The sequence below is a fragment of the Cryptomeria japonica genome, chromosome 8 (assembly GCF_030272615.1).
Source record: "Cryptomeria japonica chromosome 8, Sugi_1.0, whole genome shotgun sequence".
In the NCBI taxonomy this organism is placed as follows: Eukaryota; Viridiplantae; Streptophyta; class Pinopsida; order Cupressales; family Cupressaceae; genus Cryptomeria; species Cryptomeria japonica.
This window is the reverse complement of record NC_081412.1, coordinates 706710622-706782710: the sequence shown is the minus strand read 5'-3', so window position 1 is coordinate 706782710 and position 72089 is coordinate 706710622.

Genomic DNA, 72089 nt, shown 5'->3' with positions numbered 1-72089 from the left:
TATCTTGTCATAACCCTCCTTTGCCATTTTTTGATTTGATATTATTATTGTTATTACTATTCAATCATTTTGTGATTATGTTAGAAATGAATTATTTGAATGTGGTTGAAAAAATTACTATAATAAAAGGGTTAAATAATGGACACACACATACACACTTGAAAATGTAATTTAATGGAAATTATTTAATTTTTCTATTTCAAATAAGCACATGTCGTAGGAGAAATTGGAAGGTTCTAGAGGGAATCTTCATCCTCCATTTTCTTGCATGTAACTCCTCCATTAAGTGATCAATCAATTTTGCATGAGGATAATTTAGGAAAAAGAATTATTTCTTTCAATTAATTCTCTTGATAGTGGAATTGAGGGATCTTTTCTATATAATGTATGCAAGTTTTTGAAAAGGGGGAGTTGCTTATTTTATTTTTGGGAGAAAATTTTCTCAAGTTTAATGTGAATAGTAGTAGGATTTCTTTTGTAATCATGTTTTATTGGTAGATTTGTTAAGTTTGGTTGAAGAAATTTCACCTAGTTGGAAAGAAGGATCTAAGAAGGTTAGCTTAAATATTGGAGGGAATTCAACATCAAGCTTCGACAAACCAAGTTCTTTTCTTTTGTGTTCACTTATTTACATATGAGAAATTTGTAATACCAAAAAAATATAGCTTTTAGCCTTCTCTTAAATCTTCATTTTTTTTATAAAAAATATATAGATATATTTTGATTGTTTCAAAACAAAAGTAAATCTTTTCCCCTTATTTAGGGATAAATATTAAAAACACTTTTTCAAATAATGCATATCTTTTTTTATCTAATTTTCTTTAGGGAAAAAGAAGAAAATCAGATCTTGTTTTTCTTTCTAAAAATTTTGAGGAGTGCCAAAAATCATATCTTTCTTATTTAATTTTCTGAATCTTTTTCTCTGTGAATAAATGATAATCACATGTATTTGAATCTTTCTTATTATTTTCTAAATTTTTTGATGAGTGCAAAAATCATATCTTTCTTATTTAATTTTCTAAATCTTTTCACTGTGAATAAATGATAATCACCTGTATTTGAATCTTGCTTATTATTTTATACTCCCTACTCCCCCCCCCCTCCTCTCCTTATTTATCACATAGAACATTTAGGGGGGGGGTGGCGGTTACCCATTTTGATTCGATAATAAATTATCTGCGTTTCAATTGCATTTGCAGTATAAATAAAAAAATTGATTGATAGAATTTATTTATTATATTAATATAAATAGATTTTTAATACTATTTAATAATTATAAGTTTTATTAATATAAATATATATAAGTAGATTGCTAATTTAAATTGTAATTCAAGTTTTATTATTATAAATATTTAAATAAATTGATAATTTTATTAACATTAATAGTAAATCTAAATAGATTATAAACATTAAGGAGTAATTTTATTTTTGGGAATTACATAACTAATTTAGATTAATTAGATGGGAAAATAATTTTGCCAAGTGATTGGGAAAACTTTAGTAAGAATAATTCATTTGCAATAAATTTAATGTTAGAGTCCTCTAAGTAGTTTTATTTAGTTAGATGATTCATTTTATTTCAATTTTCCTTTTGGATACATTTAACAAATTAAGATTTGATCAAGTTGTTAAAGGAACCATGTTAAAAAAAAAATTAAAAAAAATTTAAAAAATCCCCATTAATATTATCTTTCCCCTTTCATAAAATCCACATTCAGCTAAAATTTTGGTGAGAAAAAAAAGAACTTCTTTCTTATAAATCTAAATCACTAAAGTTCATCTTTAAATTTACTTATCTCCTTAAAATATGGGAGTACACAAAAAAATACATGCTCTTATCACAGTAAATAGATTAAATACTAAACCTTAGGTGAATAGAGGAGGCCCCACCCTCTCCCCCACCAAAAGAGAATCTACTTTTACTTAGTTTTCTTCTCCTCATGTATGTGTAAATTAAGAAGGGGAAATGTTAAATAAGAATTCACTAATTTGAATACAAAATAAGAATTTTTTTTAAGTTAACTCAATTTATAGAGGATATATTGTATTGAATACTAGATAAGGGATATGTGTAGTATTGATGATAAGATAGTAAATTCAAACAAGAAAAGAAAAAAATATATATTCTTCTTAAATAAAAAAAAATTAAAAAAAATTAAAAAATAAAAGAATGAATGTGATGGCAAGCTTATTTTTGATAGTTAAAAAAGTATTTAAGATGTACTCTAATTCTTGTTATAGAAGTTTATAATGTCCTTCCAATAAAGGGTGGAAGCCTTTTAGATCATGTAATTTGTGATATATACAACATTGTAAATAAAGGGTGGAAGTAGTATACCTCTTGATTAAATCTCTATTGGTTGTGTTGGACATATAGAAGGATGTATATTGGACTTGAAAAGCCCATTATAATAAGGGTAAGATGTGAAAGACGCTCTATGTACATTTATAAGAAATATACATTGTAACAAGTAAGAACTAGTATTAATTAGGGTGCTAAGAAAGTTTATTTGAAACCAAATTAGTTTTAGCAAATGAAAAAGAAACAAAAACTGAGATCCTTTTTCATAAGAATATTAAACTTGACTTATTTGGATAAATCTCAAATTTTACACTCATCTTTTGTTTGTAATGAACTTAGTTTTGAAGCTGAAATAAAGATAAAATCTTGTTGTTCTAGATTATTGGAATTCTCATCCTTATCAAGCAAAGGAGTTTTGAATAAACCTATTCCATGATCACTTAGAGAATTAAATTTGAGTAAATTTTAGGAGCAAACATTAACTCGCTTTTAAGAATTTTTAAATTGAAAGAGTTATTATTTAAAAAATCTAAGGATAGAGTCAACGTTGCTTCAAGTGAAAGAAGTAGTTAGTTATAATTTTTGCAAATGAATTGGTATTACTCTGAGAGTAATTATAAGTAAGTTGATTAGAATTGTTTAGGAGCCTTACTTACATTGATTAATTAGAAAGTAATTAGACTCTCTCCTAATATTATTTTCAACATTTGTAATCAAGCTTATTGTTAATTAGTTTTCCCTTCAATAGGTAAGTATTAAATTCATTTGCTACTTAATAATTTCTTTCTTTCAAGCAAATTAGTACCTTTCTAGTATTAGGCTTCATAATTAAAAGAGTAATAGTTTTTGGTTCCAAAACAAATGGCATCTTACAAGTAATACAAATCATTCTCATGAGTTGTATGTTATCTCTTACAAGTACCATAGTTTCCAAGCAATTAGTACTTTCATGTATGTAGTTCAAGTTCTAAGGTTTAAATATTATCTTGGTTTTCCCTTCAAGAAGTTGATTTGTTATTTCCATTCTTATAAAATGTTCCTTTCAACTATGCAAATATATTTCTTAGTTCAATTTCCAGTAACAGTTCCTTACATGTAATAGTTACACTGCTCATAACTTTATTCTAGCGTAATGAGATTTCTTGATTTCAAAGTTAATTCCTAGTTAGACAGCTAAACAAGAGGAGATGAAACCAATATATATATATATAGCAATGTTCGGTATCTATGGTGCCTTTGGGTCACGCTTATGGGTAATGTCGTCGTGTTGAACTACTGCACTTAACGCCTAATAAAACTACAACAACGGCGTCTGTGGCATCATCCCTATAAACTGTCGGGGAGAAACAAGGGTCATTTGGAAGTTAAAATCCAAGGGGTGGGTAATCCCCCTTGGATCGATAATCTAAAAGATTAATTTTAAAATGAATTTTCATTCACTCAGTTAAATCCTAGAAAACCCCATTAGGGTTTGGTTGCATGTGTTGTTTGGAATTTATTTATCTTGATGATTTTCAGTGAATGATAATGGGTCAAGGGTGATGCATTTGATAGGAAATAGGACTTAGATGTTTTAGGTGACAAGAAGAGGGCCACCTTGAGATTTTTTTCTATAAAGCTACCATCGTGGGTAGCAACCACAGAGAAATTGTATGGGACAATGACCCTTGAAAGGGTTGTGTACCCACCAAACAGTTTACATTAAACCATAGTTAGAAACTAGAACTACATACTTTACACCTTGATCTCGTGTCGAAATGGGTATGTAGGTAGTCTAGGGACAAAGTTGTCCCTTGTACTCAGGCATTTGGGGATGGGTATTAGGATTTTGTTATGGGTGAGTAGTTGGTTCTTGAGGCTCCTTGGTCTTTTAATCAAATGGTGCAAATACTAATTGAAAGGTTAAAATTAATTCAATGCATACTCAGAAGGAATGTCGTATGGATTCGCTTGACTTCCCGGGGCTTTAGGCCGAATTTTGAGGTGGAACTCAAGCTTGTTTATGTAATTATTTTAATACTCCTAAGGATGGAGACCTCGGTGCACTCCTAGTAGGGGAGTGTAGTCTTTAGAGAGTGCCTCATGACCCAGATGGTCCCGATGAGTCTAAAGTCTCTGGCCAGAGCATATCCTATTCTTATGAATAGATGCCTACCCTGTTTGGGTAGATGCCTATCCCGGATTGGATAGATGAAACCTCCTGTCTCGTATGGGAAAATGCCTAACCTATATGGTTATATGCCTAGTCCTGTATGGATAGATGCCTAACCCGTATGGTTAGATGCCCATCCTGGTTGGATAGATGCTTATCTCGTTTGGATAGATGTACCTGAGTATGTGATTGAATAAAAAAAATAAGAATAAGTAAGAATAAGAAATCAATATTTTTATATTAAAAAAAACTTAGTTGAGTTTTTGGATTAAGTTAAGTGGGTTATTACATATCTTCATTTTAGATGGTTCGTGATTTGGTGCTCTGCAAGTTATCTTTCTTCCTGACAGTTGTTTCTATTTGAGTATTCTTGAGGTTCATATGTTGATCGATGAAGATTTGATAAGTGGTGTTGGTGCAGTTGTTACTGATGATTCTTCTTGTTGGTGCTTCCTACTTGTGTCCTATTTGTTTTGATGATCCGCACTGATTGTTGTGTGAGTTCTTGGTGATTTTATTGAACCGGTGATGTTATGTGGTATTCATGGTGGTGTAGCATGTTGTGGCTGATCTTGGTGTGATTACCGGTGGCGATGAGCATTTGGGAATTTGTTTAGGTCCATATTATGTCATTTACATAATTATATGTTAGGATTCTCAAAGATACTAAGAGGGGGGTGAATCAGTATCTTGTCGGTTTACAGATTTTCTAATATTATTAAACAAATTGCATTCCAAAATAGTGTACCGGTAAACAAGAATTAATGGAGTAAATAAGAACAATAATCACAACATAGAAAGCACACCATAACACAATATTTTTAATGAGGAAACGCGGTGTGGGAAAAACCTCAGTGGGATTTGTGACCCACAATATTCACTCACTCACCAATAAATGAATATTACTTACAATAGGGGCCTGCACATGTAGGAAGGCCAACTACCTAAAGCTCATTGCTTAATTATAAAAAGGGAAGTCTCACTGACTTACAAAAGTGGATTATAGAAATCCAAAGTGATGTGCTGCTACAAAAAGCATCTGCTATGCCAGGTTTAGTACCGGTTTAAGCTCACAAAATAACCATAAACCTTACTCCAAAATCTACCTTAATATTCGCATGTTTTCATCTTCCTATTACTACTTACACAAGTGGTATATAAGATCTCATACTTATATATGAGTCATATTACAATTCTCCTTGTCGGCTTATAAAAATATATTACAATTTAAATACATTATGCAATAAATAAAATCCTGTCGGCTGGGGTGTCGGTAATCATCTTTGTCGCTGTCGGTAAACTATCTGCCAGTATAGAGTCTGTCGGTGCCGATGCCATAGGATTTCAAGGTTGCCATCAATGACGATACCTTCAATCATCTACAATTTCTCATTGGAGTGTGCATTTGCCAACAATCTCCCCCTTTGGCATTGATGGCAACACTCATGAGAAAAAGTCAAAATTGTATCCAAAATGTGTTGTCCAAAAATCTTACCAAAACTGTCTTACCAAAATTGTGTGTTCCAAAATTGTGTGCTCCAAAATTGTGTGCTCCCCTTGAACATATGATCTCTTCTGTCATTTATTTTTCTCATCTCCACTACTCCCCCTTTGACATCAATGACAAAGGTTGTCAAAAATATCAAATGAGCGTAGTTCTCAGCTGGATCCTTGTAACCGGTGGGTTACAATCTGATACAGATCTACTAGTGCAAAATTTAGTTGTTAGTGAACCTTTCACTATCCTTTAATGTTGCTTCTATCCTTTGGATGGTACCGGTGAGTATGTGCATTTTCTCTTCCAATGTCTTAAGTCCTAGAACAAGTGCCTCTGAAATCTCTTTTCTCAAAGAGATGAGGATGTCAAGTTTCAGACCTAGTCTACATTTTACTTCCTTAGCCTTGAATTTTAATCTCTCCTTATATTTTTCAAATTTTCCAATTTTCTCTTCAAAGCCTACCATTTCCATGCTCTATTACTGATATGGGTTCTGATGAACCTATGAGATTATCAGCAATAGTATTTATTTCTTTTTGTGCTCTGTTGATCTCTTTATCTATGTCCTCTATCAAAATGTTAGTCTTGCATGAACCCCTGTACAACTTCTTAAAGTCCATTATTGTTTTTCCTAGTGCCGATAATAATGTATCAATGTGTTCCTTGCATCTCTTTATTGACTCTTCAAAGAATTTTTCTTTTTCTTTATTCATTTTCTCACTGAAAGTCTCCTCATTAATTTGGTCAACTATTAGTAGGTTGTCGGTTATATACTTAGACAATGTGTCTAATTGAATCAAAGAATCTTTATTTTCCACATTTCACTTGGGTGCAATCAATTTCAAAATTGGGATGGTGTCATCAATTGCCTTATATGAAAGTGCATTGCAATCTATTATTTTCTTGATGGAATCCAGTAATACCTTTGTTACATTTGTCGGTCTGAATTCTATTAAGGAGGATCCAGATGACTGTCCAACTGCCTTAACAATATACAATCTACTGGTGTGAGTAATCTCTTTGTTTCTATTGACCTCTGATAGTTCAGTTTGAGTCTGCATCTCAACTAGCAAAGGGTTGGGTTTCTCAGCTGTTGTCGGTGGCACTGTCTCTGTTTGAACATTTTTCTCTTCATGTTTCTCAAAATGTACCTCTGTCGGTTTCCCTTAGCTTTCCACTACCGGTTTCTCTGATTATGTCTATGTGTTATCTACCAGTTTCTCTGTGTGTACCTCTAAACTGTCCATTTCTACCTCAGTAGGTTTTTTAGTGTGTGCACTAGTGGTATCTATCTTTCTAGTATCTAGGGGATCAGTTGATTGTTCGGTGTGTGTTTCAATCCCAATCTCAACATTTCCAACTGTATCCTCATCATGTGTCTCTACAGCAATGTCCTCAACCGGTGGCTCAGTTGCCACATCTTTCTTCTCAGTGGTTTCCTTATCAACCACAATGTTTACTTCTTGTGTATCAATATTCATTGTATATAACACCTCTGAATTAGGATTGGTGTCTTTATGTGTCGTCTCCATGCTCTCAATAGTCTCAACAGGTGAGGGCAAGTTATCTATTACTTTTATGCTTGGAGGACCACCTACCTTGCCTTTACCTTTATCCTTATCATTTTGATAGACTCTGAAAGTCTTTGGCCATTTAAGTTCTTCTTGATTTTAATTTTCCACAAAGAAGATATACCATTTGTCTATTGTTTCTTCAGATATCTCATTCACTCTGTCGACCATTAAAGCTACATGCTGGTGACCGGTGGAAAATACAATCTAGTTTGCCTCACTTATCAGTTCATCAATTTCTTCTGCTGATTTTACTGGGTGAACTGCAAGTAATTTTTCTACCTTAATCTTCTTATCTAATTCCACAATTGCTAATTTTCTTGCATCTAATCTTATGTACAAGTCACTTGGTAGATCATCAACAACTTCTATTAAGAATTTCTTGTAAATTTCTAAGTGTAAGATAACATTGTTTTCTATATTTTCTTTTTCTTCATTAGTGAAAGTATTATACAACTTGCTAACATTTGACAAGTTTCCATCTTCATTTATTTCATTCAAAAGATTGTCTAAGGGAGGAATAACTTGTTTTTCTTTCTTCTTCCTAGGTGTTATTTTCTTTGTCGAAGGCCTTACTACCTGTTGTTTCCATCTTGTTCTCTTTGGTGTAGGAGCGGGTACCAGTGAAGGTTTCCTTTTTCTTTCTACTCTCTGAAACTCTATCGGTATTCCACTTTCTGAGGAGGTACCAACTGGTGAAAGATGTGCTTCCAGTTGTAACCCTTCCAAGTCACTTTCCTTGATACCAGTCTTTTTCAACAAGTCTTCCTTAATTTCTTTTGCCTGTTTAGTTACTTTCCTAATTGTTTGTTCTCTTCTCTTCCTTTGTTGAATGGTTTGTACTTTGCTTTCAATGGTTTCAACATTTCCAAATACTTCTTCTTCTAGTTCTCTAGGGGCTTCGAGGAGGGCTTTAGCATATGTTTCTATTAAGTTCTCATATGCCTCATAACCCATCTTAGTTACCCAAATTGTTCTTGGAACCACTGCCTCCATCTAGATTTCATCCTTCTTTATAACAAAACATATCTTCTTTTGGTATTTGTCAACTATGCTTTGAGATAGTCTTTCCCTAGTCTTCATTCTAGCCTTAAATGTCTAAAAGCATTCAATTATGTTCTTTTCCCTATCATCTCCCATGTTGTTAAAGATATCCAAAAGTTGTTTCCCTACCGATATGTCAAGACCAAATTCTTTTCTACCTATATTGGGAACTTCCTCGGTGATGTATAGCAATAGACATACAAGTAAGTTACCAAATCTGAATGTGCCTTTCTTGTCACCCTTAATTTTCTTCAGATTGTCAATTAGTTCATCCTTTAGCCATTCACATATGTCAATCTTTGTGTTTTTGTTCACCATGTCATAAGCACTTTTGATACATAAACTAGAAACAAAGTTTAATCTGTTGCCATGTGTAGTCTTGTATCCTAGAATCATGCTAATGAATCTTACATTAATATCCTTCACATCATTGACTCTCAAGGATTTGTTGTCATGTGTTGCACTGGTTAGGGTCATCATAGTGTCATTAGAGACCTTCTTTCCTTTTTCTGGTCTGCTACCGGTGGAAGGTAAGCCACTCACTGCCCTAGTTGCTTCCTTTGTAATCTTGTGGATGGAATCTAGCCAAAATAATTCTCCATGAACTCTGCTTAATACAATCCTTATAACTTCCTTGGGAAAATTAGGAATGCTAAGTATCTCCACAAAGCCCAGGGTTTCAATTATCTTGTGTTTCGGTTTCACATTACCATTCTCATCATAGATTATAGTCCTATACATGTTCATAATCTCATTAGCACCAAGTTCCCCAATATGACAATGTATGTAAATCCTAGGGTCTTCAGCATAAGCAACTCCTTTGGGTATTTTAGAAAATGCTCCTAGGGTATCATCCTGCTTCGCTACTTCAAGAATGATTTTAAATATGGGCCTAGGGCATTTAACCACTTCAATTATAGTAGGGTTTGCAATGAATTCAGGTGCAGAGGAGGAAGCCATTGTATAAATACCTTAATCTACCTTTAGGTTTGAATGCTTGAATGATTTGCTTCACTTCTCATTGTAGATGCCTTCGCTCGGGTTTTTCGTGCTCTTAGGAAATTTGAATGCTCGATGAGTGAAAAAGAGTGAAAAGAACTTGCTTTATAATGTCATTTCCTTCAACTATCATAATAAATGCCTGTCGGTCAAGTGAAAACTTAACTCACCTATCGGTAAAGAAGTATTTCATCTTCTTACCATCAACCGAGGGTAAACTAGCATGTTTTCAATTTTTTGCCATACCCCCAAGGGATTTCTTTTCAATTAGATGAATAATCTCCTACTAATGGAGTGATATTATGTTCTACCGGTGAAGGAATAGATTCGTTAACATTCTCACCTGACTTTCTAATCCATTGTTTTGAAAATTTTTGCTTTACCTCATCACCCTTCTTTTTACCTTTCAAACTGGGTCCTTTGTTATTTGTCGATGATGCCTTACTTCTACAAAATTTTGCAATATGTCCAATCTTGTTACAAGCATAACAAGTCACATTATTTTTCTGAATAGCTTTTCCATATCCTATGATAGTATGTGTACTGCATTGATTAGATAAGTGTCCAAATCTTCCATAAACATAGCATCTTACATTCATTCTGCAATTTTCTGAATTATGACCAATTTTGTTGCATTTAGAACATTGACCAATGGGTACATTAGTGTTCTGATAGTTTCTAGATCTACACTAATTTTCTTTGTGACCATACTTGTTATAGTTAAAGCATTTCCCATTAAATTTGTAGGCATTAGGTTGTCTTGCCGGTTTACTGTGATCATGATTGTTTGCAGTACCGGAGCTTTCACCAACTTCAAAGCCAAGACCATTAGTATCACCATTAGGTTTTTGATTTTTTAGCATGTCATCAAGTTCTTCTAAACTTTTCTTGAATTTCTCCTTATGTTGATTTGCAGTAGCCAACTCATTTTCTAAGAAATCTTTTTGTCTCATGAGTTCAGTTTTATCATATTTCAAATGAATCAGATCTGTTTTTAACATATCATTTGCATGACTGAGTCTTATATTTTCATTTCCAGCATCATTGATTCTCCTAGCCAAGTCATCTTCATTCTTCTTTTGGTCTTCAATGTCTTTACAAAACCTCATAGTCATATCTTGCATCTCATTCCTCAAGGTCATGTTTTCTTGCTTCATCTTGCTTACAACATCATTAAGAATTTCTTTTTCATCATCATCACTATGTATCTTCTCATGAAGTTCTCTTCTTTTTTTCCTAGCAATAGTGAGATTTTCTTGAAGTCCTTGAATGATTTCCTGTGCAGTTTTCAGATCATCTTCAAGTTTCATATTCTTCAACTTTTCTGCATCATAATCTGAAAGAGTTGTTTCCAATTGCTTTCTCAAGTTTTCCATCTCTACCGGTGTCAGAATCTTCCTCAAGTTGTTAGGCTTTTGAAAATAGAGGACCAAGCTCTGATACCAATTATTAGGATTCCCAAAGATACTAAGAGGGGGGGTGAATCAGTATCTTGCCGGTTTGCAGATTTTCTAATCTTGTTAAACAAATTGCATTCCAAAATAGTGTACCGGTAAACAAGAATTAATGTAGTAAATAGGAACAATAACCACAACATAGAAAGCACACCATAACATAATATTTTTAATGAGGAAACCCGATGTGGGAAAAACCTCGGTGGGATTTGTGACCCACAATATTCACTCACTAGCCAATAAATGAATATTACTTACAATAGGGCCCTGCACATGCAGGAAGGCCAACTGCCTAAAGCTCACTGCTTAATTACAAAAAGGGAAGTCTCACTAACTTACAAAAGTGGATTATAGAAATCCAAAGTGATATACTGCTACAAAAAGAATCTTCTATGTCAAGTTCAGTACCGGTTTAAGCTCACAAAATAACCATAAACCTTACTCCAAAATCTGCCTTAATATTCCATGTTCACATCTTCCTATTACTACTTACAGAAATGATATATAAGATCTCATACTTATATATGAGTCCTATTACAATTCGCCTTGTCGGCTTATAAAAAGATATTACAATTTAAATACATTATGCAATAAATAAAATCCTATCGGCTAGGGTGTCAGTAATCATCTTTGCCACTGCCGGTAAACTATATGTCGGTGTAGAGTCTCTCAGTGCCAGTGCCATAGGATTGCAAGGTTGCCATCAATGACAATACCTTCAACCATCTACAATTTTTCATTGGAGTGTGCATTTGCCAACATTATATTGGTCTAGTGGATGACCTTTGTAACATGTGTTGTAATTTTGTTTAGGATTTAGCCGACCTTGTTGTCAAGGTTGATGATTTGTATAAATAGGTAATATTGACATGTAATTTAGGTGTCAAGAATGTGTTTACATTATCAAAAGTGATGTATGTGCGAACAAGTAATTCATCCTTTGACATTGTTATTGAGAAGAGATTGGTGTTGCAGAGCAGACATATGTGCTTAACCAGAACTGTCATCAGCTATTTGTAGATGCTATTATTGCAGTTCATTTGATTTGGTATTGTTGTCTGAACATTTTGTAAGTCAGTGAGACTTCCTTTCAAGGTAGTGAACCTTCCCTGAGGGTTGTAGCCTTCTCAGTTATTATATCTTGAGTTGTAAGCTCTAGGCAGTGTGCCTGAATGCCGGTGTATTTCCCATTGTAATATTTTCACTTACTACTGCAGAGACTTCCTTGCAAGGTAGTGAACCTTCCCTGAGGGTTGTAGCCTTCTCGGTTATTATATCTTGAGTTGTAAGCTCTAGGCAGTGTGCCTGAATGCCGGTGTATTTCCCATTGTAATATTTTCACTTACTACTGCAAAGTATCATCTTATTGTGGGTAGGCTCCCACCATGGATTTTCCCTTAATTGGGTTTTTCACGTCAAAATCTTGGTGTTGTGTGTTGTGATATCAATTTTATTCTTTTTTGTTGTTGCAGTTTATCATATTTGTATTTGTGGTTAAGTCTGTAGATCCGGTAGAAAACTGATTCACCCCCCACCCCCCCTCTCAGTTTTCTCTCATTGTTGTTGCCAACAAACTCTCCATCATCTCTTGAATGTTTCAAAGGATTAAAATTTCTTTTGCAAGCAAGAAATCCAATTCATTCTACTTTGATCATCAATTACAACATGAAATATAAACATCCTCCAATAAAAATTACTAGTAAGGGCAGACATAGATCGGAATAAATGATTTGTCCCTCAATTTCTTTGGTCTATGCCCAATCCTTTTAGAAATTTAATGTTCACATTTTTCTCTTGATCATTGGATTTCAATTATTTTTCCCTCAATTTCTTTGAGTCTATGCACAATCCTTTTAGGAATTCAATGTTCACTTTTTCCAATCAATCATTGGATTTCAGTTATCAATCAAATTGAACAATCTCCTTCACAAAAAATGAGTTGTCCCTTGATATATTTACATCTATGTCAAATTCTTTCAAGATTTTGATGTCTATTTTTTCCTCTAAATTATTGGATTTCAGTTTATAGTTAAATTGAACATCTCTTCCACTACACTATGGCCTTAACTAATCAATATTTTTTGAAGAGTAATTGAAGATCCTATTGCCCTTTTTTTTTAATAATTAAACTAAGGAAATACTATGGCTAAACAAGATTCTTGAAAATTAGGAGGAACAATTAATTTCATTAAACACATCCCCTAATTGAAAATACATTTGAAATTAGAAAACAAAACTCTTTTACAATTCATTGTTGACAACTATGAAAAATAAATAGAAAACTCTAGTGAAACTAAAATGATATTAAATACAAGAACTTAACACTTCTTTAATGATCCTTGGTGCAAGGGAACCCAATGGTTGTCATGCCTCCATGAGGCTTGTTAATTCTTTTTCATGTTTCATGTCATTTTTTGGTGTAATAAGGTCCTATGCACCATTTGTAATGAGTTTGAACTCACTTGAGTGGTTATGTTGGCTATTAGGCCTATATGAGCAAATGTTGCTAGGATTATGCCAAATGTTGTCAAAGTGTCACCTAGGGTGACTAATGGTGTAATAAGGATTATTTGGCCTCTATAGGATTGTCTAGGATGAATTCAAGTTATATGGAGTCATTTGATAAAGTTTAGACAAAGTTGTAAGCATCTTGCAAAAGTTGCTTTGCAACTGTGCAAGTTTCATTGCAAAAAAGATGTAAAAGTGCAACCCAATGGTCACCCATTTGAAAATTGGTCGAGGACCATTGGGAATTGTTTTTGCATGCTTAAATAGCATCCTTGGGGTCGAGGCAATACTATTTTTCAAGTTTCAAAGTGAATTGAAGAAGAAGACTATTAATTTTCTTGCAAATTTAATATTTTTCCCATGTTGCAACAAGTTGTACTTCTCTGTACGGCCTGAATATGCACTAAATCTCATTGATTTTTGCAGGTGAGTTACCTTAATTTTGGTATCATCTTGACTCAAACCCATTGAGAATTGAGGGATATGTAAGCATTTTAGTGGAAACAAGTCTAAAACCCTCACCAAAATGTTAGTAAACTCCCATTCCATTGTGGGGAAATGTTAGAACCTGGTGGAATGGTAGATTTAGGTGTCTTTTCAATATTATTTTTGGTTTCAATACAGGCGATCAATTCTGGTGTGAGTTTTAAGTGAATTTATCTTGGAATCTCTATGTGATAGGCTTTTAAAGAAGGGTAAAATTGTGGAGTATGAGTGAACCTATTGCAAATATAAAGTTTGGGCACCCAAAACCTATTTATTTATCAGTTTGGTAATTTTTTTCACCTTTTATATCCATTGGTGGAGTGGTGGAGTGCAATATTAGGGTATTTGCTTTGGAAAAGAGGGCTAATTGGGGCCCTAGTGTAGCGATAGAACTCCATTTTTGATAGATTTTCTCCAAAATGACCCATGGTTATTTTGAGATATTATTTAGGGATCTAAAAAGGGTACTTGGATCAGTTCTCACTTTGAGGAGAAAGGACCAAAGTGACGATATTTTTTCACCAATCCTAAAAAGGAGGGTTACTAGGATTTTTGGTGGTTATGAAGTATCCCACCATTCTACATGTTAGAGACCCTTTCCAATGCTTGGAATATGTTTTTTTGGATGCCCTAAAGTGTTTGATAAGTCTTCCTTTGAGAAACAAAGTATGTTGAGGGCCCTCACCAAGTTGGGTCAAGTTTTCCTAGGTCTAGGAGGTAGTTTGTTAGGTAAGTTGGGAGAAATATCTCCCTATATGAATGTTTGCCTTGGTGACTTGAACCCTGTCTTATAGAAGACCCTAAGAATCTTGCCACCTCTGCATCAATCCTACACCTTATACATTTGCAAATTCCCCAAATAAGTTATAATAATTGCAATACAAGATAGTGTGCATGCACTGCAAACCCATTACAACAATAAATTAAAGGTTATTATGGATGATCTACTAGATTTTATTTATTTATTTATTTATTTTTGTATTAAAATAATGCATGAAAAATATTTCTAAGGAAGGTTTTTGATAAAGAGCCATAAAAGAAGAATCTACCATATCACTAAAATTTGCCTAAACAAAATAGTAAGTCTTCAAACCAAAACAATAAATACAATTGGCCAAAGGCCTACAAAAAGAGGTGTTAAAAACTAAACAACAAGATGGAATTTGATCTTGTCCATGTTGGAATTCTACACTCTAGTGAGAAATGATGGTGTTGTCATTGATGGCAACCTACAAGTAACCACCCTGTAGACACTTCACTGACAACGGCTACAATGCATACCGGCACCCCAGCCAACAGGAATAAACTTTTGTTTATTGTATTTAATTGTAAATATCTTTTTGTAAAGCCGACATGGAATATTGTAATAGACTCAAATATGTATGAGATCTTGTAAATCATTTTGATATAACAGATAGAGGATGGAATAGAAGATGAGATAGGAATGAGTGAATAATAAGGAAGATTTTGTATAAGGTTTATGGTTATAGTATGAGCTTAAACCGGTACTGAACCTGGCATAGTTGATGCTGATTTGAAGTAGTACATTGTATTAGATTTTCATAATCAATTTTGTAAGTCAGTGAAACTTCTATTTTGTAGATTGAGCAGTGAGCTCTAGGCAGTTGGTCTTTCTGCATGTGCAGGCCCCTCATTGTAAGTAATATTTATTCATTGGCTAGTGAGTGAATATTATGGGTCACAAATCCCACCGATGTTTTTCCCACACCAGGTTTCCTCGTTAAACATCTTGTGTTATGGTGTGTTTTCTATGTTGTCTTTATTGTTCCTATTTACTGCATTAATTCTTATTTACCGGTACACTATTTTGGAATGCAAAATACTTAATAAGGTTAAATATTCTGTCAACCGGTTAGATACTGATTCACCCCCCCCCCTTCTCAGTATCTTTGGGACTATCATTAATCCCAACAATTGGTATTAGAGCCTGGTCCTCTATTTTCAAAAGCCTAACAGCTTGAGGGAGATTTTGACACCAGTATAGATGGAGAACTTAAGAAAGCAATTGGAAGGAGCTCTTGTAGAATATGATTCAGAGAAGTTGAAGAATATCAAACTTGAAGATGATCTGAGGACTGCACAGGAATTCATTCAAGGACTTCAGGAGAATCTTACTATTGCTAGAAATAAAACTAAAGAACTTCATGAGAAGATGCAGAATGATAATGATGAAAAGAAAACTCTTAATGAGCTTCTGAACAAGATGAGGCAAGAAAACATGACTATGAGGAATGAAATGCAAGATATGACAATGAGATTTTGTAAAGACATTGAAGATAGAAAGAAGAATGAAGATGACTTGACTAGGAGACTCAACGATGTTGGAAATGAAAATCTAAGACTCAGTCATGAAAATGATATGTTAAAGATAGATCTGATTCACATGCAACATGATAAAACTGAACTTATGAGGCAAATGGGAATTCTGTAAAATGAGTTGACTACTGCAAATCAACATAAAGTGAAATTCAAGAAAAGTTCAGAAGAACTTGATGATATGTTGAAAACTCAGAAACCTAATGGAGATACTAATGGACTTGGATTTGAAGCTGGTGAAAGTTCCGATACTGCAAACAATCATGATCATAGTAAACTGGTAAGACAACCTAATGCTTACAAATTTAATGGGAAATGCTTTAACTATAACAAGCATGGTCATAGAGAAAATCAGTGTAGATCTAGAAACAATCAGAACATTAATGCACCCATCGGTCAATGTTCCAAATGCAACAAAGTTGGTCATAATTCAGAAAACTATAGAATGAATGTAAGATGTTATGTTTGTGGAAGATTTGGGCACTTATCTAATCAATGCAAAACACAAACCAACATAGGATATGGAAAGGCTATTCAGAAGAATAATGTGACTTGTTATGCTTGTAACAAGATTGGACATATTGCAAAATTTTGTAGAAGCAAGACTTCATCGGCAAACAACAAAGGACCCAGTTTGAAAGGCAAAGAAAAGGTTGATGAGGTAAAGCAAGAATTTTCAAGATAATGGTTTAGAAAGATAGATTAGAATGTTGATGAGACTAATTCTTCACCGGTAGAACAAAGTATTACTCCACTAGCAAGAAATTCTTCATCCAACTGAGAAGTAACCCTTTGGGGGTATTGCAGCAAGTTGACTATCATGCAGATTACCCTCGGTAGATGGTGAGAAGATAGATTTCTTCTTTACTTAACAAATGTGTTAAGTTTTTACTTAACAAACAAGCATTTATTGTGGTTGTTGAAAAGAATTTCATTATAAATCATCGATTTTCCCTCTTTTTCGATTTACCGAGCATTCAAACTAGCAGAGAGCATGAAAATCTGAGCAAAGGAATTCAAGGTGAAGAAGTGAAGTGATTTCTTTCAAGCACTCAAACATTATTAGGTAGCTTAAGGTATTTTTCAAATGGCTTCCTCTTCTGCTCCCGAATTTATTACAAAACCCTACTGTTGTGGAAATTGTAAAACAACCTAGGCCCGTTTTCAAAATTATTCCCAAGATAGCTAAGCAAGATGATTCCATAGGCGCATTCTCAAAAATTCCTAAAGGAGTATCTTATTTTGAAGACCCTAGAATTTGTATTCACTGCAATATTGAAGAATTAGGTTCTGTGGAAATATTAAAGATGTTTGAAACTGTAATTTGTGATGAAAATGGAAATGTCAAACCTGAGCACAAGGTTATTGAGACCTTAGGTTTTGTATAAATCTTAAACATCCCTAAATTTCTGGAGGAGGTAGTGAGAACTGTCCTAAGTAGGGCACATGGAGAATTTCATTGGTTAGATTCAGTCTGCAAATTCACCCGACAAGCAATTAGGGCAGTGACAGGTTTACCCTCTATTGGCAGCAGACCAGACAAAACAAAGAAGGTACCTAACAACACAGTCATGACCTTAATAGGAGCAACATCTGATAGTAGATCTCTGAGAGTAAATGACATCAAGGATATCAATGTGAGATTCATAATTATGATTTTAGGCTATAAGACCACACAAGCAAACCGACTTAATTCAGTTTCTAGTATTTGCATTAAAAGTGCTTATGATATGGTAATTAATGATGCAAAAATAGATGTGTGTGAATGGCTAAAGGATGAACTAGTTGATAATTTGTAAAAGATAAAAGGAGACAAGAAAGGGACAATTTCATTTTGGTAATCTTTTGGTATGCCTTATGTTGTATTTCTCAAAACAAATTCTTGGTATTGGACACAAATTTTGGATATGACATACAGGTAGGCAAATAATTGCAAGAAGCTATCACCGACATGGGTACTGCTAGGGAAAACAATATAACTGAATATTTCAAAGCTTTCCAAGCCAAAAATTAAACCAGAGAGAGACTACCACAAAGTATAGTAGACAAATATGATAAGGAAATTTTTTTGTGATTAAGAAGGATGAAATATAGATGGAAGCAGATCTTCCTAGAACTGTATGGGTAACTGAAATGGGGTATGAGGTGGATGTAAATATTATTGAGACTTATGCTAAAGCCCTATTAGAAGCACCTAGAGAACCAACGGAAGAAGTTTTTGGCAGTGCAGAAATAATTGAGAGTGGTGTACAAACAATGAAACAAAGGAAGAGAAGAGAAAAGTATATAAGAGATGCATCAAAACAAGTAAAGGAAATTAAAGAAAATGTTATGAACCTTACTAGAATAAAGGAAAGTGAACTGGAAGGATTACAACCGGAGGCACATATCTCACTAGTTTGCACATCATCTGACAATGAGATACCTATTGAATTTAAGAGAGTTGATAGGAAGAGAAAACCTTCACTGGTACCCTCTCCTCCACCCAAGAAAACAAGAACTCTGAGAAAGAAGCAACAACCAGTAAGACAACTGGAAAAGAAGTTAACACCCAAGAAGAAATAGAAAAAGGTTAAACCACCTTTGGATAATTTACTGAATAAAATCACTGATGATGGTAACTTGGCTAATGTGAGAAAGTTGTATAACACATTCACTGATTCTGAAAAGGAAAGTGTTGAAAATAGTATTATTCTACATCTGGACATTTACAAGAAAGTGTTAATTGAAGTTGTAGATGACTTGCCAAATGATCTCTATAGAAGGTTAGATGCAAAGAGAATTGCAGTAATGGAGTTAGACAAGAAACTTAAGGTTGAAAAACTTCTAGCTGTACATCCGGTTAACTCTAAAGAGGAGATTGATGAATTAATTTGTGAAGCTAAGCAATCAGTTTTTGCTAGTGGTCACCGGTAAGTGAGTTTAATGGCTGGTAGAGTAAATGAAATTGTAGAGGAAACAACTGACAAATGGGATATCTTTTTTGTAGAAAAGGAAAAACAAGAAGAATTAAACTGACCCAAGAAAACATTCAAAGTTTATCAAAAGGACAAGGACAAAGGGAAAGGTAAAGTTGGTGGAATACCAAACATCAAAATAACTAACAACTTACCACCACCCTTGGATACTACACCGGTACATACTGATGATACACCGGCTACTAAAAATGTGGACATAACACATGATGACACTAACCCTGAATCAGAAATTCTATTTGCCATGAATGTTGATACTCAGGAAGTGAACATTATTGTGGACAAGGACAGCACAGAGGTACAGGATGATATTGTTGGTAGTGGAAACATTGTTGAGCAACGAGCAGAAAATGTAGAGGTTGAAATACAAACAGAGCATACAGAGCAACCTTTGGATAGTGGAATGAATACTAGTAGTATAAATGTTGGCATTGAGAAACCGACTGAGATAGAGATACCAACAGTTGATAACACAAAGATGCTAGCAGTTGATAACACAAAGAAACCAACAGAGAAATCGGCACAGGCACAGGTACATGTTGAGATAGTAAAACCAGTAATCACTGAGAAACCCAAACCACTATAGGTTGAAACACAAACTCAGACTGATCCACCAGAGGTTGATACAAGAAAATTGGTTACTAACACTGGAAGCACTTGAATAATAAAGGCAATTGGTCAGACATCTGAATTCAGACCTACAAATGTGACAGAGGTACTTCTGGACTCAATTAAGAAGATAATTGATTGTAATGCATTGGCCTACAAGGCAATTGATGATAAAATACTTATTCTTAAAATGATTGCACCAAAATGCAATGTAGATCATGTAAAGTATTCTTTAGGACAGTTAGACACATTGTCTAAATTTATTGCTAGAAATGTAATAACAGTGGATAAGGTAAATGAGGAAACATTGAAAGAGAAAATGGAAAAAGAAAAAGAAAAATTCTTTAAGGAAACAATAAAGAAGTGCACTAAGCATATTAACACACTTTTACCGGCACTGAATACAACAATTTTGGAATATAAGGAACTGTACAGAGAAACATGCAAGCCACATCTGTTGACCTAGGACATTGAAAAAGAAATAAGCAGAGTACAAAAGGAAATTGATGATATAGATGATAACATCATTGGTTCATCCGAACCTATATCAGTTATTGAGAAATAAATAGTAGGATTTGAGGAAAAGTTGGAGAAATTTGAGAAGGAAAAAGAAAGGATCAAGGTAAATGCCAGAGAGCTGAAGTATAAACTTAGTCCTAAACTGGATAACCTTATCTCTCTGAGAAATGAGATCTCTAAAGCATTAATTCAAGGGGAAATATCACCAAAGGAACATATGCATCATCTCACCGGCACAATCCAATGAACTGAGGCAACCATGAATGATAGTGTTAGGATTCCCAAAGATTCTGAGAGGGGGGGTGAATCAGTATCTGACCGGTAAAAGAACTTTCTTAAATTATAACATGAAAAGCAATTCAAAACTGTGTACCGGTAAACCAGAATTAATGCAGTAAATAAGAACAACAACCACAACATGAAAGACACACCATAAAACAATATTTTAATGAGGAAACCTAGTGTGGGAAAAACCTCGGTGGGATTTGTGACCCACAATATTCGCTTACTGGCCAATAAGAGAATATTACTGTTTACAATAGGGGCCTGCACATGTAGGAAGGCCAAGTGCCTAGAGCTCACTGCTCAGTTACAAAAGAAGTCTCACTAACTTACAAAAATGGATTATACAAATCCAATGTCTTGTACTACTTCAGATCAGCATCTCCTATGCCAGATTCAATACCGGTTTAAGTTGTGCAACATACATAAACCCTTGTCCAATATCTATCTTACCATTCACATATTAGGTTTGCATTAATCCTTCCTTCTATCACACACTAAATGATCTGCAATGATCTCATACTTATATGAGTCATATTACAATCCACCATGTCCGGCTTACAAAAGATTTTACAATTAAATACAAAATATATTTATACAAAATTCCTATCGGCCATGGTGTCGGCAATCTTCCTTTTCAGTGTTGGTAATCTTTCTTTTCGGTGTAGTGTCTGTCGGTGCCAATGCTTGCTGGTATCACATGATTGTAAGGTTGCCATCAATGAAAATACCTTCAATCACCTACAATTTCTCATTGGAGTGTACATTTGCCAACAGATAGCAACCGATTCATGCAGAGTTTAAATTTGGTTTTGGCTGATATATTTCAGATTGTAACCAACCAGTTACAAACCTTAAGGTGAAATTTTGCACTCATTTTTTTGACAACCTTTGTCACTGATGTCAAAGGGGGAGTAGTGGAAAGAGGAAAATGGCTATTCAGAGGAGATCATCTACCCAGGGGGAGCACATATTTTTGGTAAATTTTTGGACTTCACTTTTTGGAAACATTTTTTTGGATTTTTCTCATGAGTGTTGCCATCAATGCCAAAGGGGGAGATTGTTGGCATTCTACACTCTAGTGAGAAATGATGGTGATTTCATTGATGGAAACCTACTGGCAACCTACATGTAACCACCCAGCATTCATCTGGGAAACCACCGGTAGACACTTCACCGGTAGCGGCTACGATGCATACCAGCACCCCAGCTGACAGGAATAAACTTTTGTTTATTGTATTTAATTGTAAATATCTTTTTGTAAAGCCGACATGGCATATTGTAATAGACTCATATATGTATGAGATCTTGTAAATCATTTTGATATAACAGATAGAGGATGGAATAGAAGATGAGATAGGAATGAGCAGATAATAAGGAAGATTTTGTATAAGGTTTATGGTTATAATACGAGCTTAAACCGGTACTGAACCTAGCATAGTTGATGATGATTTGAAGCCGTACATTGTATTGGATTTTTATAATCCATTTTGTAAGTCAGTGAGACTTCTATTTTGTAGATTGAGCAGTGAGCACTAGGCAATTGGCCTTCCTGCATGTGCAGGCCCCTCATTGTAAGTAATATTTATTCATTGGCCAGTGAGTGAATATTGTGGGTCACAAATCCCACCGAGGTTTTTCCTACATCAGGTTTCCTCATTAAACATCTTGTGTTATGGTGTGTTTTCTATGTTGTCTTTATTGTTCATGTTTACAGCATTAATTCTTATTTACCGGCACACTGTTTTGGAATGCAAAATACTTAATAAGGTTAGATATTTTGTCAACCAGTTAGATACCGATTCACCCCCCCCCCCCAGTATCTTTGGGACTATCATTAATCCTAATAGTCCAAAATAAGTTTATTCTTAGCTCAATCGTCGGTGGCCCCTTGCAATTTAAAATCGAGACAATTTGAAACAAGATGTTAACATAAAAATTTAGCATTTCTACTTCTTGTTGATTTGAATGATTAGAAAACACAGCCAAACATCTTCCTTTCTATAAGTTAAGTAAAACAATATGCTTGAAAGAATCTACCACCATATTATTATGAAGATCATAGCCTAAAATTTCAATTTTCCAACTCAAACAGGGTTTAATGGTGTATTTGAAGGAAGCTCAAATAAATTTTCTTTGGAGGGAAGTAATATAAGGGGGACTTAGAAAGCCATGACCAATATTTACAAAAATTACATTGTACCAAGGTGCAAAGATTCATAATCAGTTCAACTGACACCAAAGATATGAGAAACATAAAGAACCCTTCAGACCTATTGTTAATGGAAGCATGACAATGGCACACCTTTTATGCTTGTTTAATAGGTGGATTCATAAATCCACAAATTAAATGTTTGACAATGGCTATCAAACCTAATATGAACTCTGACCACATAAATGTTATGACCACAAATATTAGCACCTAGCATGTTATTTATTCAATATTTCAATAGTCTGTAAGGGACATGATAACATTTGCAAGACACAAGCCTTCCAAGAAAGACATATATTGTTTCTATTGTAAGGAGGATCAAACAATCCCTCCTCTTCACTACTAAATTTATTTACAGCACCCTGTGCTCTAATACTACTCTAAGTTCGAGATTGAAAATAAGAATAGACTAAAATATTTAAAATTTTATTTATAAATTAGTGAAGAATAAATAAATTAAAAGAAGCAAACAATCAAAACCAAATGTTATCATAGATGTGATGTTTCATAGTTCATAATAGTTAATCTTAATGTTTTTAATTTCTATTTTGTTTTTGTTTTTGTTATCAACATTTTAGATCATATTACATGATGTATAATCAAGATGAAGAAAACAATAAAAATATGAATCATAGATCATGTAATGTGATTCAAAATTTTAATTAAAAAAAAAACACAAAATTTACACTAAAATTCATCAAATGCAACCCATAGGATTCACCTCTAAGATTAATAATTTTGGTTATCATATTTTATTTAGATGCATTGTGTCAATATCACTTCAATTAAATTATCCATATTCAACTCAACAATGCAATATGAGAAACTTATGGTATGGCAAATGAAAATCTCATTGTGTGTGTGGGGAGGGGGGCAAGGCGTAGGACAGTTGTGGGGGCAAATAGAGAAACTTTTTTTTAGAACTTTATTATTTTTTAAATAAGAATGTGAGTTTGATTCAAACCATAAAATAGAAGAAAGGATTTCATCCATTTGTTGAGTACTAAAGACTGATTAGTCTTCTTTAGAGATGGAGTAAGAGCCCACTCCGGCCCATAGATAAGGACAAGTATTTCTTAAGTGTTAGGTTATTTATTCAAATTGCACTAATTTTATTAGACTAATTATTATAATTGACAACATAAGTCTCCTCGACCTCTTCAAATCCCCTTTTAAGTTTACACCAATGCAACATGTGTGCTTGGTATTTCAGGCAACAATGTTTTTTCTAAACAATATTTCATATTAATCACCTCAATGAGCAATAATTTATATAATATTGATAGTAGTGTTGATTTTCCATATTAATTGATCACAATACTAATAAGGATACTACTGAACACCATATTGATTAACAATATATAGGCCACAATAATGATAAAATGTTATTGATCAATAATTGGAAGATTACTAATCACAAAAGGAGTTATGTCGAAAGACAAACATGATGACAACAATCTCAATAGGTGTGCAATTATTAAGAAATATCTAACAATAAAAATTCCCAAACAATTACCTCAAATCATATAACTATTTTACAAATGAAATAACAACAATATCCATTGATAAGGGGAAACAACAACTAGTCAACAACAACACTAACATTTATTATGCAAATAACAATGAAATGTCAAAAAATAGCATAATCATTTGACAGTTTTGTCTAGTAATGACTATAGTCATAAATCATAAATAATGATAGCAGTGTTCTTTGTAATCATAGGCAACACTCAAGTCACTAATTGCAATAACAACAATCATATTCCCTATTCACAAGGATTTCAAACCCAATTATCCTATTTGTTTTCACAGCCATAGATAATCATGTGTTCATTTTTGAAATGACAATAACAATAATATCATTGTACCTTGGCAACAAATCGAACTGCTATTCAATAATGACGATTGTATATCTTAACTACTAAAACTATTCAAGGTGTATAAACTACTTAGAAGATTTCTAGAGTAGATTGACCAGAAACTTCTAGTTCTAATGCTTATATAGCAAAAAAAAAAAACTTATTTAGTGTGATATTGCAAGTGATATATCACTAATAATTTGTGTTGGTAAAAATTTTGGTCAAAATATTTTCAAAAGTAAGAAAGTGTTTGGAACCCTATCGAGAAAATATATATCAGAACATATGACAGTATTTTAAAGATATCTACTATGCATGATTTTCATAAAAATAATTTGAACCATACAACTTTCTCTCCAACTCATTCCATGGTTGTACAACTCCTTCCAGGTAGCTTCCATATTGATGATTTTGGGAGTTATATCAGCTCCATACCAAATATTTGGCGAGTTGTTCCAACTTTGGGAATGTTGTACCAGCATGTGGAGGGTTAAATCTATTATGGGACTTTATTCCCATTAAAGAATGTAAAGAAATAAATAAAAATTTATGTAATAAAGGAGGTTTATATTGTAAAATTAAAATAAATAAAGAACATGAAGAAAAGTTGTTAAATTTTCATGAGAGGAATTATATAATATAATATTTGTTAAAGAGGGGTGTGACAATTGGAACCACCCTTATTGTTGTAATAAATCCATAAAAACTATTATGTAAGGGAACAAGAAAAAAGAATTATTGGGAGAGTTTTCATAACGATATTTTAGGTTAGTGAGCATTGGAGAAGGGAAAACACAGCTTGTCTCCTGTGTAGGGGAAAAAGTGACACTAAGCAAACATGCCCTAATCTCACTTTCAATCACACACTTGTAGAATACGAAAGAGCCTAGAGGTATCACACAATTGGCTACTTCTTTTTGTGGAAGAGAGAGCCATGGGCTACCTATTAGGATTTCTATTCCTTTGTTGCAAATGATAGATAGAATGATGCAAGTTCAACTATTAACCCTAAAGTGTAAGTATGAACTAGTAACAAGATTGCAGAATTAAGATTAAATAATGGAAATCTATAAACACAAGGACAAGATAAGAATGCAGATGCGTACCCGGAGTAAAAATCTGAGTGAAAATGTTTGGGACGAGGGTGTGGGCGCCACTGTCCTGATTCTGCTCCTGAAACTGCTATTTTGCAACCTGAAAAGCTGTCGGAAATGCTGAAACTTGCTGTCTGACAGAGGGACAAGGGCGCCCAGCACCCCTGTCCTGGCAGGACCAGGGTGCCCCACGCCCCTGTCCTGGTCTTTTTCCCTAACATTTGGTGTGTAGCTCAGTTTCCGTCTGCTTCCGTCAGATCTGCAATTTGCAGCATCGTTCGAATCCCGAAATCTGCACTTATATCTGAAAGGGTATGGTGGGCGGCTATATAGGGTTTTGCCTTAGTCAAACCCCCGCTTCAGTGATTTCCACCTCCATGAATAGCCAAGTTGTATTGTAACAGTAATGTGTGTGCAGACCTTGTGTGTGTGCAAGATCCTAAAATGCAAGTAAGCAAACTAGAGCAACCTAGAAAGTAAACCCTAATTGCTTGTAAATGATAATGTAAATGCTCCAAATCAAGTTGCAAAGTGATCTAAAGCATGAATACAAATGATATAATGAGGCTTATGAAAAGACATGAAAACAACATGAAATCATACCCAACCCCAAGGGAGGGGTACAAGCCAATCTTCAGTCGGTGATCCCTTATTGCTCTTCAATGTCTTCAAAGCCCTAAATGGATGAATGAAATTGATGAATGCTTGATGGATGGATGTTGAATGTTGTTGAAGTCTTCAAAGATCTGCTCTTTCACTGCATAGAAGGTCCTTTGAAACCAAAATTCAGATCCTTTCAAATGAAGAAAGAGAGCTCTTATATATGAAACCCTAGGTCTTAATTTCAACTTTTGGCCGACCTCGACATTGAATCTCCCGCCAATTTCCTGGGGTTAAGCTTTATTTTATGATTGGATCGCACTCCTAAAATTTCGGGAAAAATGTCCGGGACCGTGTGCACTCCGGGCGCCATGGTCCCGACAACTTTTCACCAAATTTTCAGGGCCATCAGATATGATGATTTTAGAGAGAATCCCGAAGTTACAGGCGATTTCGAGATGTTTTGACCCCTGAAATCAAGCCCCCAAGTTCAAAATAGGACCTAACTAGGGTTTTTGATTAAATGATGTATTGGAAGAATAAAATGAAAGGGGCACACTTTAATGAAAAGGGCCCAACTTTATGATATGGGAGATGATAAAATAGAACCTTAGAACTAATTAATTTAATTAATTAAGTGCTAAAGGGGAAATGCAATGCAAAATGAAAAATGCGCCAAGGCGAGTGCTAAACTAGGTGTGAAATTGTACCACCCTAGCAAGTGCTTACAATTTACGACGCTACATTTAGCCCCCACTTTAGCGGTCATATGAACACTACGTGCATATGCAAGCTAAAGTACAGAAAAGTAAACATTATTTGAAAAAGGATATATCCATAAGTTGTCGGACGAAGCCCCCAGCGGCATCTACAGTACACAGTTAGGAACCGCACCCTACAAAACACACATTAGATCACAAAATCACCTAATGCTTACTAAGGAAGGTGATGAAAATTCGAGGGTAGCTATATGCCCCCCCCTATTTTGGCTTGCTAATTTTAGTGAGTTGAAACAGGGTATCATGTTTACCACTTCGAATTGCTAAAGAATATTGATGACAAATGCTCACAAGAAGATTTGATATGAAATCAAAAACTAATGGAGAATCATTTGGTAAGAAAGAGGACTAAATCTCAATTCCAACACAACAAAGAGTGTGAGGATTTGAGAGTTGTCTAACACAAGATGAAGGATGTAAATGGAAACAAAATGCAAAGAGAAGAAAAGAAAGGAAAAAAGCATGAATACACACATTGGTGATCCATGAGAAGAATAGTGAGAGAGAAAACATGGACTTCTCGCCCCTAGATCTTGTCTAGGTGATCCATGGGAAAAAGGACATGGAAAACTAGCCCCTAGAGTCTGTCTAGGTGATCCATGTAAGGGAGGAGAGTGAGAAAGTCTAGCCTTATGCCGCTAGTTCCACTCAACCTCGTGCATGTGTGTGTAAGTGAGGTTAGAAGAACCTCATAGGAGTCTATGCTTGAGTATGCTACAACCTGTATATGTATAGTTCAAAAGCGTGACATCTCGCTCTAAGAGTCTGTGCTCTAGTTCTGAGAATAATCACCTTGCATAAAAGAAAAATGGAGACATCTCGCTCTAAGATTCTGTGCTCTGGTTCCAAGAATGACCCATTGCTCAAAAAGTGTAATGTTTATGTCATAAGCAAAGTAGAACAAGGATGCCTACCTTCATCACAAAATAAGATACCCCAAAAATGCAACAATGTCATAGATCCAAGCAAGGGAGTTTTTGCACTCTTTAAGCAAGGATAAGATAGTTGAAAAGGGACATCTTGTAGTATGTGTAAAGGAGATCCTTAGAGGAGAAGAGATCTTTGTACAAAAGACACCTATCCCCGAGAGGAATTGTTTTAGACAAATATAACACCTTCTAGAATAAGACAAAGAAGAGAATAAGAATGCAATACTTCCTTCTTTTGCGAGGTGAAAGTGATTCTTAATGAAGGATGACACTCTTTTTAACCCAATTGGGAGAGTGACTTCATTATGGATGTATTTTACCAAGTGCAAAAGAGGTTGTAGTCAAGGACTTACACCTCTTGTAAGAGAGAATCCTTGAACAAACAACAACAAATGCTACAAGGAATAACATCAAGTTATAAAGTTTACACCATCCACGAAATAGGAAAAAGTGGATCCTTAGATAAAAATACGAAAAGATCATTGCCTCCCAAGGATAAGGTCAATGAGAAGGACTTACACAATCTTCCAGGGAGAGATTTAGACATAAACAAAATGTACTACATACTCACATGAGTTCATGCAAGCAAGACATTAGTGTATGTAAAATGCTCCTCACAAGAAGTAGGTAGGATAAGAAAGAGAATACACCTCTTCTCCCATATCTAGGAAAAGAGAATTCTAAAGCAAAGATGATCAGTATTTCCACACTATTACCCCATAGGAACAAGAGATAACATAGAAAAATTAGGCTATTATGTTGCTTCAAAAATATGATTGCACTTGAAATTGTACCATCATGAATGACAATGAGCCCCCAGTAAATGAGCTACCAATGTCACATAATGATGAGCAACATAATAGCCATTATTGTTATTTAAAGACATGATAGATTGAATGAGGTATTTGAATATGACATGCTAAATGCTCAACTATAAGTGAGATCAAAAACATGTATAAAGTGACAAAAATTGAAGAAGGACAATTACGAGAAATCTTAGAAGAAAGATGAGTGTAATTTATTAGAGCCTTATCCCTAGAGGAAAGGACTTTATGATGAATAGGAGATAAAGATTCATAAGTGGATTTAGAAATTTGAGGGGAGTCATAAGGAGATTTGTTCATCGCCAAGATTTCCTTATGAGGGGAATGAGAGTTGATAGAAGTAGAAGATGATTTAGTTGAAGTGAGATCATCATCACTACTAAATATAGCATTCACATTGAGAGATGGTCTTTTAGATGCTTTGGTGGGCTTAGAAAGATTATATCCAAGTCCAAATGAATATTCATGCATGTTATGTTCTAAAGGAACTTTAATTCCTTGTTCATTTGTGCCACAACCATTGCCACTATAGCCACTCTTAGCCAAAATATGAAAACCACGACCATAACGATTAGCCATTTTAGAAAGAGAAGGTGGTTTTTCATAAGACAAAGAATCAAATTCTTCAGAATTAGAGATGTGAGGAGAAGAAGTTTGAGAAGCAGCCACAAAATTATTGCTCATAGGTTCAGGTAAGACAGATTGATCTCTAGTTTCTTCCTTCTTTTTAACTTTAAGCTCTCTAGGAGGAACCCTATACTCACCTACAAAGGTGGGATTGAAATCAAGAGATCCCCAATCGTCTTCTGCGAGAACCTTCTTAGGATCAAAAGCCTTTTCATGTGTAGATTCAAGTTGAGAAGAATCTTCTTCAGGAACTTTAGACTCATCCAAAGAATTTTGATTATCAGAGGGTGATGATCCATCCATAGGTATCTTGTTTAACGAGTCATCACTAGAAGAGGAAGGCTTAGAAGAACTCCCTTTGGAAGTAGATGTTTGCAAAAAAGATTGGAAATTAGTATCACCTATCAAGGTATATGTCTTATTATTATAAATAAATTTAACTTGTCTATGCAATGTAGAGGGGACAGCTTGCATACTGTGAATCCAAGGTCTCCCTAATAACAAGTTGTATGTTAGATTTCCCAACATAACATGGATAGGAGTAGGCAAAGTAATAGGTCCCACTGTGATGGGTAAGGTGATAATACCTAATGAAGACTTAGCCACATTATCAAAGCCTCGAATGGGATGAGAGTCAGGCTCAATAAGGGATGTATCCACATTCATCTTATGCAATAGATTAATGCTACACACATTAAGGCCAGAACCATTATCTACCAGTGTTCGTCTTATAGCAGTGTCATTTATGATAACCACAATCATCAAGGGATCATATTGATGTTGAATTTCACTAGTAGGCAACTCATCTTGAGTAAACACAATTTGAGCTTTAGGATTCATCACAGAGTTAACCAAAGACACTATATTACTAGATGTATTAGGTGGAGGAACATTCAAATCTTTCAAGGCATCTTGTAACATTCCATGATGAGTGGAAGAAGTTTGGATCAAATCCCAAAGAGATATCTTAGCAGGGGTAGCTTTAAGTTGTTCTATGAGATTATATTCCTTACCAAGAACTTGTGAAATACGTGGAGCTTGCGGAAGAATTGGTTGAGGATTAGGAAGAGAAACTGGAGTAACAGGAGGATGATTAGGCTGCCTATTATTTCTAGTATTATAGGTATGAGCAACCGCATTATAACTCTCTCTAGTCAGTTGCTTAGCATACTCATAAGGGCTCTTAGTAGAATAACCTCCTTGCACAGTAATAATAGGTTTGTTAGGAGTGCAAAAATAATCATTAGCATAACCACCTTGAACCACTAAGATAGGCTTATTTAAAGGTTGAGAATTTTGAGAAGGACAAGCACCTTGGATAGTGAAGAGGGGTTTGTTAGGTGTTTCATTCACATGTATCAAATTGATTGAGGATGGTTTAGAGGAAAGAACAAAAGTGTTGGAAGAATTATTGATAGTCTTCTCTTGCACTAAAATCTTATCACAGATTGAATCAATTTTAGGAGAGAGACAAGGGGTAGGCATTGATGTTCTAGTAGGAAGAGTAATACTAGGAAAGGTCATATCATCCTCTATCATCAAAGGATCTACATGGGGAATAAACTCTCTAGGAGAAGGATCAACATTTCTCTCTAAAGTCTCACTCTTGAGAGGGAGATCTTTGAAAGAGATGTTAACCATCTTGCCTTGAACCAGGGTATCCTTATGAGTAGAACCAAGTTGAGGAGAGGGAGAATAATTGAGATTCAAGGAAGGTGAGAAACTATCAAGGGAGTTTTCAATCTTGATTTCATCCCCTTTGGCTAGGGTTCTCTCATGGGGTAGAGAATAATCTACACCTTCTTCTAATGGTTCATCCCAAATAGCGAAGTTGTTGAAAGGAATGTTTGAAGTATTGTCAATTTCGGGAGAGGAGATAACATTGTTTATTAATTCCTCATCCTTAGGAGGGAGAGCATCAATAGATGTGTTAAACTCATCCTCTTTCCTCAAAATATGTTCAATATGATCTTTAGGGGAGAGAGAATTAAGGAAATTGCTTATTATTTCATCTTCTTTCTCTAAGGGATGCTTATGGGTAAGACACACTTTAGGAGAAGGGTAAGCATTTATCATTAATTCATCATCTCTAGTGGGAATTTTGTTGGAAAAGGAAATGCCATCACTAGGGAATGTAGGGATCATGTCATCTTCTTGCACAAAAGGATCCTCATGAAGGGAGTGTTTTTTAGGAGGAAAATGAACATATTTCTCCAAAGATTCATGCTTAGGAAGGAGATCTTTGAAAGAAGTGTTCATAACCTCTTGTTGCACTAACATGCCCCCATTGGAAGGACCAACTTTAGGAGAAAATAAGTCAATGTCCATCAATACCTTTTCTCTTAGAGAGGCATCATGTAGGTAAGGTGAAGTAACATTAAGAAAGGTGTTTATGATATCATTCTCTTCCTCTAGGATAGCTAAATAGGAAGGGCACATTTTAGGAGAATTGTCAAGATCACTCTTAAAGTCTTCATCCTTAGAGCATGGGAGAGTCTCAAAGGGATTGGTAGCAACTCTTTTAGGCACTAAAATGTTGTTATAGATGGGGGGAGGTTCTTTAGGAGAAGGAAAAATTGAAACAAGGGAAGCTAACCCATTATCACATCTATGAAATGAATGCATCATGACAACAATTTTCCTCTTTCAAATGATAACACATGCAAAATAGAAGAAAATGTTTAATTTTAACCAATGCAAGCACTTAGAAGTAGATTTAGAAAATGAAATTTATGATTCAAATGAGTTCCTAAATCAGATTTGAAATTATTGATCCCAATTAAGCTATCCACAACTTCAACTTTGAATTGAAAATTTAGGGTTTTAGCAAAAAATTTCCTCTAAATTTTTTAATCTTGCAAGAAATTAAAACTTGTAAATACAAATTTGAATTTGAAATAGCATAAATACTCAAATTTGAAAACATAAATCAGAATTAGAGAAGATTGGAGTTCACGTCGGGTTCACCAAAATGTGTAGAGGAAAAAGTGACACTAAGAAAACATGCCCTAATCTCACTTTCAATCAAACACTTGTGGAATTCGAAAGAGCCTAGAGGTATCACACAATTGGCTACTTCTTTTTGTGGAAGAGAGAACCAAGGGCTACCTATTAGGATTTCTATTCCTTTGTTGCAAATGATAGATAGAATGATGCAAGTTCAACTATTAACCCTAAAGTGTAAGTATAAACTAGTAACAAGATTGCAGAATTAAGATTAAATAATGAAAAGCTGTAAACACAAGGACAAGATAAGAATGCAGATGCATACCCAGAGTTAAAACCTGAGTGAAAATGTTCAGGACTAGGGCGTGGGCACCACTATCCTAATTCTGCTCCTGAAACTGCTGTTTTGCAACCTGAAAAGCTGTCAGAAATGCTGAAACTTGCTGTCTGACAGAGGGATCGGGGAGCCCAGTGCCCATATCCTGGCAGGACCAGGGCACCCCATGCCCCTATCCTAGTCTTTTTCCCTGAAATTTGGTGTGTAGCTCAGTTTCCGTCTACTTCCGCCGGATCTACAATTTGCGGCGTCGTCCGAATCCCGAAATCTGCACTTATATCTGAAAGGGTATGGTGGGTGGCTATATAGGGTTTTGCCTTAGTCAAACCCCCGCTTCGATGATTTCCACCTCCATGAATAGCCAAGTTGTATTGTAATAGTAATGTGTGTGCAGACCTTGTGTGTGTGCAAGATCCTAAAATGCAAGTAAGCAAACTAGAGCAACCTAGAAAGTAAACACTAATTGCTTGTAAATGATAATTTAAATGCTCCAAATCAAGATGCAAAGTGATCTAAAGCATGAATACAAATGATATAATGAGGCTTATGCAAAGACATGAAAACAACATGAAATCATACCCAACCCCAAGGGAGGGGTACAAGCCAATCTTCAGTCGGTGATCCCTTATTGCTCTTCAATGTCTTCAAAGCCCTAAATGGATGAATGAAATTGATGAATGCTTGATGGATGGATGTTGAATGTTGTTGAAGTCTTCAAAGATCTGCTCTTTCACTGCATAGAAGGTCCTTTGAAACCAAAATTCAGATCCTTTCAAATGAAGAAAGAGAGCTCTTATATATGAAACCCTAGGTCTTAATTTCAACTTTTGGCCGACCTAGAGATTGAATCTCCCGCCAATTTCTTTGGGTTAAGCTTTATTTTATGATTGGATCAAGCTCCTAAAATTTTGGGAAAAATGTTCGGAACCGTGTGCACTCCGGGCGCCATGGTCCCGACAACTTTTCACCAAATTTTTAGGGCCGTCGGATATGATGATTTTAGAGAGAATCCCAAAGTTACAGGCGATTTCGAGATGTTTTGACCCCCGAAATCAAGCCCCCAAGTTCAAAATAGGACCTAACTAGGGTTTTTGATTAAATGATGTATTGGAAGAATAAAATGAAAGGGGCACACTTTAATGAAAAGGGCCCAACTTTATGATATGGGAGATGATAAAATAGAACCTTAGACCTAATTAATTTAATTAATTAAGTGCTAAAGGGGAAATGCAATGCAAAATAAAAAATGCGCCAAGGCGGGTGCTAAACTAGGTGTGAAATTGTACCACCCTAGCAAGTGCTTACAATTTACGACGCTACATCTCCAACCCAAGGTATGATGTCACTTGAGACTACCCTGGCCAGAGCTTGGATATTAGCACTTGCATTGATCATTGTTCCTAATGGAACTAGCGCTTGTGTAGAGTCAAATAGTGTGCTTATTCCTCCTAGATTACTCACAGACGAAAGACATTGAACCAGGTATTCATTCCAAGCAATCTCTTGGTTTTTTTCACAATACAAATGAAAAGTATTTTATGACATTTTCAATTGATTAATAATTTTTTGATGTTATACTTATAATTTTTTCTCTTCAAATTGAATGAAATCTGAATTGTGGTACTATTGACATTGCTTTTAATTAAATGCACTTTGTGGTGCTATATTTATTGCTACATACTTAAATTTGAGAAATACATTTTATTGCTACATTAACAAAATCAGTAATAAGCGTTGTACCAACATTTTAGAAGTTTGTATTAGTCACATCAGATGATGTACCAATTACATCAGACAATTATAGTGTTGTACTTGAATATGTGAGTGCTGAGAATTCATTTGGAAGCCTTTATCAGCAACCATGTTGCATAAATTCTAATATTCACCCACTTGTGAGTTGGCAAAATTTTAACTCTAAAAACTTGTTTGCAACTTCCATATCAGTATCATAACCATTTCCCCACATTGGAACTCAATAACATTAATTTTGTCGATGCCATATTGATTGCAATTCAGATTTGAGTGTAGTTTAGGTTTATTTGAGGGTTTTGATGACATTTCAAACTTGGTAGATGTAATCAACATTTATATTACAAGTTACAATTTTTGTTCCAATTTGTTTATCTTTTGAAATATTAGAAAATATCAAAAAAATTATAGAGGAAATAATAAGGGGGCATTACTTAGCTATCCCATAATTTATCTACATCTCTTCACTGATAGTTCTGATACTTGATGTAAAGTACAGATGCCAATAGCTAACAAGATGAGAGGGGGGGTGAATCATACAAACTTAAACTTCCATAAAACCAACAGATTTAACCTCGATAACTTATACTTCAGCAACTTAACCAAAACTGCTAAACATGCAAACTCATAACACCAAATTTAACGTGGAAACCCAAATAGGGAAAAACCACTGTGGGATTTCAGACCCACTAAGAAATATACACTTCTAGAATATGCTTGGTTAAAAGAAAATCCTGTTAAAGATTACAAACACATTGCTAGATGTGACCCAGTTAAGGGATTTCCCTCAGATCTGTTAGGATCTTCACTTTGTTAGAAGTGACCTTGTCAAAGGATTTCAAACACTCATTTAGAATGTTACCTTGCTAGAGGGTTTACATATAAGACTGTTAAGTCCATTTGGTTAAGAGATTTTATGTCACTTACAAAATAACAGTAATAAAAATCTATTTGCAACTTTACATCTAAAATGCTAAAGTAGATTCTTATTTGCTCAAAACAATCTAGTCATAGGACTTATCTATCCCTCTATTGGGCTCTCTACTCTGTTATCCAAACAGGTCTTCAAGCTTATGTGCTCGATAATCACTATGTAGCATCCCTGTGCATACACTTGCCCGCATACATTGTTTATTAACAATTTCTTATTTATAAACAATTGCTAACCGCTAAATCTCCTTGATCACATTTCCCATGATCAATCTTAGCCATCAGATCTTCAAACTTGACCAGGTTCAATGTATCCTTCCGATCTGAAAATGTTTTACCTTGCCTCGGGACTTGCAATCCTTTCTTGGAACTTGCACAAGGTTATTGTGGTTCAATCTGCGATGTAGATCTTCCTGCCGATTTTCCTTTGTCATAGATCCTTAACAAACTTCATTCGTGGCATACCAATCATTTATACATCTCTAGCTAATCATTGTCCTTCATTAAATAATGCTTTTATCTGTCCCATGCATATTGTCATAACTCTGTTGCAACTCGGTAAATACTAAACTTTACTTAGTAGACATTTCGCCTTCATTAACCGATATCGATAACCTTAGGGTTTACCGACTAGGTTCTTTGTTCGGTGACATAGTATAGTATAAACCTTACAATCAATAACATATGTAGAATATCAAAAGAATCTAAACATCATGATCTCATCATTGTCTAACTTGGTAATAGTTGCCCATTGAATAACTTATTCCTTCTTTATTCATCACATTCTTTCTGTGTCTTCTAAAGTCTTCTCCACTCTTCAATCTGCTCCCCCTATCATTAGTCTTTTGTTATTTCCATCATTCAGGGCTTTATCATTTAGTCAACCATTTAGTCTTCTAACCATTTATAGTCTTCTCCCCCTTTGACAACAATGCCAAAAAGTAAAAGAAATAAATCATGATTTCTTCCTCTGTGAAGTGATTTGCCTTGCTGTGTAACATCTCAGTCTCGGTTAGAGCAATTTGTCTCTATTCATAATTTCCTGCATAACTTTAGAAAACCTTCTAAAGTGTGTAAATTAACATCAAGCCACACATAATATTCTATAGATTCATCGAATTGATGCTTTCACTGAACTTGGTCAGTGAGTAGAAGATAGGGGTGGGACCCCTAACTTGCTTCTGAGATACTCAAAAGTGTCCCTTGGCAATGGCTTTGTGAAGATATCTGCTAATTGCTCCTTTGAACTGATATATTCCAGCACAACTTTCTTCTCTTGAACTTCTTCTCTGAGATAGTGATACTTTATAGATATATGCTTTGTCTTAGAGTGCATCACTGGATACTTTGAAATGTTAATGGCACTAGTATTATCATAGAATATAGTTACTAGCTTGGTAACTTTCTCATTTATACCTTCCAACAGTTGTTTGATCCATGCTATATTGGTACAATTCAATGTTGTAGCAACATATGCAGCTTCTGCTATTGACTGTGAGATACATCCTTGTTTCTTGCTAAGCCAACTTACTAGTCTTTCTCCCAAAAAGAAAGCTCCACCACTTGTGCTTTCCCTGTCATCTATGTTTCCTGCCCAATCAGCATCAGTATAAACTTTTAAATCAAAATTATTCCTCTTTTCATATACTAAGCCATAATCTTCAGTGTCTCTCAAGTATCTGAAAATTCTCTTGATTGTTGTCATATGTGTCTCCTTGGGATCTGCAGAGAATCTTGCTACAATACCTATTGCATGTGCTATATCTGGTATACTATGCACAACATATTGCAATTTTCCAATCATAGATTGGTAAAGTGTCTCATCAACAGATGCAGATTCATCATTCTTTGATAATTTACAGTTAGTAGTCATAGGAGTACTTACTGGTTTAGAATCCTCCATTCCAAATTTCTTCAAGATTTCCTTTATGTACTTGGATGGAGTAATGAAAATCTCATCTTTCATTTGCAATATCTGTAAACCTATAAAATACTTTATCTCTCCTATTAGTGACATCTCAAATTCTTTGCACATTTCATTTCCAAAGTTCTTGCATAGAGTCATTACCGCAAAATATATTATCATCAACAAATATGGTTGAGATCAGTATTCCATTGTCCGCATCTTTCTTCATGTACATATTGTTGTTTTCACTTGTCCTTATAAAACCAATCTTGATCAAATAAGAGTGCAATCTTTCATACCATGCTCTAGGTGCTTGCTTCAGACCATATAAAGCTTTGTTCAATTTCAATACCTGATCTTTACTCTTGTCTTCAACAAATCCTTCAGGTTGTTTTATATAAACTTCTTCTTCTAGTATACCATTCAAAAATGCAGATTTAACATCCATTTGATATACCTTAAAATTTTTGAAAGTAGCATATGCCAACAATGTTCTTACTCCCTCAAGTCTAGCCACATGTGCAAAAGTTTCACCATAATCTATTCCTTCTTCTTGAGCATAACCTTTGAAAACTAGTCTTGCTTTGTTGCGAATAACCTCACCTTTTTCATTTAGCTTATTTCTAAAAATCCACTTTGTACCGATTACATTTTTGTCCTTTGGTCTTGGGATTAGTGTCCATGTGTCATTCTTCTTGATTTGATCAATTTCTTTTGTCATAGCATTTACCCAATATTCATTGTTAAATGCCTCTTTCACTATTCTCGTTTCAAATTCAGATATTAGACATGTGTTCTGTCTCAATTTGTTCCTTGTCATCACTGGATCATCCTTATCTCCTATAATCTGACTTGATGCATGATTTCTTCTAACATATTTGGCTAATATGGGCTTGGTAGGTTCTGTATGATCCTCTTCATCACTCGGTGACTGGACATTATCTTCATTTTCTTCAGCAGCATTCTTTGTAGGACTTCTTGATTGAACATAAACAAATTCTTCATAATCTTCTGGTTCTTTGGAATTTCCTTCATCATTTCTTTCTGCAAATTCATCAATTTTCACATTTGCACTTTCCACTATTTTGTTAGATGATTTGATCAGACATTTAAATGCTTTACTTCTAGAAGAATAACCAAGAAATATTCCTTCTTCACTTTTCTGATCAAACTTTCCATTTCTATCATCTTTGTGAACATAGCATCTACTTCCAAAGATTTTAAAGTAACTTACATTAGGTTTCTTGTCATACCAGATCTCATAAGGTGTCTTCATAGTTCCTTTCTTCAGTTGAACTCGGTTCAGGGTGTAAACTATAGTGCTGATTGCTTCTCTCCAAAATGTTTGAGGTACCCTCTTTTCTATCATCAGGGTTCTTGCACAATCCATAATTGATTTGTTTCTTCTCTCGGCTATCCCATTTTGCTGAGGTTTTCTCGGTGTAGATACTTGCCTCTTTATACCATGATCATTGCAGTATAGGTTAAATTCATCAGAAGTGAATTCTCCTCCTCTATTAGATCTAAGACATTTCAGTTGTCTTCCCATTTCATTTTCAACTCTTCCCTTGTACCATTTGAACATTTGAAAAGCTTATGATTTTTCTTTTAAAAACATAACTGACATCATCCTTGAGTAATCCTCCACAAATAATATGAAATATTTATCACCATAATAACTTTGAACTTTCATAGGACCACAAAGATCAGTATGTACTAGATCTAAAATTCTTTTAGAAGTGTAGGACTTAGTTGTAAAGCTTGATCTTGTCATCTTACCCATCTGGCATCCTTGGCACATAGCACTCTTAGGTTTTTCAAGACTTGATAGACCTCTTACTTGGTGCTTCTTACTTATTTTGATTAGATTATCAAAATTTATATGACAAAACCTTTTGTGCCATAACCAGGTATCATCTATCTTTGCATAAAGACACTTGTTTTGAGTTGAGTCAAGATGAAATGTATTACCTTTTGTTTATGTCCTAATAGCAGCTAACTTTCCATGCTTGTCATGAACTTTGACAATTCCTTTCTGAAATTCTATTCAGTATCCTGTATTGTTTAGTTGTGCTACACTCAACAAATTGTATTTCAAACCTTCAACCTAGTATACATCATCACATTTAGCATTGTCAAGAAGTTTTATAGATCCTTTACCTTTCACCGGATATGGTGCATCATTACCAAATCTTACATAGCCTCCATCATAGTCTTCTAATTTAACAAACTTGTGTTTATCACCTGTCATATGATGTGAGCATCCACTATCTATGATCTAAGAATCATTATTATTTATGTGAGATATTAGGGCTTTTTCTTCATACCTTTCTTCATCAAATCCATCCTTAATATCCACATAAACAACTTCCTCAATATCAGTTTCATCATATTCATCATCATTGGATTCCTCATCTACTACTAGACATGTCTTTCTATCTCTCCTTCTAAAGTCTCGGTGTCCTCTATATTGGTTATCTTTCTACTTGTTATCTCGGTATTCTCTCTTTTCACTAGATTCTTTGTCAGGGCAGTTAGAAGCCATATGTCCTATTTTATCACAATTGAAACATATTAAAGGTAACTTTCCTTTATACTTACCTTTTCCTCTTGGTAACCTTCTGGCTAATAATGCTTCAAATTCTTCTTGCTTCTTGGTTTTCTCATACAGTTTGTGCACTTTTTCCATGTTCTTGCGAAATCTTTCACTTGCTCCACTGTGATCTCCTTCAGAGTACTTACTCATTCTATCATTGTAATCATCAGATTCACCAATATGAAAAGAACTTAATGCAGATTCTACTTTATTTACCGAAGACCCACTGTTATCAAAATTACTTAACTCAAATGCATGTAGCTTACCAATAGTAGCATCCAAAGAAACTGGCATGTTAGGTACAGACCTCAATTCATTGATTGTAGAGACTCAAATAGTATAAGCTGGTAGAAGGGTTCTCAACAACTTACTTGTTATATCCTTTTCTTCAATAGTTCCACCTGCTCCTTTAATTTGATTGACAATCTCCTTTAGTCTTGTACTGTATTGTGTTATATTCTCACCTTCATTCATCTTCATGGATTCAAGTTGTCCTCTTAGACTATCTAGTTTTTCTCTTTGAACATGTTCATCACCTCCATACACAGATATGATCTTAGTCCACATTGCTTTTGCATCAGTATAGCCTTCTAGATCATTAAACTCTGAGTTGGTCAATGCTGATGTTATTTCAATCATAGCTTGAATATGTTCTTGCTTTTCCTTTATCTCTTCCAAGGTCATAGGGTTGGTGTTCAGTGCAATGTAATCATTCTCCAGATAATATGTTGCATATTCTCCAATTCCTGATAAATGTAGCTTCATCCTTTTCTGCCATGTGGAGAAACTTGACTTGTTCAGCTTCGGTGCATCCCTTTTATACATCTTCGGATCTTTCTCTCAAGTACCTTTAAACTTTTCTTTTGGAGTCCAAAGCTCTGATACCAATTGATAGTTCTAATACTTGATGTAAAGTACAGATGCCAATAGCTAACAAGATGAGAGGGGGGGGGGGTGAATCATACAAACTTAAACTTCCATAAAAACAACAGATTCAACCTCGGTAACTTATACTTCAACAACTTAACCAAAACTGCTAAACATGCAAACTTATAAACACATAATCATCATAACACGAGATTTAACATGGAAACCCAAATAGGGAAAAACCACTGTGGGATTTCAGACCCACTAAGAAATATACTCTTCTAGAGTATGCTCGGTTAAAAGAAAATCCTGTTAAAGATTACAAACACATTGCTAGATGTGACTCGGTTAAGGGGTTTCCCTCAGATCTGTTAGGATCTTCACTTTGTTAGAAGTGACCTTGTCAAAGGATTTCAAACACTCATTTAGAATGTTACCTTGCTAGAGGGTTTACATATAAGACTGTTAAGTCCACTCGGTTAAGAGATTTTTTGTCACTTACAAAATAGCAGTAATAAAAATCTATCTGCAACTTCACATCTAAAATGCTAAAGTAGATTCTTATTTGCTCAAAACAATCTAGTCATAGGACTTATCTATCCCTCTACTAGGCTCTCTACTCTGTTATCCAAACAGGTCTTCAAGCTTCTGTGCTCGGTAATCACTATGTAACATCCTTGTGCATACACTTGCCTGCATACATTGTTTATTAACAATTTCTTATTTATAAACAATTGCTAACCGCTAAATCTCCTTGATCACATTTCCCATGATCAATCTTAGTCATCAGATCTTCAAACTTGACCAAGTTCAATGTATCCTTCCAATCTGAGAACATTTTACCTTGCCTCAAGACTTGCAATCCTTTCTTGGAACTTGCACAAGGTTATTGCGGTTCAATCTACGTTGTAGATCTTCCTGTCGATTTTCCTTTTCCATAGATCCTTAACAAACTTCATTCAAGGCATACCAATCATTTATACATCTCCAGCTAATCACTATCCTTCATTAAATAATGCTTTTATCCATCCCATGCGCATTGTCATAACTCGGTTGCAACTCGGTAAATACTAAACTTTACTCAGTAGACATTTCGCCTTCATTAAACGATATCAATAACCTTAGGGTTTACCGACTAGGTTCCTTGGGGTTTACTGACTAGGTTCTTTTCTCGATGACATAGTATAGTATAAACCTTACAATCAATAACATATGTAGAATATCAAAACAATCTAAACATCATTATCTCATCATTGTCTAACTTAGTAATAGTTGCCCATTGAATAACTTATTCCTCCTTTATTCATCGCATTCTTTTTGTGTCTTTTACTGACATCTTAATTCTCTTCTAATCAATTTTCTCAAGATATGGCAACATCATACTGAATCAGATAATCAATTTCTTGACATCAACGACAAAATAATTTTATAAAGATAGTTATCATCCTTCTTCAGTTATATCAATAATCTTCAACAACCTTCTCAATATCCTTATTCAATATCAACAATCTTTCTTACTGTAATGCCAACATTCACAAATTCTTAATGATAGCATGAAGTTGATTGTACATGGATGGCTAACATGGGATGGTTAAGCAATTTTGATTCTCATTTTTCATTTTCTTCAAGTTCTATCACCTGCACAATAAAAGCATTTTGTCCACATTTTAGTAATCAGCCACCTAAAAAACAAATGCATCCCATCCTATCCCCTTCTCTTATTTTTTCCTAAGAAAAACAAAACAGAAGGTATAATAAATCAAAAACAATCAACTTAAAAGGGATGTTTATCATTACTTTTGTACCTTGCAGATAAGTAGAAACCAATACTTTTTAACGTTTGGCCCCTTGGTTATGTGGTAGCCAATGTGAAATACCTTTGGTGTTATTTTCATACTCATTATATGATAATACCTTACCATAGGATAACTATGGAAAAATTCAATTGAGGCTTGGAACAAACACACACCAAATTCTTTCAAGCAAATAAAAGAGGAGCGGAGTCAAAATTTTCTTCGAGACATGAATGGAGGATATTAAATGAGATAAAAGCCTTCTATTGAAATATAAAGAAGAGATGGAAGAGGGATTCAAGACATTTGAACATATATGTAAGAGAACCAATTCAAACAGTTAAACTAAAAAGTAAAGACTACAGTTAAGTTTCATACCTGATTAGTAATGGAAATGAAGTTTGATTTGACATAGAAACTTGGCCACTCAATCTTTGACCATAATCATATCACATTAATTACTACTAATGATCTATTGTATAGAAATTTTGAACATATTAATCTTTGTAGGCTCACCTTCAAGAGCTCCTTTGGGCTTGTTGGTCATGGTACTAATTCAAAGGAAACCGTTTTTCTTTACCCTCCAAGGCTCCAATGCTTTGTTTCCTTTCTAACTTCAATTGGAATTCTTTTATAATCCTATTTGTAAAGTGTGATGTATGGCATCATAGGTCTTAGAAATATTTTTGCAGTCAACATTATGGTCATTCTACAAAAACTAGTTAAATTTTTTGTACATTGCTAGATTTTTTAAAGTAATCCAATGGCTCTTTTTTATATCAGTTAGTTTGTTTCAAGATTTTCAATAGATAGTGTGATTCTAATAAAAAAAATGGAAAATATTCTTCAAGGACGAAATGAATATTAAAGGCCTAAAAGGCTTAACAAATCCTTCTATCCAATATACCATGCAAGATGGATAAAGATGCAAAATAACAACTATAAATGATATTAATTCACTTCAAGAAAGCCTAAATCTCACATTGCTGATGCAAATATATGTCAAACATCCTTCAAGGCCTGAAAGTCTTAACAAATCCTTCTATCTAGTATACCATGCAAGATGGATAAAGATGCAAGATCGACAATTGTAAATGATAGTAATTCACTTCAAGAAAGCCTAAATCTCACATTGCTGATGCAAATATATGTCAAACATCCTTCAAGGCCTAAAACACTTTAAAAAAATTTATATCCAATATACCATGCAAGATGGATAAATATGCAAGATCTATAACTATAAATGATAGTAATTCACTTCAAGAAAGCCTAAATCTCACATTGTTGATGTGCAAATATATGTCAAACATCCTTCAAAACATACAGGGTAAAGCTTTAGAGAAAGACCTAGAGACTCAATGATTGAATTTAATAACTGGTGAATTGTAATTACAACTCTGATTTTTATTTTTTTTTAAAGCTTCAACCATAAATGAAATGCATAAGAACTTCCTTTCCAATTTTTTATCACCGAGATCTTGGAAAGGGAAAGGTGAGAACATACGGTGTTCTATATTACAATCAACTAAAAGAAAACTATTGAAATGTGACAATCAAACCAAAACCAGTTACTGTGTAGGGGAAAAAAGCGAGACTAGGCTAACATATCCTAATCCTACCTTTTGACACACATTGTGGAATATGAAAGAGCCTAGAGGTATCACACAATTGGCTACTTCTTTTTGTGAAAGAGAGAGCCATGGCCTACCTATTAGGGTTTCTATTCCTTTGTTGTAATTGAAAGATAAAATGATGCAACTTCAATTCCAAAATGCAAGCATGAACTAACAAGATTGCAGAATTGAAGTTAAACAATGGAAAGTTGTAAACACAAGGACAAGACAAGAATGCAGTTGCGTACCTGGAGTTAAAATCTGAGTGAAAATGTTTGGGACAGGGGCGCGGGCGCCACTGTCCTGATTTTGCTCCTGAAACTGCACCTGAAAACTGTTGTTTTACAACCTGGAAAACTGTCGGAAATGTTGTCTGTCAGAAGGACCAGGGTGCCCAGCGCCCCTGTCCTAGGGACCAGGGTGCCTAGCACCCCTGTCCTGGCAGGACCAGGGTGCTCCACGCCCCTGTCCTGGTCTTTTGCTCTGGAATTTGGGGTGAAGTTCTGTCTCGGTCCGCTTCCGTCGGATCTGCAACTTGCGGCATCGTCCGAATCTTGAAACCTGCACTTATATCTAAAAAGGTATGGTGGGCGGCTATATAGGGTTTTGCCTTAGTCAAACCCCCGCTTTGGTGATTTCCACCTCCACAAATACCCAAGTTGTATTGTAAAAGCAGTGTGTGTGCAGACCTTGTGTGTGTGCAAGATCCTAAAATGTAAGTAAGCAAACTAGAGCAACCTAGAAAGTAAACCCTAATTGCTTGTAAATGATAATGTAAATGCTCCAAATCAAGATTTAGAGTGATCTAAAGCATGAATACAAATGATGTAATAAAGCTTATGCAAAGACATGAAAGCAACATGAAATCATACCCAACCCCAAGGGAGGGGTACAAGCCAATCTTCAGTCGGTGATCCCTTATTGCTCTTCAATGCCTTCAAAGCCCTAAATGAATGAAATTGATGAATGCTTGATGGATGGATGTTGAATGTTGTTGAAGTCTTCAAAGATCTGCTCTTTCGCTGCATAGAAGGTCCCCTGAAAATAAAATTTGGATCCTTTCAAATGAAGAAAGAGAGCTCTTATATATGAAACCCTAGGTGTTAATTTCAACTTTTGGCCGACCTAGAGATTGAATCTCCCACCAATTTCCTGCGGTTAAGCTTTATTTTATGATTGGATCGTGCTCCTAAAATTTCGAGAAAAATGTCCGGGACCATGTGCACTCTGGGTGCCATGGTCTCGGCAACTTTTCACCAAATTTTCAGGGCCGTCGGATATGATGATTTTAGAGAGAATCCCAAAGTTATAGGTGATTTCAAGATGTTTTGACCCCCGAAATCAAGCCCCCAAGTTCAAAATAGGATCTAATTAGGGTTTTTGATTATATGATGTATTGGAGGAATAACATGAAAGGGGCACACTTTAATGAAAGGGCCCAACTTTATGATGTGGAAGATGATGAAATAGATCCTTAGACCTAATTAATTTGATTAATTAAGTGCTAAAGGGGAAATGCAATGCAAATGCAAAATGCGCCAAGGCGGGTGCTAAACTAGGTGTGAAATTGTACTGCTTTAGCAAGTGCGTACAATTTACGACGTTACATTTAGCCCCCACTTTAGTGGTCATATGAGTACTACGTGCATATGCAAGCTAAAGTACAGGAAAGTAAACATTATTTGAAAAAGGATATATCCATAAGTCCGTCGAACGAAGCCCCCAGTGGTATCTGCAGTACACAGTTAGGAACCGCACCCTACAAAACACATGTTAGATCACAAAATCACCTAATGCTTACTAAGGAAAGTGATGAAATTTGCGAGTAGCTATATGCCCCCCCTGTTTCGGCTTGCTTATTAGGGAGATGAAACAGGATAGCATGTTTACTTACGACAAATTGTGTGAGAGATTATTGATGAGAGATGTTCACTGAAGAGGCTTCATTAGAGCACATTTTGGAACATTTAGGGAGTAAGGGAACGACAATATGATTCCTACGCAACAAACGGTTCAGAAATCGCATCTCCCAAACTCAAGTTATGATGAAATGAGTGATAGAGGAAAATTAGGGTTTTGAAACCAAAAGGTAAAGGAATGAAAGTATATACCTTGAAAGTGACTATTGCATTTGTCACTTTGTTGATTTCTAAGTATTGTTTATTGCAGTGGAGCCCACATAGCCATCATCATGCCTTCACGATGACCAGAGCATCCCATGAGGATGGAGATCATGCGACAGGCCGTAATCGGCGACGAGCCACTGGACGAGGTGAGTTGACTGAACTTTGACTTTGACTTTCTGCATTTCTGTTGACTTTGAGTTTCTGTGATCGAATGCGGGCCCTGGAATCTGACCCTGGGTCCCACCCAGGGCACCATGGTCCTATCAGGGCGCCATGGTCCCTGAAGGGCGCCATGGTCCCTAAAGGGCGCCATGGTCCTCTGAGGGCGCCATGGTCCCAATCAAGACTTGGCAAGGGTTAGCTTTCGATGTTCGATAGTTTTCATTTTTCGCATAGATGATTTTGATGATTGAGTACTAATTACACTGATGTTTTTGTATTGCAGGGTCTCCCATACATGAGAGAGCACATGGTAGGGTAAATTCTTCGCAGTTTGCGAGATCAGATTCCCCGGCTGACTAAGGCAGAGAGAGATACATTATCCATAGTAGGTTTGTGGTATATGATTCTTATGTCAGCCATTCGATTTCATCCTGTGATGCTGATGGCACTTATGGAGCGATGGGATCCTGACGCATGTACATTCCATCTCCTAGTAGGAGAGATGACGGTCACACTTGAGGATGTGTACCGCATACTTTGCCTACTGATCAGAGGAGCTACCGTGACATACGCGACCGATCGGTCAGTGGAGGACCATCAGAGGGAGTAGGTATACTGCATAGGGAGAGTCATGCCCGGTGAGATGAGAGGTCACATCATGGTCAGTTGGCTCTTACATCCTACAGGAGAGGTGCCCCTTATGAGATGTCTTATGATTGCCATCATTGCACTAGCTGTTTGCCCTAATGGGCGAGGTACGCACATGCATGGGGGTCTTACATGGTGCATCAAGGCTATGGAGAGACATAGGAGAGAATATGCCTGGGGTTAGAGTATGCTTGCACATCTCTATCACGACCTCAAGGTGTATGTTTTTGGACAGGGTTGTAGCTTGATGACATGCACACTTCTGCAGGTGTGGATATTTGAGCACTTTACATGCACCAGGCCTGTCGGCTATCCGATGAGTGCGGCTAGTGAGCATCCTAGGGTGTTTGCTTATCCACTTACCAGCGAGTGGAGATTTGGGGATCTATTATATAGGAGAGTGACATTCGATAGATTGACAGCTGAGGTAACAGTATGGAGACCATATCTGCGGATGCACAGATGGGATGGAATAGAGAGGTAGCTAGCATGCTTACAGAGGAACTGCCTACTGAGAGGACGATACCCACATATCATAGTCCCATTCTACTTTGACCGAGTACAGAGGTAGTTTGGGCTAGAGCAGTGTGTTCCAGCCGATGTACCCATCTACACTCGATACTCACGAGTCCTTCCCAGACCCAGAGCAGTAGCGAGACCTACGATAGATGATATCGAGATCACAGATATAGAGGGGTCCGATCAGGATGTGGTCACTGATTATGCTGCAGATCCCAGGGCACAACATAGGTATCTCTCATGGTTTGTGAGGACATACGCAGGGCCTATCTTTCCACCAGATCACCCGACAGGCCATCCAGGTCCATGGAGACATGGAGACCGAGATGAGGATCAGGGATCCAGATCGGAGGAGCCAGAGGAGGGAGAGGGTCATGAGGAGGCAGGAGATCCTGATCCACCCATAGGAGATCAGCCTAGTGCCGAGGAGGAGGAGGAAGGAGAGGAGGATGACACAGATAGAGATGATGATGAGGAGAATGAGGATGCGGATGAGGATGATGATGATGAAGAGGAGGATGATAGAGATGATGAGGAGGAGTCAAATGCAGTTCCCCACCATTCAGGAGATGATACCATAGCCTTGTATCCTCCTCTTATTCCCCAAAAGGGGGAACACGAGGCGATACGGAGACCTGTACCTATCGTGCATAGATCATTTGAGCGTGGGGAGCCTAGTAGTTCCCAGTCACAGATGCTACCATATCACGATCCCTACTGGCACAAGGGAGATCCAGGTATAGTAGGTTTATATTGATTGATTAATGTTTTGATGATATAAAATGGTACTAATACAAAATCTATTCTACTGCTATAGCTAATGTGCAGGAGTGGCGCTCCTTAATCCAGCAAGCAGTGATAGATATTTCCATGATGGCACAGATCCCTAGTTCCTCACAGGTTGCCTATAGGCCTCAAGGGAACGCGGGTCGACATGATGACTTGTTTTCCCCATTTCGAGTACAGGTGGAGATATGGAGGGAGAGAGAGAGAGAGTTCTATCAAAGAACCTTCAGCGGGCACAGCGTGATCTAGCAGCAGCTCAGGCCGAGGCTACCTCATATCGCGTGATCCTTATGGATAGGGATCATAGGAGTTCCTCTCGGAGCCATTCATGGTCTATATCATGCTATACACCTATGGGTCCACCTGCACGGCCGGATCAGGAGGGAGCATCTAGTCGTCACTCTCCAACCACTAGCCCTAGGGATAGGAGATGATCTCATGATGTAGGATAGGTCACATTTTGGATGTATAGTGGCCTACTTTTGTATATGAACACACGATCCACATATATATGTATATATACATGTTTCTCTTTGTCTCAAATGTGTTATCTTTAATGCCTAAAACAATGTATATTTTTTTATTAAAGTTAATACATTTGGTAGATGTACATGTATGTTCTTAATTTAATTTCCATGTGATTGATTTTTCAATGGTCCATGATTAGATTGATACATGTGTGACTTAATTAAAATATTTAATCAAGTACTACATTGATGATAGAGAAGAAATATGTGTTAAGCCTAAGAATCATATAAGTAATGTGATTTAATTTAAACACAACATGATACAATTCTACTTAACACATAAAGACATTGTATAATATGCCAGCATAATGTAAATGTAAATCTTTTGCAATTTACATAAATGAATTCAAGACAAACCATAGAGTAAAGAAACACGCTTGTCAGGAACAAAGCAATATAGATTAAACAAAACATCATTTAATTCTATTTGCTCTAACAAAGATATGCTAACATATTATCCAATTTTGAAGAAGTGAAAAGAAGATAAATGAAATGAAAGATAAGGAATGAGGAATTAAGCATAGTATCTACGCAAGTGCATAGCATTTATAGGTTCTTTAAGAGGCGTACCATCTACATTTTCTATTTTGTAAGCACTTGATCCATAATCTTCAATAACAATGTACGGTCCAAGCCAATTAGGACTAAATTTTCCTTTTTCATCAGGTAAGGCATTCACATTGCGCTAATTCTCATAGAGAACTAAGTCACCAACTGAGAAGGAACGTTGAATAACCTTATCATTATAGCTTCGTTGTAGAGTTTTGTGATATGCTTGAATATGCTCAAGAGCATTTATACGCTGTTCATCAAGCATCTCAAGCTGTTGAAGTCTTTTTTCTCTATAAGAGTTATCATGTACTATACCTTTGAGAGAAACTCTAAGTGATGGAATCTCTAACTCTAAAGGCATAATAGCATCAGCACCATAAACAAGATTATAAGGGGTGGTTCTTGTAGCAATTCGTACAATCATTCGGTAGGCCCAAAGAGCATAAATTAGCTGAGTACTCCAATCCTTACCATGCTTATTCACAGTTTTGCGAAGAATTTGTTCAATTATCTTATTCCATGATTCGGCTTGACCATTTGATTGAAGATAGTATGGTGTAGAAAATCGATGTTTAATATGATATTTCTCAAGGAATTTCTTCATGTCCTTGTTCTTAAATGATGTCCCATTATCGGAGATTATAGTGGAAGGTATCCCGAATCGAGAAATAATGTTTTCTAGAAGAAATCGACAAATCACTTCAGCAGTAGTAGAGCGAAGGGGAACAGCTTCTACCCACTTTGTAAAGTAATCTGTTGCGGTTATAATGAAAGTATGTCCTTGAGATGAAGGAGGAGAGATTTTACCGATGAGATCCAACCCCCATGTAGAGAAAGGCCAAGAAGCTACATGAGAATGAAGTTCTTGGGCAGGAGCATGAATCAGATTATTGTGTTGTTGACATTGATGACATTTCTTAACAAATGAAAAAGAATCCTTCTGCATAGTTTGCCAATAATATCCCATACGAAGCAACCTTTGAACCAAGGATTTGCCTCCAAAATGCCCCCCACAGGCACCTGAATGCGCCTCTTCAAGAGCAATAGGGATTTCTGATTTGTTAAGACAGTGAAGGAGAAGACCGTTATAACCCCTTCGATAAAGAACATTAGAAAGAATGATATATCTAGCGGACAGCTTGCGAATTCTAACCCTAGTGTTCCTATTGGCGGAATCAGGAAAGGTACCATCGGTCAAGTATCTTACGATATGCGAGTACCATTCATCTGAGTCTATAAAGTCACAACATGTCACCAAGCTAGAATCATCTACAATAGCTGGAGAAATAAGATTGTGAATAACAAATTTAAAATCAACCACAGGGTCCTCTAAAGATACAAGAGAAGCCACACATGCCATTGCATCCGCATGTCGATTATCTTTTCGAAGAATAGGTTCCAGGGTATATGAATTGAATTTTCGTAACAAAGAGATAGCAAGATCTTTATATTGTGATAATTTGTCTTGTTTTGCTTGATACAGTCCCATTACTTGTCTTATAATCAATTGAGAATCTCCATAAATATTTATGTGTTTTACATTCAAAGCCAAGGCTGCCTTTATTCCTGCTATAAGAGCCTCATACTCAGCAATGTTATTGGTACATAGGAAATTGAGACGATAAGATAAGGGAATGGATTTCTTTGTAGGAGAAATCAAAACAACACCTGCCCCCGATCCCATACGACACTTAGAGCCATCAAAGTAAAATTCCCAAGTTTCATCTTTCTCTGTGCAAAGAATGAAATCATCAGGAAAAGACTCAAGGTTAGGGAAGGAAAAAGGTGAAGGGGCCTCAACTAAGTGATCGGTCAACACTTGCCCTTTAATTGCTCTTTGTGAAACAAATTTAAGGTCAAATTCAGTCAACATCATAACCCACTTAGCTAGGCGCCCTGATAAATCAGTTTTAGAGAAAAGATGCTTCAAAGGATCAAACTTTACCATGACGTGGACTTCTGAATTTAAAAGATAATGTCTCAATTTCTAAGTCGCAAACACCAAGGCCAAGCATTGTCTTTCTGTCACAGAATATCGGGTCTCATAATTGAGTAAGGTACGACTTACATAATAAACCGGACACTCCTTACCATCTTTATCATTTTGTGCCAATAATGCTGTGAGAGCATGAGAGGAAGCAGCTGTATAAAGAAGAAAGGGTTTAGAAGGTTCAGCGGGTTGAAGGATAGGAGGACTAGCCAAATATACTTTTAAATCTTCAAATGCTTGCTGACAATCTTCATTCCATTGAAAAGTGATATTCTTTTTGAGAAGTTGAGTAAAAGGAAAAGTGTGATCCGCAAGTTGAGATACAAACCTACGAATAGCTTGAATCTTTCCTTGTAATCTTTTGAGTTGAGACACATTTCTAGCAGGTGGCATGTTGACAATAGCATCTATTTTCTTAGTGTCCACCTCAATCCCACGATGCGAAACTATGAATCCTAATAGTTTTCCACTATCCACACCAAAAACACATTTTCGGGGATTCAAGTGCATGTGATATTTATGAATTCTTTCAAAGATTTGACGAAGGATCTTAATATGATCTATACGGAGAATGGATTTGGCTAAAATATCATCAACATAATCTTCTAAAATCTTATGCATATAATCATGAAAGATAAGGGTCATCGCTCATTGATAAGTTGCGCCGGCGTTTTTAAGCCCAAAAGGAATCATCACCCAACAAAACATACCCCAAGGAGTGGTGAAAGCAGTTTTGAATTGATCTTGAGGATTAATGAAGATTTGATTGTATCCTAAAAAACCATCCATGAAGGATAACAAAGCATGTCCTGCTGTAGAATCAACTATCATGTCAATGTTTGGGAGAGGGAAATCATCTTTCAAAGAAGCCTTATTTAAATCTTGAAAGTCGGTACACATTCTTATTTTATTATCTGATTTAGCCACAGCGACAATATTTGAAATCCATGGGGAATAATCAATAGGGCGGATAAATCTAGCCTCCAATAATTTTTCAATCTCAGCCTTAACAAGCAAAGCTACCTTAGGATTCATTTTTTGAATCTTTTGTTTCACAGGCTTAGCATCAGGAACTAAGACAATATTATGAGTGACAATCTTAGGATCTATACCAGGCATGTCGGAATATGTCCAAGCAAAGATCTCAGGGAATTCACACAATAAATCTACATATTGTTTTTGTTCTTCTTCGTCCAAACATTTTCCAATTTTAATAACTTTCTCTTCATTGCAAGGATCCATCTTAACATCAATGGTGTCACTTATAAGAAGATTACTTTTTTGAGGAGTATCCTTTAACTGAGGGAATTCTTCCATAATCTTATCATTATCAATCTCTTTTCCAAAATAAGCTTCAGTGTTCAAACAATAAGGAAATCCCCTATTGTGATGATAACAAGGAAGAGTATCGTAGGCTCCTAAAAACTCAGCTAAAGCATCATCAGTAGGAAAGACATCCAAAGCACAGGCACACGAAGGATCCCCATCAATAAACTCAGGGTGTCTCATTGGTAAAGATGTAGAAATAACATTAACACTAATACATGGTCTTTTAGAAGCTTTAGTGCACTTGCAGGGATTATAACCAAGTCCAAAGGTCACATCATAAAGATTATTCTCTAGAGGAACCTTTATCCCTTGTTTGTGAGCGCCACAACCATTTCCATGATACCCATGCTTAGCTAAATTATGAAAACCATGACCATAATGATCAGCCATTTCAGAAAGAGAAGGTGGTTTTTCATGAGACAAAGAATCAAACTCTTCAGAATTAGAGGTGTGAGGAGAAGAAGTTTGAGAAGCGGCCACAAAATCATTTCTCATAGGCTCAGGTAATGTTGATTGATTTTTAGCTTCTTCCTTCTTTTCAACTTTAAGCTCTCTAGGAGGAACCCTATATTCACCTACAAAGGTGGGATTAAAATCAAGAGATCCCCAATCGTCTTCTGTGAGAACCTTCTCAGGATCAAAGGCCTTCTCATGTGTAGATTCAAGTCGAGAAGGATCTTCTTCAGGAGCTTTAGACTCATCCAAAGAATTTTGATCATCAGAGAGTGAGGATTCATCCATAGGTATCTTGTTTAAAGAGTCATCACTAGAAGAGGAAGGCTTAGATGTTTGCAAACAAGCTTGGAAATTAGTATTACCTATCAAGGTATATGTCTTATTGTTATAAATAAATTTAACTTGTCTATGCAATGTAGAGGGGATAGCTTGCATACTATGAATCCAAGGTATCCCTAATAACAAGTTGTATGTTAGATTTCCCGACATAACATGGATAGGAGTAGGCAAAGTAATAGGCCCCACTATGAGGCATAAGGTGATAATACCTAATGAAGACTTAGCCACATTATCAAAGCCTCGAATGGGATGAGAGTCAGGCTCAATAAGGGATGTATCCACATTCATCTTATGCAAGAGATTAATGCTACACACATTAAGGCTAGAACCATTATCTACCAGTGTTCATATTATAGCAGTGTCATTTATGATAACCACAATCATGAAGGGATCATATTGATGTTGAATTTCACTAGTAGGCAACTCATCTTGAGTAAACACAATTTGAGCTTTAGGATTCATCACAGAGTTAACCAAAGACACTATATTACTAGATGGATTCGGTGGAGGAACATTCAAATCTTTCAAGGCATCTTGTAACATTCCGTGATGAGCGGAAGAAGTTTGGATCAAATCCCAAAGGGATATCTTAGCAGGGGTAGCTTTAAGTTGTTTTATGAGATCATATTCCTTACCAAGAACTTGTGAAATACGTGGAGCTTGCAGAAGAATTGGTTGAGGATTAGGAAGAGAAACTAGAGTAACAGGAGGAGGATTAGGCTGCCTATTATTTCTAGTATGATAAGTATGGGAAACCGCATGATAACTCTCTCTAGTTAATTGCTTGGCATAACTATAAGGACTCATAGGTTTTCTTCCTTGCACGGTGATGATAGGTTTATTCAGAGTAAGAAAGGAATCATGACCATATCCTCCTTGGACAGTAAGGAGAGGCTTATTATTCTCTTTTAGGTTTATCATGTTAACTAATTTAGAAGTTTTGTTCTTGTTTAAAGGTTTCGATAAAGCCACAAAGTCATCAAGAGCATCATCCAACAAAGCATGATCATATCTATTAAAAGGTTTATCTTTTGATTCAAAAGGAGACATCTCTTCATAGAGGGGATCATTGAAAGCACCCATGTTACTAGATTTAGTGGAAGAGTTGATAGGAATGTACCCTTGAGAGGAATCATTCGACTTATCTTTCTCATCACAACGAAATGGCATAGTAACAAGGTTTATGAGTTTTTGGTAAAATGAAGGTTTGGCATCTTTAGGATTCAAAAACTCATCTAAAGCTTCATCTAATTCATCTTGGCTATACTCATAATAGACATAATTGCATACATCATCATAAATATGAATGTCTTGCAAATAAAAATCTGACATTTTGAAATAAAAGTTTAAACACACAATGCAAAGAAACAAAGAAACACACTCTTTTTTTTTTCTTTCTTTTTTTTTTCTTTTTTTTTTTGTTTTTTAAATGAGACACACTAAATCTAGATCAAGATCTAACAAATGCAATGCAAGAGAAAGCAATAATAAGATTCACGTCGGGTTCACCAAAATGTGTAGGGGAAAAAAGCGAAACTAGGCTAACATATCCTAATCCTACCTTTTGACACACATTGTGGAATACAAAAGAGCCTAGAGGTATCACACAATTGGCTACTTCCTTTTGTGAAAGAGAGAGCCATGGGCTACCTATTAGGGTTTCTATTCCTTTGTTGTAATTGAAAGATAAATGATGCAAGTTCAATTCCAAAATGCAAGCATGAACTAACAAGATTGCAGAATTGAAGTTAAACAATGGAAAGCTGTAAACACAAGGACAAGACAAGAATGCAGTTGCGTACCCAGAGTTAAAATCTGAGTGAAAATGTTCAAGATGGGGGTGTGGGCACCACTTTCTTGATTCTACTCCTGAAACAGCACCTGCAAACTGTTGTTTTACAACCTGGAAAACTGTCGGAAATGCTGTCTGTCAGAAGGACCAGGGCGCCCAGCGCCCCTGTCCCAGGGACCAGGGCGCCCAACGCCCCTGTCCCAGGGACCAGGGTGCCCAACGCCCCTGTCCCAGGGACCAGGGCGCCCAGCGCCCCTAACCTAGTAGGACTAGGGTGCCCCACGCCCCTGTCCTAGTCTTTTGCCCTGAAATTTGGTGTGTAGCTCAGTTTCCGTCTGCTTCTGCCGGATCTGCAATTTGCGGCGTCGTCCGAATCCTGAAATCTGCACTTATATCTGAAAGGGTATGGTGGGTGGCTATATAGGGTTTTTCCTTAGTCAAACCCCTGCTTCGGTGATTTCCACCTCCATGAATAGCCAAGTTGTATTGTAACAGTAATGTGTGTGCAGACCTTATGTGTGTGCAAGATCCTAAAATGCAAGTAAGCAAACTAGAGCAACCTAGAAAGTAAACCCTAATTGCTTGTAAATGATAATGTAAATGCTCCAAATCAAGATGCAAAGTGATCTAAAGCATGAATACAAATGATATAATGAGGCTTATGCAAAGACATGAAAACAACATGAAATCATACCCAAGCCCAAGGGAGGGGTACAAGCCAATCTTCAGTTGGTGATCCCTTATTGCTCTTCAATGCCTTCAAAGCCCTAAATGAATGAAATTGATGAATGCTTGATGGATGGATGTTGAATGTTGTTGAAGTCTTCAAAGATCTGCTCTTTCGCTGCATAGAAGGTCCCCTGAAAACAAAATTCGGATCCTTTCAAATGAAGAAAGAGAGCTCTTATATATGAAACCCTAGGTCTTAATTTCAACTTTTGGCCAACCTAGAGATTGAATCTCCCACCAATTTCTTGGGGTTAAGCTTTATTTTATGATTGGATCGCGCTCCTTAAATTTCGGGAAAAATGTCCAGGACCGTGTGTACTCCGGGCGCCATAGTCCCGACAACTTTTCACCAAATTTTCAGGGCCGTCGGATATGATGATTTTAGAGAGAATCCCGAAGTTACAGGTGATTTCGAGATGTTTTGACCCCCGAAATCAAGCCCCCAAGTTCAAAATAGGACCTAATTAGGGTTTTTGATTAAATGATGTATTGGAGGAATAACATGAAAGGGGCACACTTTAATGAAAGGGCCCAACTTTATGATGTGGAAGATGATGAAATAGAACCTTAGACCTAATTAATTTGATTAATTAAGTGCTAAAGGGGAAATGCAATGCAAATGCAAAATGCGCCAAGGCAGGTGCTAAACTAGGTGTGAAATTGTACTGCTTTAGCAAGTGCGTACAATTTACGACGTTACAGTTACTTAATGGGATACATAAACATTACTAGAAATTAAAACTGCATCTTTCACATCAAATAGTGAGTGAAGGGTGCATCCACTTATTTACCATGAAAGCTTATGCAATACTGAAAGTAAATATCAAACTTATGGGCACAACCACTAGCAATGGGAAAGTTTATATAAATGCTAAGAATAAAGCAAGCTCCTTTTAGTTATACAATGGTGAGTGATTACAATGAACCACTATGCTAATACTCAAATAACATAGCAAAATACACTACCATATCAATAGCCAAAATCAATCGTCATGATATATATTAAAGTTTTAGTTCAAATAACATAGCAATACATTAACATACTAATGTTTTAGTTCAACAATAATAATTTCAAGTCAACAATTATCTACCACTAATCAATTATCATATGGATCATCAAAAATATCAGCATCTTAGAAGAACCACAAATAGTGCCACTAGCAATGGCACTGGCACTAGCATTGGCAAACGTACTAGCATTCTCAATCTCATGATCACTAGGTGGCTCATCATCATCAACAACTCCAAGTGTGACAAGGAAGGAAACTAAATCATCCAACTTAGCATGTTCTAGATCAATATCGCACTGCTCTATCTCACCATGTTTGTAGGAATTTTTTGTGTGTGAGGAGCCACAAGTTTGAATACACAAACACCAAGTCCATCGCCTTTTTAGAGTATTTTCTATTGCACTTTATTAAGTGGATGAAGAAGTATGTGCTCCAATTTCTTTCAAATGAATATGAACTAGAAACATATCAAAAATTTTAAATTAGAGAGTTAAGAGAAAAATAAAATTAAAATATAAATAAAACAGTAAACTTAAAAGGAATATAGAAGATTTATATTATAAAATTAAAAACTCACTTGCAATAAAATTTTGATGGAAAGAGGTTGTAGGTGTACGTATGATTCTCCATGGAATTGACACCAATAATGAGCATAAACTCTATACTTGTCTTAAATAGTTTCAAGGCCACAATCATGTGTGCTTGCAAAACTCATGAATTTAGCCCTCACTGTAGGCCATATGTCACGGTGAAAGAGTATGTGAAGCGCTTCCTTTTACACTTGAGAAACTTTGAGATCTCTATATGAGGCAACTCTTGTGTCAATAAGGAGTTGTTGGCTATAATACTTGGGACTCAATGCAAAGGTAAGAAGATACATTGGAGTGGCCATTTTGTTCCATCTCTCCACCATGATTTGTTGTAGTTCTTTGGAGAAATTTTCTTCAAAATATTTCTCTTTTTCATATGTGATGACTTTCAGCTTCTAAATCATTTATTTATTGTCTTCATATACCTCACCCAAACAAGTTCTATCCATATCAACATAAAGAATCATTCTCAATATAGGCTTAGTGAACTTAGGAGGTACTCAACATGATCCACTAAGTGTCATCTGGAATCATTCTACTAATTTATGTTTCTCTTGTATAGCTAGATTGCCTACATATTCTCCAATTAGGGTTGATTACCATGGTAGATAGTGTCTCACAAACTTTCATAGGTCATCTCAACACAAGTGTGTTAGAAGAAAAATTGGTCTCAACAACCTACTTCAAAATCAAAATAATAAAATATTAAAATTAAAACTAAATTAAAAAGCTTACTAAAGTAAAAAGTATTTATTATTTGACTTGCCTTCAATATATCCAATCTTGATAATTGTCTACATATGCCTTGTGACATATATTGGTTGGTGATGAACATTTGGATCTTCTCGACATCGGCATACACCTGTTTGATCCATTCAACTTTTTTTCCATTTTTTTGTAGCATTAGGTTGAGTTAGTGGAGAACACAAGGTGTCCAAAAAATGCATGAATATTACTCTTCAACGAATAATCCAACAGCCCTATAGTTTTTGGCATTGTCTGTTATAACTTGAACAACATTTCAAGGCTCAACTTTCTCAATAGTTTGGCATAGAATTTTAGTAATAAATGGACTATCCTTCACCTACCCTTCACAATCCACTACTATCAAAAACATTGTCCCTAATATTGATCAATGAGTGATTTCTTGTATCTTTCCATCCATCAGATACGATGGACACCCCAATTTTGACCCATGAATCCTTGATGGGCTTCAAGGAGTCCTCTACATTTTTCACCTCTCTGTCCAATAAGGAACTTTGAACCTTCTCATAACTTGGGACCTTGAACCCCTTTGGAGCCTCATTAATTGATCTCACCATTTTTTGCCAATAAGGTGAGTAAATAACATTAAATTTCAATCCTTTAGCATAGATACATCTAGTTATGTATTGTTCGCTAATCTCTCTACCCTCAATGTGAAATATCCTTTCAAAGAGTCCCTTTCCTCTCTTATGTGTCATGAGTTGTTCTTGGGGTACAAACAAGAATGGATGGCCCTTTGTAACTTTATACACATAAAATTGGTTATGAGCAATTAAACAAATATTTAATATTTATTTAATAATTATTCTTCTAGTAAATTGTTAATTTGAAAAGATTAATTTATTTAATTCATTTCATGTCCTTCTATTAATTAATTTAATTAAAATATTTTATTAATTAATTCAATTATCTTATTCCTCTAATCAATCAATTAAATATCTAATATTTAATTATTCCTCTGATCAATTAATCAAATTGTAATGGTAGGAAAATGATGAGTGATAGATCAAGAGGAAAACTAACCCTTTCCCTCAAAGAGAGATGAGAGTTTCACTATTGATTATCCTTCAAGCACTTTTCACCATTACATTAGGGAGATAAGGGGTAATTCACTAGATCCAATCTCCACACAAAGATGATAGATTTAATTATGTATGAATTAAGGATGTTATGATGATCTCCTTGTTCCCTTCCTTTGATTTGAAATGGAAATTGATTGAATTATGTAGTGCAAAAGTGACAAAGAATTAGTTATAACTTTAGATTTGAATATGTGATGAAGTTGTGCACCTGGATTTGGCAGTAAAATGTCGAGATGAAGTCGCCCTGGAAATTTCATGAAAAGTTGTCCGGACCATGGCGGGAATGTACACGGTCCTCCGAAAAATCCGCAAAATGAAAAGGGTTTTCTACCTCTGTAAATGAAGCTCGAATCTGAAAGTACAGCTGCCCACCTAAAACCTACACACAAAAAAGAGAGGAAAATGGATTGGGATTGGGGGTTTTCCTTTAGGTCAAACCCCAGTTTTGGAATTAACCAAGTAATGAAAGAAAGTACTTGAAAGTAGATGTAAATGGAAGATTGAATTGTAAATCAACTCAAGGAAAGTTGTAGTAGCAATGTTGATAGAAATTCTTGTATGGAATTGTATATTGGAATCAACATCCTCTTCAATGGTTGAATCCTTGAATTGAATGCAACACCTAGCCTTGAAGGGAGACTTGTGAATGCTCAATGCTAGAAAATAATGCTTGAATGCTTGATCTCTTGAACATATCCAACTTCGACCTCTCCAACCTATGCAAATGAGAGAGTGCATGCCCCCTTAAATACATGTTTGAAGGATTTGAATTTCGTCATGGGCTGAATTTGGGGAGATTTCCCACTCACTACACAACCCACAATGCTTGCACTAGAAAGGTCCTTCCCCAAAATAGGGCAGGGATAGCGGTGCCATGCCCCTATCCTGGGAGGACAAGGGCACCACACCCCTATCCAAGGGGGGACAGGGGCACCATTCCCCTATCTTAATGGTCTTGAAAAGCATTAAGAGGGGGGGGTGAATCAGTGACACCAAAACAAGCACAACTTTAAACACTAACCAGTAGTGAACTTAACTAAAAATTTGAACAAAATACATGCTATCCAAAATGAAATAACAGCATCCACATAAAGAAGAACATCTACCATAACACAAGTGTTTATATGTGGAAAACCCAAATAGGTAAAAACCATGGTGAGATGGAACTCACAAGTTAACTATTTGTAGTAATATAAAACTGACCGGTTAAGGTCTTACAAAGTGCTCTTCTAGGAGTGAATCTTGTTAGAGATCCCAAGCTTGATTAGAAGCATATACCCTGTTAAGAGTACTACCCTGTTAAGAGTAACCTTGCTAGAGGATTTTAGAATCCAAACTAATGGATCACCATGTTAGAGGATTTGTATAATGAAGCTTGTTAGAGCTTACCTAGTTAGGGGATTTGATTCTGTTGTAATGATTAGAAAACAACAAGAAAGATTTGATCTATTTTGAGTAGTACAAGACTTGCTTGGTCAGATCATTCTAAGTACATTCAACACTGCTCTCCATCTAAACACTTATCGCTCTTTAGCAAAATATTTCACTCTTTATGCATATCAGTATTCACATAGATTGCCTCTTCTATATCAGTTCTATCTCTTTAAATGATTCACTAAGATGTCTTTAAATAGACAAACAAATCTTATGTCAGCCATAGGAACACAATTTCCTAGGTGCAGTATATCTAGACATTAAACATAACTCATCACAAAAATGACCGCCAAACAAACGGTGTTGGTAACTCATCACAAAAATGGATACCGGTTAAAACAGTCAATACCAGTTGGAACACAATATGTGAACTATTGTCCTGGAATCTTCTGCTTGATCTTCATCTTCAAATTTATCTTCATTTTGATGCCAACTTAATGTAACCACTAGTTATCTCTTGGGCACATACTGGTTGACATAGAGTATCGGTTAGAGATAGACCTTAAACATACCAGTTAACAATGTAAATCAATGAAGTTACACTGGTAGTCAATGTAATCATATGTGTGTGTGAGAGTGTTTCATCAATGACAACAAGTGATGAATACATGATAATCATCATCAAGCCAACAATCTCCCCCTTTGGCATTGATGGCAACACTTAGGAAAAAAAATGAGTAATACAATACCGCTAAGTGTGCATACACAACATATTTACATATGTACTCATATTCCCCTTTAATGCAATACTCCCCCCTAATGCATGCATAAATACAAAATTTTCAAAAACACACATACAAATTATTACTCCCCCTTTGACAACAATGCCAAAATGATAAAGTAAAATATATACTTATATATAGAAAATCTGTATCAAAGTGTTCATCATATATTACAATTTTAAACAAGTTCATGCATTGGCTATTCTCATGAAAATATTATTGAAATTCTGCTTCATCTGGGATAGAGCATTCTCCCATGATTCTAGTATGTTATCCGTATACTCAGAGGTAGACAACAGTTGGGAATAGAATTCTTCCATTGAGTCGAGCGTGCAGGTTTCAGGAGTAACAAGAATAGCTTCTACACTAGAGTAGGCTATCTGAAGAATGTCAACCTCTGAGGTGAGTTGACTCTTGACCTCTCTTAGAGATCGGAATCTCTTAGCTCTCTCATTATCATTCATGTTTAGTCTGTCATGCAAATCATCTATAGACCGGTTAAAGGCATGAATGGAGTCTTGGAGTGGGACATATGCCTTGCATAACCTTTCTATTTCCTGCTTAGTTTCAACTTGATTCCTAGAAATATCAGAATAAAAGAAAGTAATATTGGAGGTAGAGGCAAGATACTTCCCTCTAGATTCAATAGCTTTAGCAGACTTCCATTATGAGATAAAGCCATTTTTCTATTTTCAATGTGCTTAGCTATTTTCTCTCCATATGCCTTCTTGTGGCTCTTCTCAATAGATATTTGAGCAGAATCTTCAAGCGATTTGATTTGATCAGATGCATCTGCAACTAACTAACCAATTTTGTTGATAAGAGTGGGAAGATGTGCGACAAATGTTTCCGGTAGTAAACTAGACAAAATTTCTACTGCATTCTGGATTGTCTCTGCTTCAATCCTCTTCTCTTTGAGTCGCTTCTTGTGCGCTCGAGATCGCATAACATTAGCAATCTTCATCATTTTTTATGCACTCAAGGTATTCATGTCAATAGGTCCTGAGATACTTAAGGAATCTTCATCATCATCAAGTAGTTCTTGCTTTTCCTATTCAGGGGGTATACTCTTAATGATGGCTCTTTCTGTGTTTTTCTCTATTGTATCTTCAGTTTGCTAAGTAATAGCTTCCTCAATAGACTCCTTTTGAGTAGTCTCCATGATCGGTGGAGATTGGGGTTTCTCTAGTTGTTTAGTTGTCAGTTCACTTACCACTTTTAGTTGATTACCCAGTTGATCAACTGATGTAACATGTACTTTTGTGATTGTAGGAGGATCCATATCTGGTGCAGTGATGTCTCCAGATAGGTCTACTGTGTCTTGAATATCTTCGTCAACAAGAATAATGGAATCATCCTTTTTCTTGGTTGGATAGACTACACCAGCTTGAACAATTTCCTCTTCATCCATTTCCGGGCGAGGAACTTCATCTGTAGTATTATCCTTATTGGTAGAGTGGATGACTTCTTCCATCTTTTTTATTATACAGGCTAGCTGATGTGTCTCAAACTCAACAACTGACCTTTTTTCATTAAGAAGCTTTAGTCTTCTTACTTTAAAATCAATATATGCTTTGTATTCCTCAATTAAAGCACTAATTCCATTTGATGATAGATTGGAAAAATATTGTACAAATATTTCATCAATAATCTTCTTCTCTAATTGAATGGCTTCGTCCCATTTATCTAACAAAGTATTATACAAAGAGACCAAAATATCTTTCTCCAAAACATGCAAAAATCTATTGTAATGACCCAAATAGGTTATTACCTGTTGGATTACTAGCTTCTGCTCATCTTCAATTAAAGAATCATAATGTTCTTTGACATTGTCAAACTTGTTTCTTCCCAATGACTTCATTGTTCTCTCAAAGATTGTGTCAGGTTTATAGGTAGCAATATCTATAGATGTAGTTGCCTTTGGCACTACCTTTACCTTCTTAGGTGTTCTTCTGGTTGCTTTTTCCTTCCTTGGTTCTTCTTCAAAATCTGTACCCATGGACTCTCGTTGCAAAATCAATTTCCTATTTCTCTTCTTTGGTGCACTCTCCTTCTTTTCATATACTTTAGGTGTTGGTTCCTTCTTGGTTAGGACACTCCGAGTCACCCTTGAGGTCTTTTTCACAGGAGATTTTTCATCATATTTCTTTTGCTTTCCTTTCACTTTAACTACAGGTGCAGTACCAGTTTCAGTTGGTGCAGCTTGGACTACCAAGATGTCCAATTTTGCCTTCTTTTTATCTTTGGGCGATGCTAACAGGTTATTAGCATAGCCGTCCAGTAAATCATGATTGACCTCTTAGCTCATATCTTCCATTTCTTCTTCTCTAGGTTCAATTGCTTGCATCAAGCAGAAGTCAGTGGTAACTGTGAAGATTATGTCTTTTGCAAAGTGTTTAACTACATCTTCAGGTAACCGCACTCTCATGCTCAAATTTTTTTAGAATTCATTAAAATACTTGTTTGTGGCAGCTAAAAAAGTATTCTTCATAGCCTTAATATTATTCTTGATCTATGCATTGACCGGTTGTTCCTTAGACCATTCAATATCACCAATACATGGTAGGAAGTTCTAAAAGTAGAAAAATAACCCGACTAACAACTGACCATATTTGAACTTTTGTGAATTGTCCTTCTTAATGGATTTCAAATTTTGAAATAATTGGTCTCTGATAGCTTCACAAATATCATACTCTACATTATCAACAATCACTCTATGTGCTGTGTGAATTGCTACAGATGGAACATTGTTAAGTCTACTAGAGTAGAAGACCTGGTAGCCTATCACCATTGTTGTAAGTTTCACCGCAGGGTCTCTTATAGTTTTGATAGAGAAAGCACGCTTATTAGATGTAGAACCGGTTAGCTTGAAGACAGTGTCCTTTGAAATTCTTCTCAGCACAGGAATTTCACTAGTTGAGCAATAACTCGTTACAGCCCTAATAGCCTCCTAGTTATCGTATGGGTTCTTTCCAAATACATATTCTCTTTGTGGACTTGACTCAGGATGATTCTTATGTGTTCATCCTCAAAGTCTTCAAGAAAATATGCAGCATTATAAAACCCTTTTTCAAAAACCCTAGCATATTTTTCTTCTATTTTTCCATTCTCATCACAAAGTGATTTCAGCTGAGTATAGATGTGTAGAGTTCCTAAATCTTCTATTTTGCAATCTATATAGCTGTACAAGTCACCTTTGACCAGAACACCACTCAGAACTTGCGATAATGCATTATAAGACATAATTTCATCTTCCTTGATCTTCCTCGAGATTAGCAATGATCCAACCTCTCTATGGATTTAGAAGTAGATGCCATTCTAGATTAATAGATTTCAAAGCGGCATATGAATAAATACCTTGTATCTTGCACATCGCTCCATTTTCTGGTTGAAATGTTCAACTGCACACCCATTCACCTTTCTACAACTTTTGATTCAGCTTGATTTCCCTAATCACAAAGCAATTCACCAATTTACAGCAAGACAATCTTGTTCTGCTCTGCAATCGCTTCAAATTTATTTTTCGAAAGAGTTAGGGTAAAAAAGATAGAGTAAAACTTGGTTTTATCCACTTTACTGACCGCAATAAATGCTCACACTTTTAGGTTACAAAACCTAATTTTTATTTTCCGCTTAAGTGAAATATCAGTTGATAACATGTCAACAAAAAGTCACCAAAATTCAAAATTCAAAAATTTATTTCCCGCTCATTTTACAAAGGGGTCTGGAAATGTTTTACCGTTACGCTCCCCTTAGCTGTGTTAGACAGGCTTAAGTCACCGATGCTGGATTCTCTTCACTGGGTGAAGGAATGGTTTCTTCTACAGGCAATTCTTTTCTTTTCTTCTTCCAAGTCCGGTTCATATCTTCTCTGGTTTCCTCAATATCAATTTTCAGCTTGCCTTTTTGATCCTTGAAAGAGTTGACCAGTTTACTATTCCTTGATCTGCAAAACTTTGCCAAGTGCCCCGGTTTGTTGCAGTGGTAACAGACCATACCAGATAATCTCCAATGTCTTGTATTTCCTCTTCCTGTTCTTTTTCTGCAATTCATAGTCACATGACCAAATTTATTACAAAAGGTGAAAATAACATTTGTTGCCTTTTCTATTTCGAATGGACTAAACCGGTTGCCATAGGATCTTTGCTAGTTCTGATTTACCCGATTATCAAAATTCCTTATCTGGTCACCATTTTGTCTAGGATGCATGTGTGGTATAGGATTTTTTGATCCATATTTGCACTCAATATGTTTATGCCCATACATTCCACATGTGTAGAAATGACCTTCAAACTTTCTAGACACATACCTAGCATTAGTATTTTAACTTGCATTTCTGTTAGGTTTGTTCCTACAAACATTTGCAGTATGACCAAGATTGTGGCAAATAAAGCAGATAGGTTTAAAAACCTTCTTACCGATAGTCTTATTGACTTTAGAAGCAGTTTTGTTCTTTATACCAGAGGATTCACCTTTTTCAGTTTTATGAAAACCAAGTCCAGGGATATCACCCTTCATTCTCTATGATTGAATTTGTTCTTCCAACATGGTAGAACTTTTGATGAACTTCTCCAATTTCTCATTGGCTTCAGTAAGCTTTTTGACAAGATCTTCATTATGCTTAGACGGGTTCTCTTGCATAGATGATGCCAACTCAAGATCTACCTTTAGGTTTTCCTTTTCTTCTATTTCAGCAATCAAGTCCTCATGTATAGTATCATTTTCCCATTTGATCTTTATGATCTCCTGGTCTCTTACCTTGATAAGATCTTCAGCAGCTCTTCTGGCTTCCAGTTCCTAACTCATGCGGATAGTGAGACCTTATAGTTCTCTTCTTAGATTCAGTTTTTCACTGTTCACCTTTTCAACTTCATCAGCTAAAGCTTCAATATTGGATTCATCTGAAGAACTTTTATTAGATATTTCTAGTATTTTTCCAGATAACTCTCTCCTTTTGGCTTGAGAGACTTTTAGTTTGCCCTTAAGGGATTCAATCTCATTTCTGCTAGCTTCTAGCTCTCTAACCATCTCGAAGTAGCTTTTGTCGCCCATGGTAGTTTAAAGATGTCCTTCTAAGTGGTTAGGCTTCAAATAAGTTAGGCTCTGATACCAATTGATGGTCTTGAAAAGCACTAAGTGGGGGGGGTGAATCAATGACACCAAAACAAGCACAACTTTAAACACTAACCGGTAGATGAACTTAACTAAGAATTTGAACAAAATACATGCTATCCAAAATGAAATAACAGCATCCACATAAAGTAGAACATCCACCATAGCACAAGTGTTTATACGTGGAAAACCCAAATAGGTAAAAACCACGGTGAGATGGAACGCACAAGTTAACTATCTGCAGTAATAAAAAACTAACCGGTTAAGGTCTTACAAAGTGCTCTTCTAGGAGCGAATCTTGTTAGAGATCCCAAGCTTGATTAGAAGCTTATACCTTGTTAAGAGTACTACCCTTTTAAGAGTAACCTTGCTGGAGGATTTTACAATCCAAACTAATGGATCACCTTGTTAGAGGATTTGTATAATGAAGCTTGTTAGAGCTTACCCGGTTAGGGGATTTGATTATGTTGTAATGATTAGAAAACAACAAGAAAGATTTGATATGTTCTGAGTAGCACAATACTTTCTTGATCGGATCATTCTAAGTACATTCAGCACTGCTCTCCATCTAAACACTTATCACTCTTTAGCAAAAGATTTCACTCTTTATGCATATCAGTATTTGCATAGATCACCTCTTCTATATCAGTTATGTCTCTTTAAATGATTCACTAAGATGTCTTTAAATAGAAATACAAATATTATGTCGGCCATAGGAACACAATTTCCTAGGTGTAGTGTATCTAGACATTAAACATAACTAATCACAAAAATGACCACCAAACAAACGGTGCTAGTAACTCATCACAAAAATGGATCTCGGTTAAAACAGTCAATACCAGTTGGAACACAATATGTGAACCATTGTCCTAGAATCTTACGCTTGATCTTCATCTTCAACTTTATCTTCATTTTGATGTCGACTCAATGTAACCACAGGTTATCTCTTAGGCACATACCGGTTGACACAAAGTACCGTTTAGAAATAGACCTTAACCATACTGGTTAACAGTGTAAATCAATGAAGTTACACCAATAGTCAATGTAATCATATTTGTGTGTGAGAGTGTTTCATCAATGAAAACAAGTGATGAATACATGATAATCATCATCAAGACAACATATCCTACCCCTTTTTTCTAGGGCAGAGTGTGGATAGAGTGATGCAGAGGCCAAGGAAGAAGTTTTTACAAGTTGAGCACTCTCCGGTCTCCAATCTGGATAGAGGATTTGAGCTCGCATGTGTGAGGACCCTAATGCAATTGTAAATTGCTAGGGTCGCAATTTTATGACACTACATTTAGCCCCCACTTTAGCGGGAGTATAAGCATGCGCCAATACCTGTTGGTAAAGTACAAGGAAACAAGATTGAAATACTTTCACCACATCAAGGAGGCAAGATGCGCCAAGCCCCCAGTGGACTTAGGAGCTTACAACTTCGATTGACAAAGTAAAAGGGAAGATCAAGAAGGGGAGAACCATGACTGCAAGTAGCAAAGTTCCCTTCACTATGAGTCATGAAAGCAAGGACACAAAAGATTACAAAGAAAAGAAAAGTTCACTAAGTAGTTCTAACTATCACAAGAAGGAAAGAATGAGTGCAGTGTATGCCCCCATGTTAAAGTGATCGCACGCGCCTTATCGGGAGCGATTTCTTTAAGGTAGGATACACCCAAGAGAGAGAGAAGAAAAGGAGCACGTTATCACAAGAATTTAGCCCCCAATCAAGCAATAAATCCAAGGATAATGGATATAAAACATGAGGTAGTGTCGCTTTCCTCGGGGTCAGTATGTTATATGATAACTCATGTATATCATGTATGTATGTGCATATAATAATCTTCATTCCTCAACGAAGGACACTACCTTAGAAGAAAGGGAAGAGAAGATATCTTTTGAGTCAACATGAAAAGAGACTAAGAAAAGATCATAATGCTTTGCATCATCCCCAAGTCAACATTAAGGGAACAATAGAAGAACAAGGATACATATAGAAGAATGGTCACAAAAGAGAAAGAAAAGAGAGAGAAAGATCTGCAGTGCTAATATTACTAATCTAGCAGGACATCCTCCTCTCGATCTTGTTGATCAGTATTTTGAGAAGGCGAGAAACATGCTAGAGGAGAGATATCAAGCACAGTAGATGGAGCTATCACAAGATCCAAACAAGGACTATGCTCATGTGGAAAGTCACTATGTTCGAGTCTAGGAGCTAGGATAAGGATTTGTGAAAACTCATTCGATAAATATTTGTCCACATCAATATATTCATGCTCACTGTTAGAAGCATTAGGAGTTGTATTGCCATTATGAATAACATTTTCACTCATTTCTTCATCAAAGTTTAAAGCAAGAGGAGCAAGAACATGAATAGGAGTAAAACCATCACATGTTTTATGCAAATTATGATTTGGAGATATTGGTTGAACATATTTCTTAGGAGAAAAGGGAATCATTTCAACTATAAGAGTCTGAGGAGATTGAGTATTTTGAGGGATAGGTTCATGACCTAGAACATGGCATCTTCATCGGCGTTCTCTCGCACAATGATTTCGTCAAGTCTTAGTGGAAGGCTGAGAAGGAGGAGGAACATTTGAAGAAGGAGGAATAGCTTTCTCCTTTATAGTGGAAGATTTAGGTTGAGGTCCTTTTGGTTGAACAATAGGAGAAGCAGGTCTCTTCTCTCGATAAGAGGAAGGAGGTGGAACTGCACCATAGAAATGAGGAATATTAGGTGTAGGGAGGAGACCAGGTCCATCATGAGGAGGAGGTATAGGTCTAACCTTAGGAAGAATATTGTTGTTCTCCTTAAGAGAAGGTAAAGTCACATCCATAAGAATAGGTGGACAATTTTCCTTAGGAAGGAGATTAGTTCTATCCGAGAGGGGAAGAACCTCGTCTTGAAGGATAATAGGAATTTCAAGTGTTGGCGATCTAGGTTGACTTAAGGATAAGATCATATCGTTCTTCCATTTTTTATAGGATTGGAAAAGAGCATCGCTCCTTGATGGAAGAGATTGAAATTATTTAGCCCAAAAGAGATCAATAGGAACACCAGGGCTTCTTTTGGATGGACGAAATAAGCTATGGTTCATAGTTATGATTCTTCATTGTGAGGAAATTTAAGACACTTGTGGATTGGAGAAGCAATAGCCTTCATGGAAGATAGCCAAGGATAGCCCAACTTCACATGGAATTGCTTAGAAGAAGGTATGATAACAAAGTCAACAACCATGGATTTAGCATGGACTTCAACAAGAAGGGTGATAGAACCAATGGTAGGACAAGAGAAGCCATCAAATAACTTCACCACTGCATAAGAAGCATCATATAGTGGTTTATGCAATCGAAAAGTGAAAAGATACTCTTCAGTTATGACATTAACCATGCTAGAGGGATCAATTAGGGCACCATGGAAAGGGATATCCTTAACCTTTGCAGCTATGTATAAAGGGCCATCGGGTGCTCTAATGGTCTCACTAGCATCAAATTTAATATGGGGATCCTTAGGTGTATCTTGTGTTTCTATCATATTAACCAAGTATGGAGCCATACAGATGAGTGTTTCAAAAGAGAGAGAACTAGGTCAAATCTCAATAACATTAGAGGTATGAGATGGCAAGGGATCAGTGAAAATCTTGAGATTTTGATTAGGAGGAGCAACTGATTTATTCCCTTTATCATTCACAGCTACCATGGATATAGTATTATTATCAATAAAGTCTTGAACCTTATGTTCAATGCAAAACATTTCTCAGTATCATGACCAGGTTGATGATGAAATTAGAAAAAGGAATTGTTATCAAAATGAGGAGATGCAAGTTTGGAAGGATCAACTTGTTTTATAGGAGGAAGTTTGATAACATTTATATGCAATAACTGAGACATAATACTATGAAAAGATTCATTCAAAGGAGTAAATTGTCTTTCTCTTTGAAAATTTGTAAAAATAGGAGGCACACCTGTTGTAGCATTCACATGGTTGTTATTGATTGGATCATTGTGATGGTATGATGAATCAATAAGGATCCGGTCAACTACTGGGAGGGGGGGGTGAATCAGTAGATATAAAACTGACATAAACTTTTCACCAAACAAAACAACCTCTCAAGACAAACTTAGAACTAACTGGTTCAAACACTGAACTACAAATTGCAATGTCACTGTCGAGTAAACCGGTTGACTGTCATAACAGAATAACAGTAAAACAACTCTGAAACTCACAAAACTTTTAACCAAAACATCCAAATAATTTACTGAGAAAAGTAAAATCTCATTTCAGATTGTTGCCGGTCATCATATCAAAACTAAGTGGATTTAGTTGTTAAGCAAATTAACCATATCAAACATAACCACAAAAACATTCACCACTTGACACAATGATTTTGACGTGGAAACCCAAATGGGAAAAACCACGGTGGGGATGAATACCCACAAGTATTCTAAACTCTTTTGAAGTTTTCCGTGTTAGGAGCCAAGCCTGTAAAAGCTTTACAATAAGTCATGTTAAGAACAAATCCTATTAGGGACCACCCGGTTAAGGGATTGACTATAATGCCCTATTAGAAGCAATACCATGTTAGGAGTAACCTTGGTAGAGGATTTGAAATCCAAGCTAATGGATCACCTAGTTAGAGGATTTAGATAACACTAAGCTTGTTAGAGCTTACCCGGTTAAGGGATTTGACTGTTGTAATTGTTAGAGAACAACAGGGGTTTGTTGATCTAGAGAATAGCACTACTTCGCTTAATCGAATCCTTTTCATGCTCCTATCTACCTTTACACATACTACAATTACATCATCTAGTTCGAAAACCAATCACTCTTACATTAAACCAAAATTTCCAACACTACAACAAAACAACTCATTGACCTTATAAACAAAACAATAGGTCGGTAACATATCACAAACCTAAGATCTCATAGAGATTACAAACAAATCGGTTCAAGTATGACCGTTGTATTACATAGCAATTATTTCACATCATTCAAGACAACCTTGACTGCTCCTTGATCACCAC